This window comes from Canis lupus, chromosome 1 (assembly GCF_011100685.1).
Source record: "Canis lupus familiaris isolate Mischka breed German Shepherd chromosome 1, alternate assembly UU_Cfam_GSD_1.0, whole genome shotgun sequence".
Lineage (NCBI taxonomy): Eukaryota > Metazoa > Chordata > Mammalia > Carnivora > Canidae > Canis > Canis lupus.
The window spans coordinates 71,137,064-71,208,171 of record NC_049222.1 but is presented as its reverse complement, the minus strand read 5'-3'; the positions used below and the strand labels follow the sequence as shown (position 1 = coordinate 71,208,171).

Genomic DNA, 71,108 nt, shown 5'->3' with positions numbered 1-71,108 from the left:
GCCCTCCTTGCTCTGGTTATGTCACAAAGGTGTCCTCTTAGTAATTGTTCATTCATTCATTCATTCATTCATTCAACAAGTGCTTCATGAGTACCTACTACACAACAGGCCCTGTCTTGAGCACTGGGGCTACTGAAGTGAACAAAATGGGAAGAAAAGTGTAAAAAAAAAAAAAAAAAAAACGAGATTGAAATCTCTGCTCTGGAGTTTATATTCTAATGAGGGAAGCTGGGAAGCAGATAGAATGAAACAATAGAAAAGAAAAGAAAACAGCAAGAGAAGCTACCTGTAGGCAGGGGACCTATGCTGAGGGGAAAAGCAAGGCTGGGGGCAGTCAGGGGTTGGTGTGGGGGCAGGGTGGCTGGGGAGCTTCTGTGAGGAGTGCTCTGAGCAGAGCCGAAGGACAGGCTCCCTCCTGCCCACACAACAGCTGAGGAACCCCTCAGTTTCTTTCCCAGCTATGCCCGAGGGAGAGGAAGAAGTGTGCATTCACCCCACCTCTCGAGCCTTCTGGACCAGGTCCTGGCTGGAGCAGTAAATGCACAGCCCTGTTTTCCATGTTACCACCTACCACCTCAGAATTCTCTCCCTGCCCCAGGGTCCTGCTTCTCCCACCTGCCCCCTTCCTGCCAGCCAGCCCCTGCCCCCCACTTGTATGCATTGCTCTTGGCCTCTGGGCCCACATGGAACTGATGTCTGAGGAACTGTGGGGTCCTCGCAAGGGCAGAGGGAGAAGAAATCCTTCCTCCCCGAGACTTACATGTGCACTGAATTATCTCCCTGTAGCAACACTCTTCTGGTGGCAGGACCTTCCTGCACAAGCGTCCTTCTGTTACTAACAGCTATTTCCCATGTTTACCCCTTATCTGCCCCTCTTTTTTATATGATTTTTAAAAAGATTTTATTTATTTATTCATGAGAGATACAGAGAGGCAGAGACACAGGCAGAGGGAGAAGTAGACTCCATGCAGGGAGCCTGCCGTGGGACTCGATCCTGGAACTCCAGGATCACGCCCTGGGCCAAAGGCAGGCACTAAACCACTGAGCCACCCAGGGATCCCCTCATCTGCCTGTCTTGCTGCTCCTACAACTATTGGCCTCTCCCCTCTCTCTCTTTGCATCTCTCACGGACAACTGCTCATTGTTGGGCACAAGGGGACAGCTGATGACGAGTCCTGACTTCACCGAATCCCTGAGGCCCTCCCTGAGCAGCAGACAAGCCTCTCTGGTCTCCCTCCGTTCCACTGGTTGGAAAGCCAGAATGATGAGCAACACTTCCCTGCAAACCAGAAATAACATCAACTTCAAGCAGAACCCTCTTGGACTAATATATTTTACTGAAAAGACAGACCTTCAATTGCCAAAAAGAGCATCTTGCGTCAATCACAGACGTGAAAGGGCTGCCCCATGCAAAGCTGGACTAAACCTTCAGGGAGAAGGAAAATTGCTGGAAAGAAATGAGAACATGTCAGAGGCAGCAAGAGCAGCTCGGAGGGGCCACGCTGAAACAGAGAGAGTGTGCAAGACAGAAAAGAGGGAGCAGCACGATAGTCATGGGAGACAGAAGGAGGAAACACTCGAGACAGTGAATAAACATGAGAAAATGGAAGTTAATAAGAAAAGAAAGTGGGGGGGGGAGCTAAAATTGGGTTATAAACACATTAAGGTTCTTTTCCTGCAGCAATTGTAATAAGTAACATGCAGCACAGAGCAGGCTCCTCCGAGCTGCCATGAGGCCGGAGCTCACAGAGGAGAGTTTCCCCATTGGGCTTGTTTGTACAGAAGTTCAGTTTCCATCCCAAAGAAACATGTCGAGGTCAACCATGAAAGGTGTAGTGAGCAGGCATGTAGCTACCACTGACTTTCTTTAGCATACGTATAGACACAAAACCTCTGTCACATACTTTAGCATGGAGGGGGCTCACCTCTGATAGAGAAAAGCAACTGGTAACAGGGGCTGGTTGGGGCACAGCAGTAGTAGGGCAGGTTACTGTTCATTATAGACCCTTTTAAATACTGCATATGCTTCTTGAACAGTCTACCTATTACCTCTTCAAAATCAAGATAGAGGGCAGCCTGGTGGCTCAGAGGTTTAGCACCGCCTTCAGCCCAGGATATGATCCTGGGGACCCAGGATAGAGTCCCATGTCAGGCTCCCCGCATGGAGACCGCTTCTCCCTCTGTCTCTGTCTCTCATGAATAAATAAGTAAATAAATCTTTTTAAAAATCAAGATAGAGGAAAAACTCATGGCTATTTTTTGAGCCTCATTGAGGGATAAACATTGGTGGCAAGGGGAGGGGGGTTGGAATCTACAAAGCAAATTTCATTCCAAACCCTACATCCTCCATATTACCCCCAAATCCCAACAGCATGAGCCGTAAGATAAGAGAGCACAATGCCACAAAGGGATCAATCCCAGCTTCCTTCCTTTGATCCTCTGGGGGGCACATCTTGGCTTATAATATATAATATAAAATAAAATCATCTGCTCAAATGTGAATTTAGTCAGGGTTTGGACATGTCACATGGAATAATAAATCACTCACTGTCTACAAAAATTATCTGTGGAACACAGTACCACTGTGCCTATTTTTTTTTCAAAGTATCTAATTGTGGTTTCTTCATGTCTCAGGCATCATAAAAAATGTCCTAAGTCCTGCATTTCTATAACCATGTAAGTGGACTGTGATCTGAACAGTAGCCACCCTACATCTTTATTTCTTGCTAGAGGCCCCAGGTCTCTTTCTCAAAATCAGCATTTTCTTTTCATTCCCCACTAACTATAGCTTTGCATATTCCATAGTGAATGAAGAATTATAAAATAGTAAAACTTTCTCCCTGAGAGATAGATTCAAACTAAGGGAGGAAACGAGTAAGACCTTTGCCTCTACACCTACCTGAAGGAAGTAGCCTTTTACTCACCCAGACAGTAGACAAACCAAGGATGCACAGTCAGGTGATACAGTGAGTCAGGACAAGCCTCTAAATGAGGAAAATCATTAAATGTAAAATTCAATGTCAACGCACAGTGTGAAAACAGACTTTAAATATGTGGTGTGAGAAAGTACACAGAAGACGCCTTTGGGTTCCTCCTCACCATTACTATTTTTGGTAAGCAGTGATTCACACGGTTTTCTGGAAGGTTTTTATTTGGCTGTGGTGTTGGATAGATGGCCCCAGGATGTTCCTGCCCAGGGTGCCCCTGGGAGCACAGGATCCTTGAGTTACCCCAGGAACCTTCAGCGGATGCTCCCTCAGGGCAGTGCTCCCTCAGCAGGTGCTCCTTCAGCAAGGCACTCCCTCAGCGGGGTGCTTCCTCAGTGTGGTGCTCCCTCAGCAGAATGTTCCCTCAGCAGGTGCTCCCTCAGGGTGGTACTCCTTCAACAAAATGCTCTATCAGGGTAGGTGCTCCCTCAGCAGGTACTCCTTTAATGAGGTGCTCCCTCAGGGTAGTGCTCCCTCAGCAGGGTACTCCCTCAGGGCGATGCTCCCTCAGCAGGGGCTTCCTCGGCAAGGAATGTTCCTTTCCTGGAGCACGTGTGCAGACAGCCCAGTGGGTTGTTCTTCCCACATCCAGGCCACGGGCTGTGCAGCCAATGGAGCCACACACGTCGACGATCTTTTAGGGTCATTGACGCTGGAAGTGCAGCCCTGGGGGCTCTGGGCCGACCCAGACACACGTTCTCAGAGGATCCTGTCAGTCATGTGGGTGGACCCATACCCCCCCCCTTCCTGGCCTGGCCCCTGGCACCTGCTGGAGGCAGCCCACCTCCTGGGGCTCCCCTGGCCCATTGTGTCACCTTCCTAACCCAGCCTGCTTGCCCTGGGCGTTTCCTCGTCCATGTGTCCCAGGGCAGCTTTGGCCAGGCCACCCCCAAACATGCACCCTTGTGATAGATCCCTGCCTGGTGGCCACCCCTTACCCTTGTCACCCCATCTAGACATCTCCCTCACACTACACACTGCTGGGCTAAGACAAAGTGGTTGATGTGAAAGGCCAGCAAGCATGTTTTAGGCTGTAGCCACACAGAGCTAGGGCAAAACGGGAGAGTGCAGAGACCAGTGTCGTTGGAAGATGGTAAAGAAGGGCCGGGACCACCCAGGGACAGACCCCAGCCTGTGAGTGTCACAGAGAAGCTCATGGAGGGGCTCCCAGCCTAAAGCTGGAATGGCCTCATTGATGTGGAGATCCCAATGGCTCCATGTGGAGAAAAGATCAAGACAGGGTTGGGATGGGATGGTAGAAATGAGGGCTTCCAGAATAGTCTGGGGTGAAGTGGTGGCAGCTTGCATCCCACTAGTGACCACGAATTTGGGGGAGCCCACACACTCTAGACATCTGTGGGAGGCAGACAGGAAAGGATTTGCTGGTGTAGCAAATGTGTGAGGGGCAGGACAGATTGAGGAGAGAGGAAGAAACCAAGATCGACATCCAGGTTTTGCCTTAAGCAGAGGGAGAGGGTGGCAACCTCCACTGACATTCTGGAAACTGCTGGGAAGGTGAGCTTCTGAACTCATGAGTTTGGTTCTGGACATGGGAAAGTTGAGATGCTCATGAGACACCCAAATGGAGGCACGGAGAAGGCAGCTGGCTGTGTGGTGGGAGAGAGGCCTAGGGAGGCCGCTGCAGCCAGGTGCCCGGAGCCACCAGGCGGGGCTCTCCGGGCAGCGGCAGGGAGCGGGAGCAGCGGGACACCCCCGGATGCGCACACCACCCGCCCTGCGGCAGAGCCCGGCGTCCCTGGCCCCGGTGCCCGCAGGGCTCACGGAAATGCACCTCTGTCTCCCCGAATCCTGACACACTGCATGGGCTGCCCTTTCCAACATGCTCGAAGCTTCCTAAGCAGATGTGAAAAAAAGATTGATTTTGAAATCCAGAGTACAAGAAAAGCCTGGCGAAAATGGGAAGGGTCCGATCTGACAAACCCGAGATGGGTCCCAGGGGCTGGCGAGGTTCCAGGCCCCCGGCCCACAGGGGAGCTCCGGGGCGGCTCAGCAGCAGGACTGGCCTTGGGGGGCACATCCCGCCCTTATCTAAAGGTCTCGGATAGCAGCCCCGAACTGCCCGCCCCCAGGGCCTCTGCACACTCTTGTGTCTCCGGAGAGACCGCGCGGCGCACTCACCGGTCGGAGCTCAGAAGGGGCCTGGCTCCCAGGATGTGCTGAAAGGAGGCCGAGAGAGATGGATGGAGGGCGCCGCGCGGCCGGGCATGTGCTCGCCAGCTGTCAGGCGCAGGAGCCCTGCCAGCCCCTCCGCTTACCCAGCACTAGAAGAGCGCTCGTGAGTTTGACTGACACCCGGGGCCACCTCAGCCGAGAGAGAGAGAGAGAGAGAGAGAGAGAGAGAGAGAGAGAGAGAGAGAGAGACACGGTTGGGCTCTGGGGTCCAGATGGGACGCAGGGACCCCTGGGAGGGGTCGGCAGGGCCGGGCCACCCGGGGCGGGCGGAGCGTGTGGCCTGGGGCGCTGGGCAGGCCTGGGCCTGACCTGACGGGACTGGGCGTGCGCCTGGGCTTCAAAGGCAAGGGTGGAGCTGACGGAAAACGTCCTCCGCACCGCACTGCCGCTGCCGCTGCGCTGCGTGGGAGCCTGGAGGGAACAGCGCGGGCCGCGGGCCGCCCCCCCCCCCCCCCCCGCGCCCCCGCGGTGCTGCAACGGCCTGCGGGCTGCCTCCGAATAACCACCCCTACACCTGGAGGCTCCGGCTCCTACAGGCCATCCTCGGAGTCAGCTTCGGTCCAAGGGCTGTGGGAAAGCCCCTCTGCACGCTGGCCGTGCCCCCGCCGCGCCCTGAGGCGACCCTCCCATGGGGGAGGGGGCACGAGGCACTGTCCCCTGGACGCAGGAGCGGCCCGGTGACCTGCCCTGGTTGAGGCCACGCGGGCAGCAGGCCCGGTGGCCAGGGCGGCCTTACGGCTTTCCCCGCGCTCTGCCGGCCAGTGCCAGACGGAGGTGCTCGGCAACCCAGGCTCCGCAGCAGGAACGGGGCGCGGCCAGCCGGAGCAGGGAGTGAGAAGCAGCCTCTCCTGCAGCCCCGAGAGGCCGGTTCCCCGGCTGCCGCGCGCTGCCCACCCCGGCCAGCGCCGTGCCCTTCCCACGCCCTGGGAGGCGGCAGGAGTGTCCGCTGGTCCACAGCAACAGACGTGGAGCGTCAGCCGGAGGAGGCGGTGTAGTCAACGCCGATGGCTCACCGGGTGTTCACAACCCGCACAAGCCCCGGGCCTGCAGCCACAAGGAGGTGGCCTAAGAGGCGCTGGGTTTGTGACGGAAATCAGTAAAAACCCGAGACTCGGTGAAAGGCAACGAGCCCCAGACCTCTCCAGCTCTGATCTGGGCGCGAGGCCGGGAGAGGGGGTGCAGCACGTCGGGGCGACATACCCCGCCTGTGTCCGCGCTGCACACGTGCGGGCCCTGCTGCGGCTCAGGCTGTACCTCTGCGTCGGCCTTGGCGCCGGACCTCTTCTCTCGGGACGTGGAGGGGGAAGACCAAGCTGCCGTCGTGCCTACTCGGTTAACGAAGAAAGAAGCATTCCGCTCCTTGAGTCAGCCTCCAGGCTACGGGGGGCTTTCAGCTGTGAAAACTGCCTGCCGGCTCCAGGCCGCCGGGGGCGCTGCCAGGGGCGGGTGGCCGGGGGGGCTCCCGCGGGGGGACCCGGACGCTGTCACCCCGCGCCCAAGGCCCGGCGTCCTTCCAGAGCTGTGCCCCAGAAGCTCCAGTTGGCTCTCAGAACCGGACCCCACGCTTTCCCCTGGGTAGCAGGTCCCAGGGGAGCAGGCTTGTGGGGGGGGGGGGGCGGTTGGCAAAAGAGGCCCTGAGAAGCCTGCGTTGGAGTCAGCGTTGGCCCAACAGCTTGGCGCTCCACCCAGGTGGAGGTCCTAGGAGGTGGGGGCACGCGTGCTGTTTGCACCGACACCCACGGCCACACGCATCCACTGGCAATGCCCCGTCTGCCGCAAGGAGCAGGCTCCCCAGGGCCTTGCAGACGCCAAGACACGCGGGTGTCTCTCCACGCCGACCACAGCGCTCTGTGGCAAACGGCCCTCATGAGAGGCTCTGAAGTAAGGAAATGTTTGTCTTGTCACAAAACTTTTATCTGGCAGGATATTTTTTTTTCTTAATTTTCACTTTCTCCTTCCTCCTTCATTTCCTTCCTTCCTTCCTTCTTCTTTCCTTTCTCTTTCTTCCTTCTTTCCTCTTCCTTCCTTCCTTCCTTCCTTCCTTCCTTCCTTCCTTCCTTCCTTCCTTCTTCTTCTTCTTCTTCTTTCTTTCTTTCTTTCTTTCTTTCTCTCTCTCTCTTTCTTCTTTCTTTCTTTCTTTCTTTCTCTTTCTTTCTTTCTTTCTTTCTTTCTTTCTTTCTTTCTTTCTTTCTTTCTTTCTTTCTTTCTTTCTTTCTTTCTCCATCCTTCCAAGTATCAACCTGGGAGGCCATCGTGTTGCCCTCTCATCCTCATCCTAGACACATACAACCACACACACCATCTTGCCTCAGCTTACAACCACTAGAACCTCTGGTTTTATTATTTCTACCCATGAAGAAGCCTCAACTACCTAGCAGGGAAAAAAAACACTTGTGGTAAAATCCAATGCTCTGAAGGGAGTTAATAGCAGTGTAAAAGGGAGCATGAAGAGAAGTGTGCTCTACCACCACACTTTGAAGTAACTTAGAAGGAAGCACAAATAATGGGAGAGGCAGAGAAGGACGTGCCCTCTGGCTCACCTAGAGCATGCGCAGTGCCCCCCAGCAGACAGGTGTTGAACGCTGAGCCTCTCCGGGGCTTGCTCTGTGTCACGTTAAGATGCTGCAGCTGGAGACTCCTTGGTAGTTTTCTTTGCAAGCGGCCTTGGCCTTAATTCTTCTCTCTTGGAAGGAGAGCACCCTTGGGAACTACAGCAATGGGGCTTCGTGGGTTTTAGGCAGGAAGTCATGGTTCTCCCCCATACCCTTGCCCTCTCTCAGGGCCCTCAGTTATTTTGCCAGGGGACAGAACCATGAGTGGGGTCTGGCAGAGGCACCTCTATGCTGGTTTGAGGAGTCACTTGGATTAAGAACAACCTGTGCATGTGTCTTGAGGCAACACCAGAGAAACCTTCCCTTAAAATTGTCTAGACCTGCTAGTCTGACACTTCATCATGGGGAAGGAAGGGTCATTCCTTTGGGGCTTCTGGATTTTACTATGCACTTAGTCCCTCCAATAGGAAAAGTTATGATAGGTAAATCAAAGACACCCCCCCCACACACACACACACACCCACACACATAGCTTACAGGCAGCAAGCAGTAGAGCCTAATGGTTAAGGTAGAAGGTCTTGGAAACAGAAGGCCTTGCTGCATGACCTTAAGCAAGCTACTTAGCTTTTCCCTTTTTATTTTTTTTTTTCTGTAAAATGGGCACAGGAGAACCCACTTCTTGGGTTTGGTGTGATAGAGAAACAATATAAGGGAGGCCTCGTGCTCATTACCAGTGACTGGGTCCCTGAAAGGGTCCAGTGGACTTTTCTTTATTCTTAGATGTGGAGCTTGTGATTGGAGAAGCCGATAAGTCAGGGGAGGGAGCTTCGGAGTTTCCTCCTCCTGCGGCTGGTGGAGCGGCAGCTAGGAGTTAGGTAACTCCACAACAGAATACGTCAGTGCTTTCTCACTCACAAGCTGGGTGCTTAGTGGGGGCTTTCTGTCTGGAGCAGCACCATCCCATGGAACTGGCTATAGTGAGGACAATGGTCTCTATCTGCCTGGCCCAACATGGTGGTCATTGGCCACACATGGTCATCGAGCATTCAAAGTGTTGCTACTGTAACAGAGGAACTGAAATACTAATTTTATTTAATTTCAATTAATTTTATTTTTAATTTAGTTAGCCTTGGTGGCTAGTGGCAACCATATTGGACAGTGCAGCTCTAGAGATTCATCCATAAAATCAGATAAAATTTCTTTTTATTTTTTATTTCTTCTCCTCCTCCTGGTTCCATTTTTGGCTTCTTCATATTTGGACACCCTTAATTGATTGTCTTGTGTTTCTTATATTTTATTTTTTCCTACCTCTGCCTTTTCGTTCTTCCTTTTGGGGCATTTAATTTCTAGTTCAACTATTCGATTGATTCGATTTTTGGTTGTTTTTTTTTTAAGCTTCAGAAGCTCTTCTTATTGTCTGATTGGTTATTTATTGCATATTTTTAAAAAGGTCTTATACTTGTCATACAGATCTATTATATTACTTTATTTCTCAGAGTTTTTGTGGTTATTTTGTTGTTGTCTTTACTTTTCTTGTGTCTGGCCTTTTTTTTTTTTTTTTCTCTTTCCTCCAGATTCTTGTATTCTGACTCTGTCACCATTAGTGATGTTCCTTAAATGTCTGATGATCCAGGACTATGTGCTTCTGTGTAAGACTTGGGTTCTGAAGTCTGCCTGAAAGCTTAGTGTGGGAGCAAGAGCTTCTCAGTCTGTGGGGTTTCCCTTTGAACCGTTAGGCGACAAGCTCTCCTTTTTGATGGAGGTCCTTCGTACAAGTGTCAGGAGGGCTTTTCTCTGGGGCCATTTGCTTTCTTAAGACAAGCTCCTTCAGTTTCCTGCCTGTGATGGGGCAGGAGCAGGGCCAGCAGCGGGTCTGCCTTCTGATGTTCTGAGAATAAGAAGGTTCATTAAGAAATCTGGAGCTCCTACTGTGTGATAGGAAGCCTTTCTCCATATCTTCCCATTTAAAACCCTTATCTGACCCTCTTCTCTGCTGTGCCTACTGTTCCCTAGCCCAGAGCTGATCTGGCTCAGTGTCTCACAGGATAACCTCCAGGCTCCTCAGGGAAGAGGGCTGTAGTTGCTGGGTGAATGGGCAGCTTCATCCACACCTTTATCAACCCTTGGCTTTTGGCTCCACCTCCCATGGTACCTGGTGGGCCTTTGAGATCTGACAGCTACTGGGCAACGAGTAAACCATGTTGTCACCTGTCTTCATTCTGCCAACACTTGCAGTGGACAATGTGGGCCCTGCTCTGTCCATTATTACTTCTCTGGCAGCTGTCTTCCCAAGATGTTCTAAAATCTCTCTTCTACTGATATGCTGGCCTTTGTGGGTTATACTCTTATATTTCCTTTACTGTCATCTTAGTGATTTTTTGAGGGCATAGGAGATAAACACATGCAGTCAATCCACCATGTCTAATAAGAAGCCATCTTTGTTGTTTGAATCAGAGTGGAGTTCTCTACACAGCTTTTATCCATCAATGGGCCCAACTTACACATTCACTCTGATCTCCCACCCTGAATTCATACAGGCATTTACCTCTAAGCAAACGCCACACCCATTCCCAACTTCATTCTTTTGTTCATTTGCTTTCTTCATTTGATATCACTTCCATGTTTAGTTTGAATGAATCTGACCTCAAATATCACTACCTCAATTAAGCATTCACTGATTGGGTCAGCCCATAATAACATTTTGGTTCTACCCTTTTTATGAATTTCATCATACATTCATTCTTTTAATTTTAATCTATTAATTGGGAACTTGTTTCTAAAAGTCTCTAAGTGGTTTATAAGGGAGCATAAAATATAATGCTATAATTAACACACTTTAGAATGTGGGGGGAAAAGGAGAAGCCAGAGTATAGGTAAAATGGAACCAAGATAAGAGTATATACTATTGTGTATCAAGTTCTGCAATCTCAGTGAGTGCCCCTTAAACTCGGCTTCCCATGTTCTAGCAGTCAATATGAACGGGGAAATGTGATCATTTATTTGAAACTGAACACCTAACATGACAGAATCCACCTTGGGAAAGTTAGATTATCCAGCCTGTGCCTACTACTCAGGAGAATATCAATGGCTCATCCGCTGAGTTTTCATGAAGGAGATCCCTGGACAGGGAATGAACAGCCACCTCAGCTACACCATCTCTGGATCCGCTACAAAGGACTCCACAGGACCATTATGGAAGTGTCACTAAATTTTCATAGCTAATACGGCAAAGAAAACATTCTATCATATTCTTGTATCAAAGAGTGGTTGATACCCTTGTGAGAAACAAGGAACTGGACCACCAGGCTAAATCAGGAGGGCATTTTCACTGGAACACCAGTAGGTCTCTAGGAAATATTTCAGACCTGAGCTTCAGGCCCAGGTGATCACTTTTCACATGAATCCCTCGTTTTCTCTGAATTTCAGTTTCTCTCCTTATGAAATGGAGTTATCCTGCCTGCCGCTCAGAATGAATGTGAGAACCAACTGAGTTAAATCCAAACACTATGAAAATTTTAAAATGCTGTACAAATGCAATGTATTATTATCTTGTCATTGTCTCTGATTTTTCCTGACATCTAAATTACCTTTGTGAGAAGTTGTACTATCAAACCTCACATAGTTTGAAGATGACACACTACAAGGCCTTACAATATGCGGCTGACCTGAGTCCTGAGAAACAAAGCCATCTCTCACTCAGATCCAAATGCCATGAGCTTAGGACAGAGAACCTCACAGGGCAGATGCTCAGTACAAGCAGAAATACAGTCAGCCAAGATGGCAGTGATGTAGGGAGGGTAGCTTCAGAGCCCTTCCACATATTCTATCTCATTAGATGCCTACTGCAATCCCTTAAGGTATGAGTTTTACTCTCAACTTACAGAGAAGTTCAATGAATTATGTAAAAATCACTTTGTAATGATAGGGCACTCCTGAGTCTTAAATTTTGTTCAGCATCCATCACAGTCTAAAGAAGTTGTCTAATCAGGGACTAGGATGGGAAGTCAGATGGACAGGGGAATCTGGAGTTCTCCATTATCTGTAACAGACACCCCTAAGCACACACGCATGCATTCATGCATGCGCGCGCGCGCGCACACACACACACACACACACACACTCCTATGCATGAACACACATGTACACACACACAATAAAGGATCCAGTGCAATCCAATGGCTCTAAGAATAATTGTAGCAGGCACAAAACAGTAATAATAAAATGAAATTCTCCCTTCTGGGCATGGGCTGGGCAAGTTCTTTAAAGGTTTAAAGCTAGATTGAGGGAAACATGCTTTATGGGATCTTTGTTTAAAGCCTTGGCATATAAAGTCCTTTGTTTTGAGTCTGTTTCATGCCTCAGGAAAAGAACATTTCTTTCTTGAGCTTTGTCTAAAACCCCTAGAATAGAAGCCCCTCTGCTCCCAAACAAGCCACTTGAAACATCTCAGGCTAGGGGGTGGAAGGAAAAGAAGGCTATTTTCCCACAACCACCGGCACCCTCAATACCAACAGCTCACTGCTTGCCCCAAACTGCTGAGCACTTAGGAATCGCTTGGCTCCTAGGTCACCCTGTAGACAGCAAGACATGGAAGGTAGAAGGCAAAATCCACTTGGAGGCAATATAATTTTGCTTATTAGTGTATGCCCACATGGCTGATGGGGTGCAAGCCTGGGGGGCAAAAGACGACCAACATAAAGGTCTCCATGTGGAATTCCTAAGGCTCTGGTACCTCAGCTGGGTGGTATTTAAACCAACTCTCCCACTGAAAACAACCAAAAAAATGCTGATTTTTTTTTCTTCTGTATAGCATCAAAGAATGATCATTATCAAGCCAAATCTAAATGAAAGCAGAAACCCAGAGAGATAGCTGTGATCTGAAGCTCTTTCGCCCCAGGGCCTCTGCTGAAGTTGGCCCATTTGAGCCCTAATTTTCACAGCCTCCTGGAGCACTGGGGAGATGACACCTAGGGACCACCCAAGGTGGGAGGTCTAATATAAAAATGTGACCAAGGAGGCTGCCCCCCACCCAGGAACCACAAGGAAACATTGCCTGGTGCTGGGGCGGTGGGGGGGTGGGGAGGTGTCAGGAGGGAACCAACCCTGAAAAGTTGTACCAACAAGCCCACCCTCACGGGTGTTTGCTTCCAACTATACAAAACCTCAAGCTGCAAATTTAGTTAAGAGTGTTCCAGACAGACAGTGGCCTCAGGTGGCAGGGTAAAGCACAGATGCTCCCAAAGACACTCCCTTATTCCCAGCCTCAAAGAATTACCACAAATAACTTTCTAAGGGAAAGAGTGACAGGGAAAATAAGTATGCTGGGGAGAAGGATCCTGACTGAGAAGCAGCAGAAGCAAAGTCAAGGTGCCAGGCTCTGGCGGAATGCCTATTCCAGAAGAGCCCCCATGGACCCGATCTGAGCACGCCAAGACCTGACAACACTTTAGGCAAAAAGAGAGCAGAGCTTTAGAACTGGGATTGTCCCCAGCATTCAGGAGCCCATTGGCTGACTTGTAGCTTAGTTCTCTGAAATTTAAAATCTCTGGAAAAGTAAAGATGGGCTTTGGGCAGCCCTTCCATCCCTCCCCTTGCCCCCCACTTCTTTACTCCCCCCGAAACCATGAGAGAAACTGTCTACACTCAGTTCCAACTGCTGGGCCCCTGCTGCTCCATCAATCATCGGCCTGCCCACCATTTTTGGGAACCCACTGGGGCCTATTCTTCATGCCCCAAGACCTGGAGGGCCCCCCGAATTCAAGATACCCTCAGAACTGATCTGGCCAAAATTCACTCCATGAAAACTAATGAGTTTTCTACTAACACAACCAGTCTGATGAATACTGAACAAAAACCATTTTTATCTGCCTCAAGATCTTTGCACTCTTTCATGAATAACCATCTTCCATTCCGTATCAGCTTCTGTGACCCCAGGAGGTCTGGCTCTTAGTCCCTCTATTGTCACGTCTCCTACAATGTTCCCAAGCACTGGGGCCAAGCACCCCCAGTACCACTATACACAAGTGCCCAGAGGCAAGCAGGACTCCCTGGCCTCTCCCCCAGTCACCCCTGCAGCCTGATGGCCTCCCACTCCCCACCGCCCCTCAACTCCCTGGGTCCTCCCCTCAGGCTGGAGCCTAAGGACTCTGCTCCTTCACCTCCCCTTATATACTGACTTCTCTGCCTCCTCTGAGTTCCTGACCTGTCCCCATACGACGGCCCCCTCTGGGGGAAGCTCTGCTAGGTTTGCTCAACTCTGAGCTGAGACCCAACTGCCAAGCAGCAGCGGTCAGGCCCAATCTGAGGCAGGAGACTTCCAGGCAACATAGTAAGCAGGTGCAAAGACCCTGCAGTGGGGACAAGCTTAGTAGGTCCCAGAAACATAACCAGGCCAATGCCTGGGATGCGGGAGGGCGGGGGTTTGAAGGAGGTGTGGCAGGAGAACAACATGCAAAAACTCAAGGATAGGCTCAGTAAAATCGGATTTCCTTTCCTTCTCTGACCTATGGCACCCAAATACTCCCAAGCTTCTTACACTGAAAGTGTGGACATATGCCGGCAAATCACATGAGAATGAGAGACTGGGGCAGAGCATTGCCATTCACCACAAACCCACGGAGAGCTGCTGGAGGGCTTCACACAAAGGAATGGCTAGTGGGAATCATATTTTTTTTTTTTAATTTATGATAGGCACACAGTGAGAGAGAGAGAGAGAGAGAGAGAGGCAGAGACACAGGCAGAGGGAGATGCAGGCTCCATGCACCGGGAGCCCGACATGGGATTCGATCCCGGGTCTCCAGGATCGGGCCCTGGGCCAAAGGCAGACGCCAAACCGCTGCGCCACCCAGGGATCCCGGGAATCATATTTTTTAAAACTCATTTTCGCCACTATGTGGAGAAGGGATCATCAGGAAGTGAGACCCATTAGGAAGCTATTGCCTTAGGAAAGTGGCCAGGGACAGCGGCTGGGCTAGGACACTGACCTCAGTAGCAGTTGAACGGAAGAGAAATGAGCAGACATTGTATGTAGAGCCCAGTGGGCTGCCAGTGAAGTAAGTCTTGGTGTCCCCTGGTCCCCCACAACCTGGCCCCCCGCTGCCAGCATCTGCATCTTTGGCCCAAGACTTCTCCCCCAGAACCTCAGAAGTCACTCTGCCAGGTTCCTGCAACAGGCAGGAAGGTGTGAGGGTTTAGTCCACACACCCCTGCCGCCCCACTGAGACCCCTGAGTCTGTTACTCTCAATTTGAGTGTGTCAATCCCCCAACTCCCTTCGGCCTTGGGTTGGCTAATCTGAGATGTGGGTGTCCCTGAATTTTCACGTGGGACTGCCCCAGACCTCCACTGGGCTAGTGGGCTGAGTGCTCACCTGCTATGGGCCACCTCATTTCTTGCCTCTCAGGCCCCTCCAGGGGCATGGGCAGGAAGTCCCAAGCTCCCTGGGTGGCATGCCAGGGCCCAAGGCCCTTCTGCTGCCCACGGGGAATGAAAGCCCATGTTTCTGAGTGGGCTGCATTCATTCTCCCCAGGGCTTTGATTTTAAGAGAGGCTGAAAGACTTCTCCCTCCTCTCTGTGCCAGACCTGCAAGTTCAGTTAGAATCACACATCTGTCCACAGAGTCCCCAGGGAAATGGCAAGAGAGCCACATGAGCACATCAGCATAGGATCACATCATTTCCGGCTGGGTCTGAGGATTAGCAGCAGAAGACAGCAGAGACTCCAGTGAACGTAAGAGGGTAAGTACTCTGTACAAAAACAGTGCTGATCTCTGGGTGGGGAGCTGGGAGTGAATTTTTGCCCTTCCCCTTGACTATACTTTTCGATTATCTAAACTATATAATGCATATAAGAAATGGGATAGTCACAAAACACTAATTCTGAAGGCGGAAATTATAACTTTACATTGGAGAAACCTAGAGGACACCACTTCATCAAGTGAAAAGTAATTTCCCCAGCAGTGTGCAAAAGGACATGATCTGCCTCCTGACAGGATGTCCTGGGAAGAGCCCCGGGCCGCCTCTGTGGGGTTGTGCCCTGTCCCATCACAAGAGAACGTCAGACAAGCCCAATTCAGGGACTTCTTACAAAATAACTGACCTATACTCATCCAAAATGTCTAGCTCATAAAAGACAAAGCCAGACTGAGGAACTGTTCCAGATTAGAGATGCCCTAACTAACCCAGAGTGTGATCCCAAAATGGACGTTCGCGGGCAATGGGGTCTGGAGATGAAATACTAGTTACTGCCTTGGTGTTAATTTCCTGATTCGATCGTTAGACCGTGGCCATGCTTTTAGGCAATACAGCCTGAAGCATCAAGAGGCAAAGGGGACAGACATCACATCTGCAATCACCCTCAAATGCTGCTATTATTGAGGGGATTTGAGTGAAAAGTAAACGGGAACTGTTTGTATAATTTTTCCACTTTTATATAAGCCCCAAATTATTCCAAAATGATAAATTAAAAAATAAAACGTGCATTAACTTTATAATAAGTAAAACTTTCCAGAAAGAAAAGGTGTCCATATTCAAAGCCTGTGCTGTGAACCCATGGGAGAGATTTTTGCTGACCGCAAAGCTCCCAACAGCCGGGGAAGAACAAGGAACAAAAGCCGGGCCCTGCCCTCCGAGCTGTCAGAGTGCCAGACACACACAAAGCTTGGCCTCTGAGGGCTTTACTGAAAGATAAGTGCTGATAAGGCCTGCAGGTCATCTTCATCAGCGCAGGCCCCCCAGCTAGTGAGAGGAGGCCAGCCCTGCTGGAGCTCTGTCCAACAGAAGCCAGAGTAGAACAAGTTTCCTTTAAGTTGAGAGCTGCAGCTGTTCTCCCCACCCAGTCTGAGCAGCAGGCCCTCCTCGGGGCGCCGCCGCTGCCAGCCTGGGGCACTGTGGCTCCCCGTTCTGCCTTCCAGGAGGTCACTGCCAAAGGCTCCTTCAGCTTTATAGGGATGGCGTCCTGTTTGGATGGGTTCAGGAAGTGGAAAGAAATCCCAACGTCTCTCTTAGTAAAAAGATGAACTACCAAAACCAACCGGTGCCCAAGCCTGGGTCTTTCTCATCAAGCCCGCGCTGAGCGGGCGGGGGAGACCTGGCCTGGGACGGCGCCTGCTGACCCGTGATGCTTTTCCTGTAGCAAAGGACCAAATTTCCCCTCCCAATCCTGAAACTTTCTTCCCCCGCGGGCTGATCACACCGACTACTTGTCCCAGGAAGTGTTACTTTGACACATTGTCCGGTCAAGGCCTGAGCCCTGACCCTTCTAAGCAGAGGCAGTGGCTAGACATCTCCCTGGGACCCTGGACACACTGACCTCAGCCACATCAATAAAAGTAAACACAGGCCCTGGTCACAAAAGATGTAAGACGCTGCTCTCTCCCACTTATGGGGGCCCTCGTTATCCAACACCCTCAAATTTTTTCTAACTTCTGGAAGGTGTTCCGATGACTCAAACCCATTCCCACACTCCTTCCCAACCTCACTGAGGAAGGGGGGCTCTGGGGTGGGGTGAGGGCCTGGAGCACTAGCACGGAGGCACACTGCCCCCGTGTGGTGGCTCCCAGCGCGCCCCCGGCCTACAGGCCCACCGGGGGCCCTTGCCACCGCTTCTGCCCCCCAGGCTGTGGGAGTTAGATTCTCAGGATGGCTGGCCTGTGTCCCAGCTACAGATGGCTGGACGAAGCATCTGGCTGACTGATAACTGGGTAGGACGGCGTGCCAGACCCGGAGGTGAAGCCACAGTTGAAGCTCTGGCTCTGGTGCTGGAATTCTCTGTTCTCTTCTGCAAAGGCAGGAAAATAGTTGAAAACTGTGTTGCTTACATCCAGAGTAATTGTAAAGGTTACACGAGGTAATAGGTGTGATACAGACTGTACCACACACACATGCACACTCACATGCACACACACACGCTTGCACACGGCAAGATAGTCACTGTCCAGTTTTAAAAGGACTTTAAAGAAACACATTGCCTTCCGACATAGTGCAGCCTGGCTCTGGGGCTCTCCTGGGAGCCTTCGGTTGTAAGGAGCAGATACTCCAGACAAGGCGGGGGTACTGTGGCCTCACAGTGGAAACGGGCCAAATCTAAGGACAGGGCCGCCCTTCCACCGCAGTGCCGGCTTGGCCCTGTGGGGTGTCCCCTTGGCTGCCATGTCCACATCATAGCCCCTGACTCCTCCCTTTGTCATTCACATGGCTTCTGGCTCCGAGATCTGTGTCCCGCTTGGGCTGTCCTATCTGTTCACAGTCACACGTTTACAAAATGCGGCCACCAACCTCAGTCTCCCTTTTTCTGATCCCCAGGCTCCTGAAAGAGAAATCTGATGAGCCCTTGGAGCGCCAGGACACTGAGGGCACTGACCGGCCTATGCAAGGATCACACCCAGACCCAGGGAAATGGTGATTTTTGCATAAAATATGCCTGTGCCTTGAAGGAGGGCCATGAGCCAAGCAGTGCAGTAATGAAGGCCAAAGACCCGGGCAGAAGGTGGGGAGGCTGGGGGCGTACCCCCTGCTTGGTGCCAGTGTGTAAGCTCTTCTGTTTTATTTTCCTTTAGTTTCAGGGGCTTACAGAGGTACCCTGAAGCAGAGAGCAAGGCTTACTGTTAGTTTTTATTCTCAAAAAACTGGCCTATTCCAGCGTAAGGTCCAACCTGGCACTACCAAAAATGCGTTCTGTGAAACACTTCCAATTATCAAGAACTACTCAGAAGTGGGAATCAACATAGAAAATCATCACACCTGATTCATATTCAGAAACCACTAGTTCTTAAACTTCCAGTAGGTTGAAAATGCGAAGCAAGCTTTGTGGTCAAAATAAGCTTGCATCTTTTTATTTGATGAAAATTATTTTTTAATAAATATAACTTTTTAAAACTAAAAAAAAAATACCGTTCATGGCTATTAAAGGTAGGGCTCAGTTGCACCTCGCCCTGGTTCTCTGAGCCTCTGGGAGGCAGGGGCCTTCCTGGAGGCAGGTGGAAGTTGGGCTCAGGGTCTGGGCTGGGGAGCAGGGTGGCCTGCCTTCCAGCGCCCCCCAGCAGAGCAGCAGCTCTGAGGACGGGCACAGGTCTGTTCTCAAACTTGCCAGAGGACAGACCTGAACCCTCAGCCCCACACAGTTTGTACCTCCTCACCCCCAAATGAAAGATTCCAATACATCAAGTACTACTCTTCCTGAATCCCATTATTTTCAAAACTTTTTGCTCACAGAAAAACATCAGCAAGTTTTTCTGTGTCCTTTATCTCCAACTAAATGTAAAAGAGAAGCAGCTGGAGCCGAGGCCACTAAAACTAGGAACTTGAAAGTAGGTACCCCCTATGTTCTGCACTCTGCACACCTTGTTTGCCTTGCTAGAGTCTCAGCCCGCTTCTCAGCCTCCTGACTGCTGCAAGTCCCCAGGAGGCTTCCCGAACACTGGGTGCCCTTCTCTGCAGCGCTTGCCACAGACATACTTCTCCCTCCGCTTCTGTGGGGTTTGGCTATCTGTCTCCTCCCCAGGACCACAGCTCCAGGGCAGCTTACACCATGTCTTCAGTGTCCTGCACACCACCAGGCATACACTAGCTACATGGTGAATATCAAATGGACATAACAGCATATTTTATCAAATGTTTATCAAATGGGGAGAAAGGAAAAAAAGAAAAAGAAAAACTTGAAATAGGGTCAAAGTCTCCAGACAGGGGCTCCCAGGAGGGCAGAGCCCCATTCAGTGACTCTAGTAGTCCCCAAAGGGATATAACCCAAACTGTCCTAGCCCAGAGAGAAGGATCTGACTCAGTTTCCTTGGGTACACTCCACTATGCAGCACATGTTCATCAAGCACATGCTGCTGGAACAGGAAGTCGCATGTAGGTAATAAAGTCAGGTGGGCTCTTTTCTTGCCCTTGAGGGGAAAGATGCTGAGAGCATGAATGTCTGACTACAAGGCAGATTGCTACTGTAGTAGCAATGTAGGGAGATGGCATTCGTTGGGTGCCTGGATGAGCCAGGTCCTAGAGGCTTCACCTGCCTGTTATTTCACAACGACCCCAAGGATTGCGTTCTTTATCTTGTTTTGAAGATAAGAAAGTAAATATAAGAAATTACATAATATTTAAAAGACACGTGTACTTAACTCTGAACCGTATATCGTTCTTGCAGCATCATATAAAAGAGGTGCCAAGTGGTAAGAAGGTTCTGAGAAAGAAGAAAGATTGAATTTCAGATAGGCTTTGATGTTTTTAACATCAAGATTTCGACTGGCATAGATAATAGGAGTGTTCTAGAAGAAAATAGCTGAGTAGATTTTTATGTATTTAATTATATTTAATGGATCCTAGGCTTTTCATTTTAATTTATTTTATTTATTTCAGGTAGGTCCAGAGGACATTGTTCTATAAGGAGAATGAGGAGGTTTGCAATGTCAAGCAGTGAATCTGCCCCACACAAGCTATAGAATTAAGGGAAATAAAAAGAAAGTTGAAGTATCTGCATGGCCTTCTACTCTCCTCTTCCACCTCACACACATTCCATAATTTTTGAAATGACCCTGTTTTGAACTCTGCTGCTTTGCCTGAACAGTGAGATCTCTCGGATCTCACCAATCCCAACAGGAGATGCTGCATCAGGTTCAGTCTCCCACATGATCCTTGGCTTCTTCCTCTCCACCAGGTTGATGAGCTGACTTCCCAAGGTCTACAGGTGTTGTGCTTTCCCACATAACTCTTTTGAATCTTTTGAACTGCTGGCACTCAAATCCAGATTGGTGCCCAAGTGGTTTGCACATGTCTTCACTAACTTGGTTCCTCTTGTGCTTCCCCTATGACAGAGGGCAATGATGATTGACAATATTCTCCTGGAATGCATATCCACACTACATCTCCAATAGAGAGCTCTGGCCCTGGAGCCCACCTCATGGGGATAATGCTGATCTTTCCATTGCGTTTCCCCTGTGATATGACCTGAACTGTGTCTCCCCACATTTCATATGTGGAAGTCCTAATTCTCAGAACCTCAGAATGTGACCGTGTTTGAAGATAAGATCTTTAAAGAGGTTAGCAAATTAAAATGAGTCAATGGTTATGGAATAAGCTGTCTTAATTAAGAATCATCTCCCTAAAATATGCTGACCCAGGCAGTTGTAGAGGTAAGTTCTTTCAAACCTTCAGGGAATTGGAAATGTCTTTGCTATTTAAACTGTTCTGTAGAATAGAAACAAATGAAAAACTTCCAAGTTCATTTTATTAAACTAGCACAATCCTGATGCCATGGCTGGTGGAAGGATAAATTAGCAGGCTTGGGGGCACCTGGGTGGCTCAATGGTTGAACATCTGCTTTCGGCTCAGGTCGTGATCCCAGGTCCTGAGATCAAATCTCACATCCAGCTCCCCATAGGGAGCCTGCTTCTCCCTCTGCCTTATCTCTCTGCCTCTCTCTCTGTCTCTCAAATAAATAAAAATAAAAATCGTTTTAAAAAAATTAGCAGGCTTGTTCTGGAGCACCCAGTAAGATAGAAGGAAATAAAGGTGTGATATCATGAAGTCACATAGATGACAATCAAAATAAGAACCCAGGAGAAGGACAAACATTATATGGTCTCATTCATTTGGGGAATATAAAAAATAGTAAAAGTGAATAAAGGGGAAAGGAGAAAAAATAAGTGGGAAATATCAGAAAGGGAGACAGAACATGAAAGACTCCTAACTCTGGGAAATGAACTAGGGGTGGTGGAAGGGGAGGTGGGCGGGGAGTGGGGGTGATTGGGTGATGGGCACTGAGGTGGGTACTTGACAGGATGAGCACTGGGTGTTATTCTATATGTTGGCAAATTGAACACTAGAAAGACTAGTTGCAATTCCAATCAGGGGATGATTTTATAAAAAAATAAATTTATAAAAAGAAAAAAGAAAAAAAATAAAGTGGAGATAATATCTAAAAAAAAAAAAAAACAAAAACAAAAACAAAATGAGAACCCAAAAGTGACTGCTGGATTAACAAAATAAGGGTCATTGCTGACCTTGACAAACATAGTCACAGCAGAGGCATGAGAACAGAAGCTGAATGGAATTGGCTGAACAGAGAATGTGAAGTGAAGAAATGGAGACAGTGACAAAGGGAAACTCTTTCAGGAAGCCCATGAAAGGGAACAGAGACAGGAGGCAGCAGCTGGAGGATGATGTACAGACAAGTAGGAATATTATTTAATGGTACATACTAGAGCTTGTTTGCATCCTAATGAGAATGATCAAGGAGTTGGAGAAAAACTGACAATGAAGAAAGGAGTAGAGACAATTATAGCCAAGATGATATGGAAACCAAAGGACAGTGGCCTTGGATGAGAGCAGGAATCTTTCATTTATAGTAAAAGGAGGAAAGTAAAGAATGTGGACATTTAGGAGTGTGCAATAATGATGTACATAAAGCTTTAGCCATAAGAACATTTATTGAAACATTGTTTGCAATAAAAATAAATAAACAAACTGAATGCCCAATAGAGGCATTGGCTAAATACACTAGAATATTAAAAGTGATGTAATATACTCACAGCTAACATTTACTTAATTGTAAAAACTGAATACTTCCACTTAATCTCAGAAACAAAACAAGGATTTTTCTCCTTTCTTTTTTTTTTTATTTTTCTCCTTTCATTACATTTCCATACAGATTGGAAATGAAGAAAGAAAACTGTCCTTATTTGCAGATGACATGGCTGTCTATGTATAAAATAAAAAAGAATATACAAAAAAGTTCTTTTTTAAAAAAAATATTTACTTATTTATTTTAGAGAGAGAGAGAGATCATGTGTGTGCCCAAGGAGGGAGGGGCAGAGGGAGAGAATCTTCAAACAGACTCTCTGCCAAGTGCAGAGCCCAACATAGGGCTTGATATCACAACCCATGAGATCATGACCTGAGCTGAAACCAAGAGTCAGATACTCAACTGCCTGAGTCACTCAGGCACCCCACAAAAAAAGGTTCTTAGTACTAATAAGTGGCCTTAGCAAAGCCACAGAATTTAAGATCAAGATGCAAAAAATTAATTTCTATATTTTAGTAATGGAAAGTGAAATTTAAGCCACAATACCATTTATAATTCCCGGGGCCGGGCGGGGGGGGGGGGGGGCGTTGTGTAGAAGAAGAGAGAGAGAAAGAGTTAAGTAACTGTAACACAATATGTACAGGATCTGTGTGCTTAAAACTACAAAACTCTAATGAAAGAAATTGAAGAAGATCTAAATAAATGAAGAGACATACCATGTTAATGAACTGTGAAGACTCAACATAGTAAAATATTAATTATTCTCAAAATGATCTACAGGTTTAGCATAAGTTCTATCAAAAGTCCTGGCAATATTCTTTGCAGATTTAGATAGACAAGCTAAATCTAAAGTTTATACAGAAAGGCAAAGTAACTAAAATGATGTTTTTAAAGTATTACCTGATTTTAAGACTTACTATAGCTATAGCAATAAAGCTAATATGGGGCAGCCCGGGTGGCTCAGTGGTTTAGCGCTGCCTTCAGCCCAGAGTGTGATCCAGGAGACCTGGAATCGAGTCCCACGTCAGGCTCCCTGCATGGAGCCTGCTTCTGCCTCTCTCTCTCTCTCTCTCTCTCTGTCCATCATGAATCAATAAATAAAATCTTAAAAAAAAAACAGCTAATGTGGTGTCAGAAGAAGCATAGACACATAAATAAATGAAACAGAGTAGAAGTTTCAGGAATAGGCCCACACAAGGGTGGCAAACTGAATCTAGACCAAGATGCAATAGGCACCAATGGAAAAGGGGTGGTCTTTTCAGAAGATGACTGACCCATAATAGTAAGAGGATAAAATGACAAGCCCACAGACAGGAGATGGGAGAAGCAGAGGATTGCAAATCATATCTGCAAAACTCAAAGGACTTGTATGCAGAATACATAAAAATTATCTAGACCCTACAGTAAGAAACAAAAAAAAAATCTATTTCAAAAATGGGTAAAAGACTGGAATAGGTGCTTCACCAATAAAGATACATGGATGGCAAAAAAAAAAAAAAAAGTCCATAAAAAGATGTGCAATATCATCTATTTGAAATAAATAGAAATAACTTTACACCAGTTTTATTTTTTTTTAAAGATTTATTTATTTATGATAGACATAGAGAGAGAGAGAGGCAGAGACACAGGAGGGAAAAGCAGGCTCCATGCCAGGAGCCTGAAGTGGGACTCAATCCCGGGACTCCAGGATCGTGCCCTGGGCCAAAGGCAGGCGCTAAACCGCTGAGCCACCCTGGGATCCCCTACACCAATTTTAAAAAAACATATTCTACAAATTCACTGGGACACTCTGTTGAAGCTAAGTTGCCAAATAAGACGATCTCTATATTGTGTGGAAGCTCACGCAGGGAGGCTTCAATCAGCTCCAGCTGAGGTCCTTGCCAATAGCTCACATTAGTTGCTAGATGTGTAAATCAAGAGACCTCCATATGATTCCTGTCCTCAGCCATTGTCACATCCATCTATCAAAACTTCCCAGCTGAAACTGATACCCTGAAGCAGATATGTCTTTTCCACCATGCCCTATATGAACTCCTAACCTGCAGAATCCATGAGCACAATAAAATAGTTGCTCTAAGCTGCTAAGTTTTGGAATCATTACCCAGCAATAGTAACCAGAGCAAACTGGCCCTCTTTGTTCTCTCTTTAAAACCTACTGACTGCAAATCAGTGAGTATGCTTACTAAACATCTACTACGAAGCATTAAATTCCTCTCTGCTATGCACCCTTTCGTTTCTTCCTACCCATTGGGTTCTGCGCTTATGAAAAGGCATTATGTTGTTCCCAAACCTGTTTATGTCAGTTGTATTTATTATTATAATCATACAATTGATTTTAAAATTATATAAACCAATAAAATTTTGGCATCAAAAGAAAAAGCATTATTATAAGGAAAACTAAGGTGAATTCTTTGGAAATAATAAAAGCAAATTGATAAAAATGACTTCACTTAAATTAGATGTCGACAAGACAACTGTAAAAGATCGTTGAGGGGTTGAAAATCCAAAAGGATTCAGCATTCAGATTGTTTTAAAATGTCTTTAAGTTCTCATTCCCTTTTAAAAAAATAAAACCTACATGTTGTAGTTGATGCATAATATAGATGTGATTTATGTGAGAAAGACTAGTTGCAATTCCAATCAGGGGATGAATACTTAAAAGAAAGGACTTGGCCCTACATCAAAAGGTTGGCAAAAGAATATACTTTTATATGTTTTAAGTTAAAATAAAGTGTTTAATACACTAACCTAGTACATTCACTCCTGGGTATAAACCTAAGAGAATGGAAACATATGTTTAAAAAAAACAAAACAACTTTGGGCAAAAATGTTCATAGAGTACTTATCATGATAACCCAAACTAGAAAACTAAATGCTTATCAAGAGAAGTATGAATAAGCAAATTGTGATATATTCCTACATGAAATAATACTTAACAGTAAAAGGAATGAATGCAACAACATGGATGAATCTCACAGACATGATACCAAATAAGCCAAACATAAAAGAACCCATACTGTAGATTTCATTTATATAAAATTCTAGAACGCAAAACTAATCTATAGAGACAGAACTTAGGAAACTTTCTGGGGTAATGAAAATGCTCGATATCTTGATAGGACACACCTGTATCCATTTGTCAAAATTGTATAGCTAAGATTTGTGTATTTTAATATAAGTAAATTTTACTTAAAGAAAATGGAATTTTAAAACTTAAGTGAGGGATGGGCAAGAAATGAAATTATAGATAAAACAAGAATGGCAAAATGATGATAATTATTGATTAGTATAATGAAGGCATAACATACTATTCTTATTATTTTGTGTATGTTTGAAATTTTCCATAATAATTTTTTAAATTAGGGACGCCTAGGTGGTTCAGTGGTTGAGTGCCTGCCTTCAGCTTGGGGCGTGACTGGGGTCCCAGGATCGGCTCCCACATCAGGCTCCTTGCATGGGACCTGCTTCTCCCCCTGCCTATGTCTCTGCCTCTCTCTCTCTGTCTTTCATGACTAAATAAAATCTTTAAAAATAAATAAATAAAAATAAAATTTTAAATTAAAATGTTTAAGGTACATATTAAACTCTGATTCCCAGATTTAGCCAACTTTTTGATGAGCTGCCCAACTTCCTGCCCAAGTCAGGGGCCTCTGCCACACAGATCCTGTGTGCTCTCTCCAGAGGGCTGAGTCACAGCTCTGGTGTGAGGTCGGCACATGTGTGCTTTTAAAACCACAGCCTACTGCTGGGGAGAGACTACTGCTCTCTGCCACATATTCTAACACTTAACAAATATCTGCCTTGTTTTATAATTGATTCATGCCTTGGTACCTCATTAAAACTTTAAGTGAAAGGTAATGTGATATACCAGGAGAAGAAAACTTGAATTTTGTTATCAGGCAGAGTAAGGGCAAATCTCAGGTCTCCCATTTTTAATCTATGAGGCTTATGACAATTTAATATCCATGCCCTTTTCTGGCATGGGAGGGCCATGTAAAATGGGAGGGCAAAAATTGTGCACAGATTGCTGTTGTCCCCCTCTCTCTATTGCCCATTTTTTCATAGTAATAGAAGTCTTAGAATGTGTGTATGGTGTTGCAGAAAGCCAGCCCTCCCTGCAGCCAGGGGTGGCGGGATGACTGAGCTCTGTGTATGAGAAATAAAAGAATGTATTATGTGTCAGCTTCTAGGAATCTTCCTTAAAGTGAAAATGGCATACACTCTCTGCTCCTTTTTTATCATTCCTTTCCTCCATCTTGCTGCCTGAATGTGAATGGATGGCTGGAGATCCAGCCACACCAACTGGACACTCTAGGAGTAGGGTAGTGGTAAGCCAGCTGGACCCCAGGCACTTCAAAGCATCGTTCAGCTGGGCTACCATTCCTGCCCTCCACTGCCTATCTACAAACCTGCAGATAAAAAAGAAATGCATGTCTTCCTTTTTAAGCCACTGCTGGAGTCTTTATTACACAATTACAAGTGAAATTAAACCTAACTAACATGATAACAACTTCATATTGTGCAGTGATATGTGGAAATGCATATGTCCACAACACATATTAGGTACCAAAATAATACTAAATAATAGTCAGCTTTGTATCCTTTGAGTTAAAGTCTTGTTGGTTTTCTGTAAACTACTCTGGGTCTAGCATTAGATAACAAATAATTGTGGGAGTAAATTAAATATATCACACACAGTTTTTGTTGAAGGAAGACATACTGATCCAAAGGAGAATAATTAAAAATTACCATGGTTTATCATTTGGCCAGGCCAAGAATTGATGGGGGAAAACAATCATATATTGAGACAGACACCCTCATAAACATCAGTTTATGTTTCTGTTCAGTGATGTTTCTCACATCAGGACCATTGACTTTTGGGGCCAAATAATTCTGTCTTGGGTGGAGGGACAAGGGCTGTGCTGTGCATTATAGAATAATTAGAAGCATCCCTGGCCGCTACCCATGAGAGATGCCAGTAGCATCCTCCTTTCCATTTTCGGACAACCAAAATGTCTCCAAACTTTCTAAAATGTTCTCAAGGGGACAAAATCACACCCCTGGTTGAGAACCACTGCTAAAGATGGAGGTATAAGTTTATACAACTTCCCTAGAAAACAATTGATAATAAGTACTAGGAACTTTAAAATGTTTAAATGTTTTCATCCAGAAATTCTACTTCAAGGAAATAGTAAGTAAAGATGCACACACATCAATTTAGAAAGACAACCTCATTTCAAAATGAGCAAATGATTTGAATATATATTTCTCTATACAAATGGCCAATAAGCACATGAAAAGGAGCTTAACATCATTAGCCAACAGAAAAATCAAAATCAAAACCACAGTGAAATATCATTTTATATACACTGGGATGGCTAAAATCAAAAACACAGATTATAACAAGTATGGTGAGGATGTGGAGAAATTGGAGTCCTTACACACTGCTGGCAGGAATGTAGAATGTAGAATTCCAGCCACTTTGTAAAACAACAGCCTAGCAGTCCCTCAAAAGTTTACCATATGATCCACAGCTCCACACCTAGGTAGCTACCCAAGACAAATGAAAACATATGCCCACACATAAGCATGTACACGAATGCTCATAGCAGCATTAGTCATAATAACCAAAATGAATCAGTTCATCAACTGATGAACTGATAATTAAAATGTGATCTATCCACACATTAGACAATTATTCAGCAGTAAAAAGGAATGAAGTACTGATACACACTACAACATAGATGAACCTTGAAAACATTATGCTAAGTGAAAAAAAGCCAATATCAAAAAGTCACATATTACATGATTCCATTTATATTAAAAGTCCAGCACAGGCAAATCCACGGAGATGGAAAGTAAATTAGCAGCTGCCTGGGGCTTCGGAGGCTGTGTGGGGTGGGAAGTGACTGTTGATGGGTACAGGGCTCCCAGGTAAGGTGATGAAGCGTTCTAAAATTATCCCAAAATTGATTGTGGCAATGGTTGCACAATTAGGAACAATCTGAATGTAAACTTCAAACAGGAGAGTTATATAGTATGTGAATTGATAAGCCATTATAAAAATACATCATTAATATCAACAGAACAAAAAGATACGTGCCCAAGGATGTATGTTGTTATGAGTTATTTGTAAGATTTTAAAAGTCAAAAATACCTAAAGGCAAAGCAAAAAGAATGATAAAATAAATTATGTTTGCTCATATGTATAAGTATTAGGTAACCACTGTAAATCATCTTTTGAATACTTATTAACACAAGGAAACCTCATAGTGTAATCTTAAAAGAAAAGGCAGAACAGAAAACCTGCACTTAGACACACACACACACACACACACACACACACACACACAATTTATTTAAAAAACCCACAATAGGGATCCTTGGGTGGCTCAGCGGTTTAGCGCCTGCCTTCAGCCCAGGGCACGATCCTGGAATCCTGGGATTGAGTCCCACATTGGGCTCCCTGCATGGAGCCTGCTTCTCCCTCTGCCTGTGTCTCTGCCTCTCTCTCTCTCTGGGTCTCTCATGAATGAATAAATAAATAAAATCTTTTAAAATTTTTAAAAAATAATAAAATAAATAAATAAATACCCACAATCAATGATGAATGGTTCATATTGGGTGGTGGGATAAATGATTATTTTTCTTCTCTTCTCTTTCTTCTATGGGTTCTGTATTTCCTACACTGCATAAATGTTTATAATCAGGAATTTAGTTTTTAAAGGTTGAGAAAGAAAATTTATTTCCAAAGCTGACTTAAAATGCATAAACTATAAGAGCTGAATTATAGAACATGTGGTCAGACCTTCTAATTTTACTGATGAGGTAACCAGAGGGCCCCAAGAGGCGCACTGTCAGCCATCTCATCAGTGTCTGAATCTGAAACAATCATTTTCTTTTCTTTACTCCTTTTCTTTCTCTCTTAATGAACCCCCTACACACCTACACATACACACACACAAAGCACGAAAAAAAATGAGAGAAAACCCTTAAGGGCGTTATGCTAAGACACATAAGTCAAGCAGAGAAAGACAAATACCATATGATCTCACTTATATGTAGAGATCATAAAAAAAAAAAAAAACTGTGCCCGTAGATACAGAAAACAGACTGGTGATTACCACAGGTGGGGTGTTAGGGACTGGGCAAACTGGGTAAAGTGGTCAAAAGGGGCAGACTTCCAGTTATAAAATAAATAAGTCATAGAGATGTAATGTACAACATGGTAACAGTCATTAGCAATATACCATATTCTACATTTGAAAGTTGCTAAGAGAGGAGATCTTAAAGTTATAAGAAAAAAATTGTAACCATGTGCAATGATGGATATTGACTAGACTTATTGTGGGATCATTTTGTGGTATACACATGTATAAAATCATTATGTTGTACACATGGAACTAATATAATGTTATGTGTCAATTGTATCTCAATTTTTTTAAAAAGCTGGAAAAAAAAAGATTTGAGGGATTTCTTTTCTCAGATTAGATTCTGTTCTAAAATTCCTATAAAATTAGATAGAAAGACCCACTCAGCCCATTAGAGGGCGGTAGCAAGTCAGACCAGTCTGAGCCCTAAACACAGTGGATAAACTGAAGTGAGAATAAACATCATTCTTTGGCATCAGAAGCAGACAAACTTGACTAAAATCAAGCTGACCCTGGGATGACTGTCTTCAGTTTTCTCCAGCAAGTGTTGGGTAAAGGAGTCTGTTTGAAGTGGGGCATTCTGGTTCCCAACCCACAAGAGCAGGACATGGATGATGCCCCAGGGAGCTGCCCTATCAACAGCTCCCAAGTTTTTTCAGAGCAGCAACCCATAATCACCTCATTTTCTTGCTCCAAGTGTTGTCAGAGGGATTCTCCAGGCTCTGGCATCCTGGGAGGTAGACAGATGGAAGGCCGGAAGAACACAAAGTGAATCCTTCTATCAAACGACCAGCTGCTTGTACTGCTCCTTTGGGTTCCAAGCCCTCAGAACAAGAAGAGAATCAGGCGAGAGGCAAGAGCCCAGGACTGCTCAGCGGAAACAAAAGTTCAGAGAAATTTGGCAAGCCTCCCTCTTCCCAAATGATTCCCAGACGATGGTAAATTTGGAAAGTGGTCAGTGTTGAAATTGAGGTGCGTGGGCTTGGCTGCAAAGCCTGATTGCTCCCCTCTCTCTGCAATGTGTGTTAGTGAAAATGCAGTGTTGGCAAATAGTGCTCACCCTTTGCTCTTGAGCCCAATTAAAAAACCTTATCCCAGGTGAGTAAGGACCATGGCCTAGAAGATGACCCGTGTTCGACCCCCAGCTCTACCACTCACTGGTCAGGTGAACCTGTGGGCATTATTCAATCTCTCTGTGTCTTCATTTCCTCATCTGTAAAATGAAGGTAATAATAATAGTTCCTACTTCCTAAGTTGTCATGAGGATTTACATCGTCCCTGACTCATTATTAGTACTCAACAAATGTCAGCCAGTTTCTAGTGCTAGTAGTTACTGGATAAAGATCTTTTACCCTCATTTTAATTCAACATGCTGGGGTCTTTCCTATGAGGAAATCCGCTTTTAATTTAAAGGCTCCTGGGGCACCTGAGTGGCTCAGTTGGTTAACTGCCCAATTCCTTGATTTCGGTCATGATCTCAGGGTGGTGAGATTGAATCCCGTTGCTGGCTCTGCACTCAGGAGAGAATCTGTTGCAGATGCTTTCCCTCTGCCCTCCCCTTCTCAAATAATAAATAAATAAATCTCTTTTAAATATAAAACAAAATAAAGGCCCTCATAAAGTTTGCTAGACAATCATTCAAATCAACCCAGGATTAGTACACTGGATAAACCCACATATTACACAACTAAAAACTGTACCTAAAATCTGCCCTAGGTTGTGTATGCTGACGCACATTCCTTTGCTCACCTAAGCTGCAGGTTGTGGAAGATCCTTCCCAAAGGCAAATTTACTAGGATTGGATGTATGAAGAACATAATGTCTACCTTTTTGTAAGAGGCTCCATCAATAGTTGAAATGCCAAGTAATTCCTCATGATCCATGGTAGGACAAACACTCATTGTAAGATTAATGAGTATGATTCATTGTATTTTTTAAAGATGGCCACAACAGTATTCCTTATTACACACGGTACTTCCATCAGGAGTTGGGCATTTCCTCTGAATCTGGGAGGGCTTGAGAATATCATGTGACTTCAAGTCTAGTCATATAAGACAGTATGACTTCCTCCTAGTTTTCCTAGGGATGCTCATTCTTTTTTTTTAAGATTTTATTTATTTATTCATGAGAAACACACAGAGAGAGGCAGAGACATAAGCAGAGGGAGAAGCAGGCTCCCTACAGGGAGCCTGATGTGGGACTCGATCCCAGGACCCTGGGATCATGACCTGAGCCAAAGGCAGGTGCTCAACCACTGAGCCACCCAGGGGTCCCAGGGTTGCTCATTCTGGAAACCCAGCTGACAATGCTGCAAGTAAAACCAAACAGAACATAGAGGGGCTGTGTACAGGTTTCCATCCAGAAGCCCCAGTGGGGTCCCAGGCAGTAACTGCCATCAGTTGCCAGACATGTAAATAAGCAATCATTCAGATGCTTCCAGCTCCAGAGGCTGACTCATTTCCAGTCTTGGAGTCTTCCCAGCCAAGCCCCAAGATATCATGGGGTAAAACCAACCATCCCACAAAATCTGTGCCCTTTTTGACCCATAAAATCTGTGAGCACAAGAAAATGGTTGTCATTTTATGCCACTAAGTTGGGGGATCACTTGTTACATGGCAATAATAACTGAAATGCTAGCAAGCATGATTGTCTCATGTTTAAGTAGATTAGGCTTTAATGTCTGTGAAATAGCTCCTACTTTGCTGAAATCTTGAATTCCACAATAAGATACTTATTCTTTGGGTTTAAAGTATCACCCCTTTCGAAACATAGAGTATAGGCACAAGCCCAGTGTCCTAATTCAGGAGCTACCAACTATTAGTGGTGTATGACTTTGAGAAAAGCACTTAATATATGGGTGTTATGTTGCATCCCATCTCTCCAAATCCAATCTCGGTTCTTCCCCCAATCCCCAACCTGGTGTCTCAGGAGATTAACCTTATGAATTACATCAGTGAGCTAGCTTCCAGTTAGATGACCAGTGAGAGGCACCAGCAAGAGACCCAGAGGACAGCAGAATGAAATTGAGAAGAATGAAATTTAGTCCTGCAAAGGAAAAATGCTCTTATTTCTCCTCTCAACACTCTCAATAATTCTGGTCATCAAATGTGTAGAGAGGTTTTCCCACACCAAGCCATTCTCAGACACCAGGTGAGTGTCATACAATTTAACTCAATTCTGACACTCTACCTGAAGAGAGCATCAGATCCTATAAGACTGCTCCCACTTCAGATGCTTACTGCAAGCCCAGGTTGTCACCTGAACTTCTGACCAATGTACTGGCTATAAACTGAAAGTCCCCACGACCCCTCCTCAGGTTCAGTCATTTGCTGAAATGGCTCACAGAACTGAAGAAAACTACTCACTAGATTACCAGTTCATTGTAAAAGAATATGCCTCAGGAACAGCTAGATGTGAGAGATGCATAGGGCCAGATATATGGGTAAAGGTGTGGAGCTTCCATGACCTCTGCAGGCATGCCACCTTCTTAGCACCTCCACATGTTCACCAGCCTGGAAGCTCTCCAAACCCCAAAGTTGGTATAGCCTTCATTACATAGGCATGATTGATCAAATTACTGATCATTGGTGATTGAACTCAACCTCCATCCTCTCTACCCTCCCCAAAGGTTGAGGAATAATACTGAAAGTTCCAACCTTCTAATAACATGGTCAGTTCCTCTGGCAACCAGCTCCCATCTTTAGGGGCTTTCCAAAAGTCATATCATTAATATAAACTCAAGTGTGGTTGAAAGGGGCTTCTTATGAATAACAAATGGCACATTTACTGCTCTTATCACCCGGGAAATTCCAAGAAATGGGGATGAAGATGACATACATATTTCTTTTTTTTTTTTTTTTTAAGATTTTATTTATTTACTCATGAGACACACACACACACACACACACACACACACACACACACACAGGCAGAGACACAGGCAGAGGGAGAAGCAGACTCCATGCAGGGAGCCCAATGTGGAACTCCATCTCGGGTCTCCAGGATCACGCCCTGGACCAAAGGCGGCGCTAAACCACTGAGCCACTCGGGCTACCTGACATACATATTTCTTATAACAGATCACAATATCACAATTCTTCTCTCCCTCTCTATGGGGTGGTCACAGTCTGGCAGCATCTCTCAGCTACAGGTCACAGGTCCTCTGAGGCAGTGCTCCTCATACTGCTCTTAATCCTTCCCTCTTCTTCTTCCTCTCCGTTCCCCCAACCACCACATCTCTCTCTCTGTCTCTCTCACCGGGTCTATGATTGCTCCCTTCCCAGCCACCTTAGGCTTTAGGGTCATAAAAGCATCACTCTACTAACTTCAATAACTTCCCTACACCCTTCCCACACATTTGCAAATAATTCCTCCAATAGCTTAATCATGTCTGCTGTTTACTCTGGGGACCCTGACTAATGAGGAGTTTCTGATTCTTCACTGTCAAAAAAAGAATCCATCCATCCAGCCTGCATCCCAGATCAGGCAAGATAATTAACTGAGAGTCTCAGTCAGGACCAGTGACAAAGGGAGAAAGTACACTGAGCACTTCAAAGAGAAGGAACATAGTAGAAGGAATTGGTAACACCAAAGTCAGGAGGCTGAAAGAGCAAAAAGAGGATACTATGTAAGTCAGTTATCAGTAACAGCAGAGGAGTAGTGTTTTTAGGAACTGGGTGTTCCAAGGGGGAACCTCTGAATGGTTAATGCTCAGTTCCCTAAAGGCAGCACTGTGGGACCGGTGCTAATATCCTTACAGGCTGGCTCCACGTTGGTGCTGAGTCTGGCTAAATGCTGTCCCCTAGGCAGAAGGACAGTAACAAGAATGCAAACAGGAAGGAGTTTTCCTTGCACTTCAATCTCCTCTTACTCTCCCAAATTTGCCTCCCATGGACAGAATCTCACACAAAGCCAGTTGGCATAAGTGTCTTAAGACCTGAGTCTGAAATTTCCCAGCCCAACATCAAAGATCAGAGTATGAAAGGTGGGGCTGAGGAGAAGATAACAGTAAATAACCAATATCTATGGGTAACATAGAAACTGTAGTTATTATTGTTATCCATAACTGAGAAAATTTAAACAGATATCCATACCTCAGAATGGACAAGTTGTCCCAGTCCTTTCCCCAGAGCAGGTTTAATAAAATCAGCCCATGATTCCCAAGCTTACCAAGGTTTTAAATGTTCTATCTATACAGTGCTTCCCCCAAAACAGCAAAATGCCCCATAAATTCCAACCAAACCTCCCAGACTCCTTTTATAACTAGAGCAGCAGTACATAAATTCTTTCTCATACCATAAGTGCCAGTGATGGTCTCAGAAAAGATGAGTGCCACCAAGTGTTCAGTGTCTAGAGCATGGTGATGTGTTGGGGGAAGCACGGGGTAGATTAACCAATGTCAGCCAGAACAGGGTCGCCAGCTGGTATGCTCCTCCTCCAACTTCCCCAAATGCTGAAGGCTAGTACTTCCCTCAACACACCATCCCCTATGTGTTAACAAGTAAAGCACTCAGTCCAGTACCCCAAAAGCTGGAGACCTATAAATTTCTGCAGATATCAACTCCTGCATTAGAGCAATGATTTTTGAACTATTTGTATCAATGTATGCTTTTCTGTTTTATTTTTGTGAATACACTCTGATATAGAACCCCAAATATAAATAAAACAGATAAAATTGGTTTGCATCAACTGGAATGGGAGGCCCCAGAAACTGGCCTGATGTAGCTGTGGCTCCCACATATTCCCCTAGAGTTTCCTGGGTCTCTGAGAAGCTTATTTTGATGCCCTCGAACTACAGCACTCTTGGTAAAGTTTAGTAACCTCTGACATTCTTTAGCATAGCTATAAAAGCTTATATGCATAATTATTCTCAATATTCGAACTACCAAAGGCTTTCTTCTCAGCACATTTATATTATAATCCCAAGTAGAAATTCTTCCAGTTTCTCCTTTAGACACACTCATCATGTCACACACAAAACCCTAAAACCCCACTGAACAACACATGTTTTTATACTACAGTATTCCCAAAGATCTCCAGACTCAAGTAAAATGGCAAAAAAAAAAAAAAAAAAAGTTGTATTTTGGGACTGTGTATGTGACACAGCCTCTTCAGGAGAGTGGCAGGGGCTGAGCTGCTCCTTCATTTTCTGCAGCCAACAGGGAACATGGAGAAGAGAATCATGCTGGATAGCATGTCAGTGCACTTGGACTATATAGTGCCAGTATTCTGCTTGAGGTAGTCCTTGTATTTCTTCTGGAACGTGCTGCTGTACAAAACCCATGACGGGATCAGGCTCAGGAAGATCCGCTTAAATAGACAAAAATATGAGTGTTTGTGGAAGAATGAAGAGCAAGCAAGTTAGAACAAAACATCTCAGTGTATATTCATCATCTTTAAAAATATTTTTCTGGGGCAGCCTGGGTGGCTCAGAGGTTTAGCGCTGCCTTCAGCCCAGGGTGTGATCCTGGAGACCCGGGATTGAGTCCCACATCAGGCTCCCTGCATGGAGCCTGCTTCTCCCTCTATCTCTGTCTCTGACTCTCTCTCTCTCTCTCTCTCTCCCTGTCTCTCATGAATAAATAAATAAAATCTTTAAAATATATATATATTTTTTCTGACTACTGAACTTAAGTCTCAAAATCCCTTAAGCACATGCTAAATTAAAAACTTTCTCAACAAACAAGATTTTCTCAGAAACCAAACAGTCACCTATAGAATCAGAACTGAGCAAATTCTAAATTAAGAGAACTTTGCCTCCAGTAACACTCTCCTCCCCTTTCTCCATCTCTCAGCAAGCACTCTTCTTCCTGGTGCTCAAACTCCCAGTGTCTTCAGGTTCTTTTTACCAAGGTTCTACTACAGTGAAATTCCAGAAAACAGTTGGAAATGCTTTTATCACCTGGCACAATAGTAAAGTATAAATCATAACATGGAGCATTTGCTTGGAAAAGCTGAGGTGGGGGGAGCTTTGAGGAGGGCTTCAAGTCAAGGCATGAATGCTTAGTTGGATTCACATCACGCAGTAGACACAGGCATTGGAAGGCTTCTTGCCCTCAAATCATACCCATGTCCTGTAAGACAGGTCCAGGCCTCCAGAAGCAATTATTTTGTCCATAGTGTAATCCTGGGCACCCAACATTCCTCAACCTACCTACTCCCCACCAAACAACAGAATTTCAACCAGAGGAAAATGTGGGCTTTTCAGGGAGTGTTTCTATTCTTTAGACAGCTGAGATTCTCAGATCATTGCATTCATTGAGATATTTCAAAGCAGGGAACCAAAGATGGCTTCTGTGGAAACAAAATAGAACCTTTCTTCCTCTAGCCAAGCCAATGAGTGAATGCAATTTTTTTCCTCAAGGACTTCATTTTTCTGCTCTTTAGAGCTTTTTAATCAGCAAAATCAAGCACTTTCATTAGCTTTGCCTTAAACTAAATGTTTTGGCTTAGTGAAGTCAGCCATAAAGAAAATAAATTAAAATTCCAGGTCCCTAGAAGATGTTCTAAAAGGTCCCTTCTTTCATCCCCATTGTTGTTTACCTCCTCCCAATCTATAAGGAGTGTGTGGAAGACACCAGGAGAAGCATGGCATTGGACAAAGGTGAGCTTAAACCTGAGCTTCACCATTACTCATCAAGTGGCCTTGGGTAGCTGATGTAGCTCTGAATTTTGATTTCCTCAACTGTAAACAGGAGCCAAATGACCTATCTTACAAAATTATTAGAAGGACTAAGTAAAGTAACCTCAGGTATCTACATTAGAGGCTCCATTCCAGCCCCAGTTCCTGTCCCAGAACTCCTTGGGAGTGAAGAGCATGCTGTCTTTTTGCCTTGCCCTTTTGTGATAAATACAAGGGTTGCTTGCTTACCAGTCAATTCTTTTTTTTAATATTTTTTTAATATTTTATTTATTCATGAGAGACAGAGACAGAGAGAGAGAGACGCAGAGACACAGGCGGAGAGAGAAGCAGGCTCCATGCAGGGCGCCTGATGTGGTATTCGATCCTGGGACTCTAGAATCATGCCCCGGGCCAGAGGGAGGCGCTAAACCACTGAGCCACCCAGGGATCCCCCTTACCAGTCAATTCTACTTGATTGCTCATACCTTTAGATTCAATAATCTTTTCTAAATTCCAGCAAACTCCAAATTGGCATTAATAATTTGTGTGTTCTCCTTGTTTTTTCTTTTGCTTCAACAAGCATAAAGACTCTTTTGCCTAGTCTGTTCTCAGCATCTATTTGCCAGAAGAGATTTGATTTGTTGCATAAGAAATCAAAAGAGAAAAGCTAAAATTTTTTTCAACTTTTGACCTCTAGAATTGCATTATGTAGCAAGATGACAACCTTGCAAGCCAGGCTACAGTCTCAAGAAACATTTTCTAAATCCTGATGGATTCCATCAATATCCCAGAGGGTGTGTGTCCTTCTCTATGTGGGCCTAGGCTGGGTGGAAGACAGGGGGGGTGGGGGGCCGGGGTTTCAGGTGAAAAATATGAACATGTAATCAATAAATAAGAATGGCACTGAGGCCAAAGGAAGAGATATTGGCCCCATCCTTCGAGAGTACAACCACAGAACATTATCTCAGCATGGCAAGAGAGGTGCTGCCATTCCAGTGTGAGTCAAGTCCATGCTGATGCTGATACAGCAGTGAGAGCCAAAGGGCCTTTATGAACCAAAGCTTCAGAAGGACCTTAGACCTGTGGCTGCTTGAGGGAAGTAGCAGAGATTCAGGGCCCGGCAGTCATCAGTAGCTGGGAGTTCACTGGCCAAGCCAAATGGATAAAAAAGGTCATCACTCCCCATAGCCACAAATCAGCAAGGTGCACAACCACCAGCTGGATGTGGGACATTGACACACATACTTAAGGACCAGCAGGAGGTCATGAAGATTCTTCTCCCTGTTACCATCTTAGTGAGAAAGGCAGGAAAAAGGGATGCTCCCAGAAAGATTGAACACATTAAGTAATAGACAAAAACACATTTCCTCAATATCCAGTTTAGAATACCAGGTCAAACTAAATTTAAACTCATTGGACATTCCATTAATTTATTTTTCTGCCATGCAGCAAGTGGTAATCTGGAGAAAAACCAGATCAGCATAGGCAAAATCAAAATCTTATATTCTTTCTGCACGTCCACTTTATAGTATGTTAAATTGGTAATGCTGTGCATTGTTGAGGTTCTACAGTAAAAGTAGCAAGGAATCCTTTAAGACAATTCAGATCTTGTAGTCTCCAGAAGTCCCAGGGAGTAACTGAATGCTTTGGGAAGATTTAGCATATTCACCCACAAATCCTTCTGAGAGAGAAAGAGAAGGGGGAGGAACCTAATTCCCATGGCAGAAAAGCACAAGAGGCAGAGGACAAAGTTGACATATGTAGGGAAAGTAATGATCTGTCTAAGATTTTTTGATACTATGTGTGTTTGTTTTCAGTATCAGTGTGCAAAAGTCAAGTTTACCTTTGTTTCACATTTGTGATTGCTTCTAAAAGCAGCATACCATATGTCACTGAATTTTATTTCCATATTTGATGGAGTTCATGTTGTGCTAAAGCCAGCTTGTACTTGCTCACAAGAGCCAATTATGCACATTCCTAAACTCAGAGGCAGTGACAACACAATGGGAGCTTGAAATCAGTCATGGGGGCAGTATTTAAAGCATGGCAATCAGCAAACCCTACAAATCAAAGTGTTTGGGGTTTTTTTCACCCCTGGAGAGCCAGATACTAAAAGATTTCTTAACACAGGGAGCCAGAGAAGACAGCAGCAATCAACTCCCATCCCTACCCAGGGAAGGTCCCTGTGTCTTGGTCTGCCCTTCCCAAGAGCTCAGGAAGCCACCTTACTTTCTGAGGAAAAGAGGTGAGGCAGCCAAGGGTGATATTTGACAACTTGGGGGTTATGTATGGGCTGAGCACCCAGGCCTCCAGCTTTTCCCCTTTGCTACACATGGCTCTTTCACTAGCTACATTACTGCGTATCCTCGCCACGAGAGGACGTGATTGATGGCAAGGAAGAGCTCTGCTAGGACAGCCTGCACACCCGCCTCCTGTGATTCAGGAAAGAAGTTACCAGTTACCAAGATTTCATGCGTGAAGCAGCCACAGGTTTCATCTCCAATCGTGACATAATTCAGTGATTCTTTTACAAACTCATCAGCAGTCTTGGTTATCATGTTGGTGTTTAGGTACCTTGTCATTGGGGTTGAGATAGCGTATGGGGTCAACACCTACAATGGGGAATAAAGGCTATCACACAGGAGCCATCTGCCCACCCCTGAGAAATTCACACCTACTGTAACCACCCCTTGGTTTTCCATCTCTGTTCTTCCTACAGAAAGCCTCAGGATCTCAGCTGACAATGGAGCACTGAAAAGTATAGAACTGGCATAGGGCTGTGAATCAGAAAAACTGGTTTCTGGCTTACCTTTATCACTAAGTCAAGCTGAGCCCTTGACCACACACGTCAGGTGGCTCAAATGTACACAGAGGGACTGGGGGCATGAGTTAAGCCTTTGAACACGGTTGCCAGACCAACAGTAAAAATGCAAGATGGCTAAATTTGAAATCCAGACAAACAAGGAAAAAAATTTCAGTATAGTATGTCCCAAGGATTGCATCAGATATATTTATACAAAAAAAAAAGTTATTATCTGAAATTCAAATTGAACTGGATGTCTTGCATTTTATCTGACAACTTTAACTGAGAAGTTTACTTCTAACACATTACATAGAGCCAAAGTTGGAGCAATTTAAAGCTCTTTGGATTCCCACTTTCATACTTCAGTTAGGAGCCAGGAGTGGCACGTACCTCACAGTCTTTCCTGTTGTGGTAAGAAAAATAAACAATCACCCATTGTGCCCTGCAAATCCAACACCATCAGTAGAGACAGCAATAATTTTCAAGATTTAACTGTGAGTGTACCTTTTCCACTTCTAATAGTCTGTCATAAAACTTCTCCCAAACAATAATAAAAATGTCTGCAAATTGTTTATTCCAGGTTCCAGAAAGCACTTAAATCTAACTGTGTTTCTGAACCAAGCACAGGTATGTCACGGACACCTCACGACATCACTACACAGCCTACAGATGCTGTGACAATGCAGCTCTGTGTCCAGCTAGGTAAGGGCATCTTCATGATGGCTCTGCCATCATAGGTGAAAGGGGAAGCCAGGACCTCTTCCCAAATGCTCAAGAACCGCAGTGTGGGGATCTGTGTGGCCCATCCCAGCTGAGCAGCTCCCAAAGTACACTACCACCACCCCCCCACCGCCTCTTCCTAACGTGGATGGATTGCTCAGTTTTCTTTTGTTTCTTCTCCACAATTCCTCCAGCTAACCCCATCTCCTATACCTGGGTCAAAGAGTAAAGAGTGGTGAGACAAGACCCAGATCTCTGTCCTGGTGCTCACTTACCCCACCCCATTACCTCCTCCCGGGCATGGAGGAGAGCTGTGGGGCACAGTTGCCCTGGATGGGCATAGGATCTCATGTGCTGTCATCCAGAGCCTCCCTCCTGGCCTGGCACAAACAGCCTGTCCCAGACTCCACGGGGAGCCACACCTCCTAGTCCCAAGGGCCCAGAGCTGTTGACCTCACCTGGATAATGATCCCTTTCCTTTTGTATTCTGCTTGCAGTGCCTTGGAAAACGTGCACACAAAAGCCTGGAGCAAGGAGAAAACACAGGACAGGAGAGGTAGCTTTGTCATCATTCCTCGATTCCAGAGGCCCTGCAGGGAGCCTACCCGCCCCACCATTAAGACACAGCAGCTGGTCTGATGGGAGCCAGGACTTGACTTCTCGGCCTGCGAGGAGCCCCACCAATGAGCAGGAACACCCATGTCGGGATAAATACCAGCCAGGCGCCCCTGCATGGAGACAACCCTGCCCCAGGAGCCCTGCCTGTCTTCTCGCCCAGGACATCCCCACCTCTGAGGGTTTGTTTTTATGACGAGGGTCTGGGGACACCTGGCTGGGCCTCAGGACAAAGAAAGCTACCATGTGTCTTGCCCACAGCAAGAAAGCAGGGCTGAGGGTTGGGGCGAGGAGGTGAGCGGACCCGGGGCCCCGGGGCCGCACTAGTCCGGGTGCTGGCCAGGGGCTCCACCAGCCCCGGCAGTGCTCTGGTCTAACGAGGCTGCTGAGCCCTGCCCACAGAGGCCCCGGGCATCTGCCCTTGGGGCGAATCTGCCCCCCAGCTTGCCAGACGAGCCAACGTCCAGGTGAAGATGCCAACTGGAATAAACCAGAGGAAGGCAGAGAAGGAAATTTGGGCTACATGCTGGTGCTCACCTTGGAAGCTGAATACATGGAGTACAGAGGCCAGGGAAAGAGGGCCACCCCGGAAGAAATGTTCAAGATAAGCCCTTTCTGCCTAAAAAACAAAGAAGTGAAGTTCTGAACGTGTTGCTGCCTGATCCCATACATCCTGTGGAGAAAGCAAAGGGGCTCCTGGGACCACTGGAGTCCTTCCTCGCTAAGCTCCCATGTGCACCACGACTTCTGCTCCCCAGAACTGCCAGTGGTGCTTCCCTACGGCCTGGATTATGACACCGGTGATGCCACCCAGCGCTCTGCGGACACCATGGGCTTGGGACTGGAAACGAGCTCTGCCACAGTGAAGATCCCCCCCAGAATGCCAGGGACCCACTCAGCTCAGACAAGACTCAAGTGAGAAGGGACCCTTCTTTCTCAAGTGGGACCACATGAGCTCAAGATCCCTTTTAACTCCTAGAGGTGACCCACACCAGGACAGATGGCAAGTGAAGAATCCTGTCTGGGATGGCATTTGACAGTCCATCATCTGCTCACCCAGGAACCCACACCTGAGTCTCCAGGGTTCTTATTTAATCCTTTTCAAATTTGGTAACTTTAATTCTTCCCAAATAGATGAGTTCAATCTGGAAAAACCAAGAAACCCCAAATTACACTATAAGGCCAAGCCCCTTCTTCCTCTAGGAAAGATCAAACTGTCAACCATTTGCATTTAATGAATACCACATGAGAAAAACCAGTTCCCGAAGGCATGTTGTAATAGAGTAATAAAACCATGGACTAAATAGAGATACCAATAGGTGGCGATTTTTACCACAAAATTTGAGTAATAACAGGAGATGGCCTTCATCTCAGGCCAACCTCTGAAGTTTCTTTTATGTTCAACATGAGTTAATATTTTTAATACAATGTGTGCTGAAATGGCTATTCTCTTCCTCCCGTAGATGCTACACTTGACTTTCAAATATGCTTATCTGTTTGCCAAGCTGGCCTGGTCCAGAATGTTACATTTTTTCCTGCAATCTCCATGTCCTTCATGACAGTTTTACCATTGCTTAAAGCTGCAGCCGGATGAAGCCTATACCCCCACCACCTGCACTCTGTCCCAAGTGCCCAGATCAGCTAACTGCCCAGCCAGGGAGGCCATGCAGCTCCATGCTTTTTTCAAAAAAAAAAAGACCTTACCTTGATTCCATGTGTTTCAGAATTAGCTGTGTCATCTATAAGAGAAGGGATAGAGTTAGGCCCTCTGACAAAGGAGCTGAGTATCCAGTGGGTGGGGGCTTGGGGAAACAGGTGCTGGAGGAAGCCAGGAAAAGAGCTTAAGAGGTGGCCTTGAAAATCTGCTGGTACTTGTAGGAGGTAATTCTGGCCACACTGGAGTCTGACTACAACCCACAAAAGGCAGCCTAGATAAACAGCACACTGTTAGAGGCCTCTGGTTTCTTCCCCGTAAAGTTAAAGTCTTCTTGGAAAATGAGGGCTGTGAAAACTCATGGAAATTGGCTTCCAGCCATGGGATCAACATTGAGGTTCCCCAGATTCTCATCATTCTGGGAGATAGGCCTGAGTAAGTTGGCCATCATAAACCTCACCATGAGTCACAAGTGAGGGGACGTCAGGAAACCTAACCAGTGTCCATGAGCATCTCACAAACAAGGCACGAGCTAAAGAAGGATATCTCTTCAATCCAACAGCAGCCATGTAAGCAGTTTGCTGTTGGCCTGCAAAATAGCTCCATAGACAGACCAGGTCTGTCTGTCCATCGGAAGTATGCAGTGTTGATAAGTCCCTCCCATGTGCCAACTTGCTGGCCCCAGAAGAGTTCTTCCCTGCTGGTTCTGGAGCTTAAATAGCCCAGTAAAAAAGCTTTTCACTCCATAATTGCAAGACACCCCCTTTTAAGAATTAAGGAAGAGGCAAACCCACAGACTGAAATGTTCTCAAATGTACAATTGAGTGGCATTGGGCCTTCTCCTCCAGAGCAGGTTTGAGAAGAAAGGATCCAAACAGATGGGGAGGCACAGAAAAATAAAGAAGACTGAATATTTTGCCTATTTTTCCATATTGTCTGGGGGCTCTGCAGGAGCTTCTCAGTAGGCTCAGTCCCCGCCATCGTCCCTACACCATAAGGCAGGCTCTGGATCCCAACCCCAGGGCCCTCTAGATAATATTTCCACGCTCTGGAGCAGCAGCAGGGGCAGAGTGTCAATAGACTACCTCCTGAAATACTGGGTTTTGAAGGAGGCAGGAGAAGCATGAGGACTAGGTCCTGCTGTCACCTTGCCCTTAGCTCTGCCCACCTCCTGAAGGGCATGACAGGGGCACTGTTGGAGCACACCAGCATTACCTCAATGCCTCCCCACAAGTGCACTGGTCTCACTGAATGAATGATCCCAACAAAGAGACAACGTTGGACTTTGTGAGTCTCTCCTCTGTATCAAAGTTCCCAAAATTCAGTCTCTTACCCCACCTTACCTTTGCACACAAACTCATTCCCATGTTCCTGCTCTTGACTATTTCGAGATGGCTCCTTCGGGGTAACTAAGTGATGCTATTCATGCTTCCAACCAGCATGGCCATCTGAGGCACAGTGTACTTACACAGCTAATCTTCAATGGGTTTTCTTTGCTATTTAAGGAAATTAGTGTCTACCAATATATATTAAAAAAATTTTTTTAACAAATCAAAGCAATTCTTGGCTACAGGAGTCAGAAGAAGGTTGTCAAATACATTTGGGAAATTTTGTGACCAAATGGACCAAGCGTGAAAGATCAATGTGTAAAATAACATGAAAGATTTTAGTGGTAGGGCAGGAGACAACAGTTGGACACATAAAACTTACAATTACATCAGCTGGGGCTGTAAAAACCTACTGATTGCTCAGCATAAAAAGAATGTATGTACCAATAAAAACAAAGCAGGAAACTATAAAATAGCAGTATGCCTACAGAGGAACGATCAATGCTAAAAATTGTTTTTGTCAGCTCAACTCACCCACCTGAAAATAATTTTACATTGGTTTGTTCAGCACTCATCTCTCTCCTGTTAACAGCAACCTGCTTTCCTTTGGGAACCCAGGCTTCCTCTGCCTGGCCACACTATGTACAGACGAGACCTGCTGCTCCCCAACTGGGCTGCCAGTGCTGGGAAACCAGGGATCATACCAAACTCACTACTGCAAACCAGAGCAGGTCACAGGGCTACCAGGCACAGTTGTGAATGCTGCATACTGAGCAAGGTGTCCAGCTGTGGAGTGACTATCAGCTGAAAGCTCAGGGTTCGCTCACTGGCGGTGAGAAGAGCTCTCCCCATTCAGAGGAAAGGGAAACATTGTGTTCACACAAAAGCGTCATCTATCCACTTGTAAGCAGCACCTTTTCCCAAATTGTTCACCCAGGGGGGTGCCTTTTTCTTATGCTCTCAAAGGCACAATATAGGACAGCTTTGTGGTAGTCGTGCCTATAAATGCCGATGCGGCTGATGCAAATCAAAGAACCTGATCAGCACCTGACACATCTCTCAATCCAACACTCTTTGTTTTTTTTTTGTTGTTGTTGTTTGTTTTGTTTTGTTTTAAAGATTTTATTTATTTATTCATGAGAGGCCCAGAGAGAGAGAGAGGCAAAGCACAGGGAGAAGGAGAAGCAGGCTCCACGCAGGAAGCCTGATGTGGGACTCGATCCCGGGTCCCCAGGATCACACCCCAGGGTGCAGGCGGCGCTAAACTGCTGCGCCACCGGGGCTGCCCCCCAACACTCTTTGAACAGCAAATGAAGAATCTGAGTTCAAGGGAGTGGAAGGAACAGCTACACTGCCCAACTAACTAGTAGTTGAGATGAGCTCAGAATGCATACGAACTTGAATTTCACTTCAATAAATATTTATTGAACATCAGAAGTCCAGAAAATCCAAGCCCGGCCTTCTGTCATTTTTCCAAACGGACTGAACTTTCCACTGTTAACAAGGACTAAAACTAGAGGAAACTAAACCATTATTTTTTTTTCAAGTTGCCCTGAAATCCTGAATAAGTTTCAGTGTCATCAGGCCTAACATGTTCCAATGTGTGACAAAACTGGATGCAAAAAAAAAAAAAAAAAAAAAACTGGATGCAAAAATAAGATTCAGATCCTCTGGAGAATAAGTTTGTCACTGTTTTCTTGATGAAAACAGAATAAAACAATTAAAAGACCACTACATGGCCTTTCAGTCAAGTGCAGTTCAATTTCAAAGATTTCTGCAGGAAAGAAAGCAATTCTCCTGAGTTGCTAGATTCCAACAGCTATATTTGAATGCATTTAGAACATATATTGACTACATACCTTCACTACCGAGGTGATGTTACAATGGATGACACTCTGTAACAAAAAATCACAACTGCCAATTAGCTGGAGGATGTAAGAAATTCTCTTAGTCAGTGCTAAAGAACCATAAAGTGGGCAAAAGTGCATGTCTGAGCAGTGCTCCTCCCTTGCACCACCTGAAATTAGGTTCCTAAGTGATGCCCACCAAGCATGCACTGGAACCGATAAACATCTGACATCCACTATGATTCTCTGAGAATCTGATCTTGAACAGAAGTTAATTAAGAATTTCCTTCAAAATTTAGGGATTTTCCTTCAGAACACAATATTTCAAAGGGAGATGTTTACTTTCCATCTGGAAGAAGGGCGGTTAGCCTATGTGGGTCTAGAAGACAATAGCGGAGAGAATAGAAAGGCAAGTGATAATATAAGGTAGAGGTCCTGGGTTACAAGTGCCAGATAAAGAAACTACTAGAATCACCCAAGATGGACAGAGAGAAAAGGAGGGACCAATAGAAGCAGGCACAAATGCAGGCATAAATAAAGAAAAGCTAGAATGGAGCCTGCTTAATCAAGAGACACAGACTTGTGCCAGAAACAGGGAGTTAGATGGGGTGAGACAAGTGGCCAAAGAGGGGAATTTTGCAAAGATGTGCAGCGGGGTCCAAGCTGCCCAGCGTTGATCACCCTCACGATAGACTTGGGACTTAAGTAGGACTCCAGGGGCCAGGACAGCCTGTCCAGGATGGGGATAATGCCATGATTTCCAAAGTCAGGGCCTGGGGAAGAGTCAGCAAACAGTGCTTTTGAGGACATGCCCTGCAGTGGCAGCCACGGCCCTGCAACACCCCCAAATGCAGACGTGCCTCACAGAAAGTTGAAAGAAATCTCATGACTTGGGAAGACAAAGAAAGCCAAAGAACTGGCCTTCTCTTACTTAGAACCACAGAGGTCAATTTGTTAGCAGACACAAAGCCCTAAAAGATTAAAGCAGGATGCAGAACCCCAACAAAACAGGACAGCGGGCAGGTGCATTCTGAGGTGCAGAGAAGGAAGGTGTTGGTATTCCAGAGCTGGTCATGAAGAGCAGCGCCCTTGCCTGCTCTTCATGCAAGTACTAAGGTGAAGAAAGGGAAGGGCCACAGGCATCCACGTGCAATACAGAATTCCAGCTCCACCATCTACCATGCACTCTTCCCGGACCCTAGTGACTACCCAGCCAGGCCGCCCAGGCCCCAGAGAGAGGAAACCCCAAAAAGGGCCCAGGCCTACCTGGATGTCATCTGCTGTATCAAGAAAGTGGCTCGGGAGGAGGTTTGGAAGCATCCCCACGTTGTTGACTGACAATGGCAAAGCAAAGATGTCAGAAGAGCCGGGAGCAAACATTTATTAAAAGCCTTAAAAATGTTTATATTCAACCCCAGCAGTTTTTTCCCTTGGCAATTTTCCTAAGGAAACATATGCAGAAAAAAATTTATGGATGAGATTGTTCTTTGCAACATGATTCGATAACAGTGAGGAAATTGAGGGGGAAAACGATTGTCCGCTAATAGGAAGCACTCAGGGGAACCGCAGGGCAGCCACATGGTGCAACACAAGGGGCTCCATCAACGCCACAGCTGCCTAGCAGTTTGAAGACACGGGGAACATTTGTGGTGTAGGGTTTTTTAAAAATGTTCTGAAATACTGTGTAAATTTCATCCCGGTTTTGAAAACATGTGTGTATGTGTCTGTGTCTGGAAGGATATGCACCAAAACAGGATCTCAGGCTGTTGGGATTTTAAGAAATTTCTAAGTATTCAATGTGCTCACGTATTCTTTCTGATTTTCCTGCAATAATATGGTTTACATTTTTATTAGTAAAAAATCTTATTTTAAAAATTCAGCAGGAAGTTTTGAAATCAAATCTTCCTTCCAAGTACAGTACAGACACCGTGTTCTGTATGAGGTCATAAAATAACTTGTCTGTAAGTCCCCACACACTGACTTACCTAAGAAAAAAAAATTACCTTGTTTTCTGAATAAGAGAGTCAATTCTCAAAGAACCATGCTGACTCGCTATTTCATAAATCAATCACAGCAATGTTTGTTTGCTAAACTAATTCTTTAGGATGGTATTTCTGAGACTCTCCTAATTAATGTCAGTATTAGTGGAAAAAAATCCATTTTGTATTGTAAGATATGATCAGGAAGGTTGAAACATCTTCATTTCATGCATTCCAGAGCACTTTGCAATTTACTTACTTAAAATTCCAATTTCTAAGCCTTTAAGTTTTTCTCCAATATACTCATAGATGTTGTCTTTGGTAAAATCTGCTTGTATAATCTTCACACTACTCCCCGTAGCGCACTCTGCAGGAGAGACAACAGTTATTCTTGAGTGACGGGAATCCTAATCCCTCCCTTGCTCAGGGACTTTTCCAATGCTCCTATAATGTGCTCAAAGATTTGTGAGCGGTGGTTTCTGGTATTTCTGAGTCACTACGGTGACCAGCACCGTAGTGCACCAAAATAAATCTAATGCAGTGGTTCTCGAAGCAGGGTCCGCAGACCACAGCATCAGCCTCCCTGGGAACTTGCTAGAAACACAGATCCTCAGGCTCCACCCCGACCTACTGAGCCAGAAACCCCGAGACTAGGCCCAGCCATCTGTGTTGGCATGCACTCCCAGTGACTCTGCTGCACACCCAAGTGGGCAACCCCTGGTGTGGAGACTGTAAGAGCATAGGGTGATGCTGCCTCTGCTCCACACCAGTCCCCTTGGCTCAAGTGGAGTGACCCCTGGTGTTTGCCCAACACTTTGGCATTCACAGAGCACTTACATGCACCATGTCTTAGTTTAATCCTATCTACAACCCCATAAAGCGGACATCACACTCACTTTCAGGAGGAGAAAGCTAAGGCTCAGAGAAGCGAGCTAACCCAATGACATCTGCACTCCATTCCCACCAAGCCGATGCCACTCCGCTGTCCCATGTGGACCTGGCTCTTGGATGGGAACTTTCAGCTGATGCAAGAGCAACACATCGACTCTACCAGCGGCTGCCTGCTCACCTTTGGGGTTAGACCCAGTATTTCTGGGACAAGTGATCTGAGGCTTAGTTTGAAGGGTGGGAGGTGCTTTCAGGCCGAAAGCACTTCTTACTTTTCAAGAGGACAATAAAAAGCACATTTCAGCATCATGAAGGAAACACTGAAGAATGTCTTAGTCCTGATCAGAGTTACTTATGATACCCAGACATGAAACAAAGGGAGAATTCATTAGATGAAGGGCACTGAGCCTTCACGGTGCAATGCCCCCACACCTCCCACATCTGTCTCCTATCCCAAGTCTCCCCCAGGGACACAAGGCCATCCTCTGACAGTCTCTCCCAGTCTTCACAAGTTTTCATAATTGAAGACTCATGTCTTTGAGTGAAGGAGATTAGGAATCACTAAATTAATAATTAATGATTAAAATAAACTACCCCAAAGCGGATACAACTATTATTAACTATGAATACGTCACACTGAATTATAATAATAAAACATTGTAATATAAATAGAGCTGTGTAGTGTATAAACTTCACAACTGTACATTGCAGCCCTGGATCAAATCTTTTTTAAAAAATCTCTGAACCACCAGTAAGCATCGTCCCTCACCTTCCTGCAAGGAACAAAGCATAGACATGGGGAAATGAATTCCCAAACATAGATCCTGCTTTTCAAGGGTGTAGCAGAAGCAATAAGGCAGCTGGGACCTCTAGATGAACAGAAGTAATTCTAGAGATGAAGACACTTACAGCATGAGTCTGTTCCGACCTCACTCAGCCAAGGAATCCCTGATGAACTAAAGCTTTTCATACCCTGCACTTCCCTTTGTCCAGTGAGCTTCCTGCGCATCGGCCAGGCCCCAGGCTGCAGGAGCAGACTCAGGCATGCTGACAGATCTTCCTCCAACATCTCCCTATGTCTCGGGGTTACTCACCAATCTCTGCAGCGGTGGCCTGTAGCTTTTTAAGTGTCCGGCTGATAAGCACGACATTGAGTCCTTGTCTTGCTAGCTGGGCGTGGGAAGTGGGAAAACCAGAAAAGAGAAAGATGATGAGCAGATAGGGAGGCTTTTTTCTTTCTTTCTTTCTTTCTTTCTTTCTTTCTTTCTTTCTTTCTTTCTTTCTTTCTTTCTTTCTCTCTCTCTCTCTCTCCTTCTTTCTTTCTTTCTTTCTTTCTTTCTTTCTTTCTTTCTTTCTTCTTTCTTTCTTTCTTTCAAGAATTTATCTATTTATTCATGAGAGGCACAGAAAGAGAGGCAGAGACACAGACAGAGGGAGAAGCAGGCTCCATGCAGGATCCCGATGTGGGACTTGATCCCAGGACCCCAGGATCACGCCCTGGGCCAAAAGTGCTCCACCACTGAGCCGCCCAGGTACCCCCGAAGGCTTGTTTTAAAGCTGAGTTGGAGCATCACCCATCACTCAGCATCCAGTGCCTGCTTCTCCTGGGTTTAAATGTGGCAAAGGCTTCTGGATTATGAGCACAGCTATGGGCCAAGCTACATGTGACAAAACAATAGTAGTTTACTTTTGTGTTCATTATGTGCCAAGAACTTGGCTGAGTGTTTTTTGTATACAGGCCGGCAATCTGAATCCCCTCTCATCAGAAACGTCTGGGTCAACTGTAAGTTGGAACTCATCATTTGGAAGATTTTATACTATAATCACGAGCCAAGGGCAGCACCCCCTGTGAAAAAGTGGTATTTCTGCAGGAACGTTTCAGCTGCTTGCTATCCACAAGGGCCTTCAACTCGTGGTCACTCTGCCACGTCCTGATCAGAAGCCGGAGACTTCTCCTCTCTCCTTGTTCTCTGGCCCCCAGCAGGACAACAAACAGAATAAGGACCCAAGGGTAAGCAGCAGCTTCCCCAAGATCAGGGAGGAGCTTCTCTTCAGGGTGCCCCGACCAGGGGGCCAAGCGGCAGCGCAGAAGAGGCCCAGGGCCCAGGACGGGACGCCTCACACCTGGAACTGCCATGGTGAGAAAAGCTAGAGCTTTCCCTGAAGACAACATGAACAACCAGCATTCATTTAAATAGAGACTGATGACATTTGAGTTAGTGGCAAAGAGGCCCTTTACTGAAATCTTTCTCTGTGGTTTTAATGAAGTGATTCATACTTTTATTTTTTTAATTGTGATAAAATGCACATAGTATAAAAAGGAGAAGAAATGTGCGGGAAATATCTGAAAGGGAGACAGAACATAAAGACTCCTAACTCTGAGAAATGAACTAGGGGTGGTGGAAGGGGAGGAGGGCAGGGGGTGGGGGTGAATGGGTGACGGGTACTGAGGGGGCACTTGACGGGATGAGCACTGGGTGTTATTCTGTATGTTGGTAAATTGAACACCAATAAAAAATCTATTATTAAAAAAATTTGACATCTTAACAAATATATGGAATGTTTCACGAATGTGCATGTCATCCTTGTGCAGGGCTGTGCTCATCTTCTCTGCAACATTCCAGATTCCGTATATGTGCTGCCAAAGCAAGCGCTGTACCATTATTTTAATATGGAATTATATATTACAGAAAACACGTAAGAAGCTGATTTAAACACTATAATATGTGATCTCCAATAGCCAACAACTCAATCTTCAAGCCAGTGGTTTCCAAATCACCCAGGCAGATGTCAAAGAAAAACCAATTCCCATCTAAACCATCCAAATAAAAAAGTCTAGGGTTGAAGCATCAGTATTTACAACTTTTCTGTTTTAATGTATTAAATTATACTATGAAATACATGAGGAGAAGCCCATTGTAGACAATGTCCCCAAAGCCCCCCAGTCCCACTTCCCTACCCACCCCTAGCCTCTGGCCACCTTTAGTCTGCTCTTGACCCTCTTGCCTTTTTCTCTGCACCTACGTGCATATATAAGTACATACAGAAATATTCATTTTGTGGGGTTTCTTTCCATTCACACACTATAAATGGCATTGTAAATATTGTATTTTTACCTTCATGGTGTGTCTTATCTCCATGAATCCAACATCTATCTCCACATCAGTCCAGTCTGAGCCACTTGATCCTTTTCTATTGCTTCATAGTTTTCCATAGTTCACTTTTGGGTGAGCACTTAAGTTACTTTCAAGTTTACCAATTACCAATATTGCTATAATAAACCCCCTTCTCTATAACTCTTTGTGTATACAAGTGAATTGATTCCTCGAATACACAGGCAAAGAAGTGGAATTGTTGTATCAAAGGGTGCATGCTTTATATATCTTAACGGTTTGCCAAAACGTTGTCCCTTAAAACGATCCCACCAAATATACAACCATAGATATTTCTTCATATTCTGCCAGTACTTTTTATTAGCAATCATTTCAACATTTCCCAATCTAATGGTCAAGAAATTATATCCCTATATTTTTTTAATTTGTGTTTTTCCAGTTATCAGTGGGGCTGGCCGGTTTTTTGTATGTTTCTATGAATTACCAGTATATACACTTTGCCCATTCTTTTACTGGGTTGTCATTTTCTTATAAATTTGTAGGTGTCTTGTGTTTTTTAACATATTCTGAATATTTATTATTTGCCTACTAAATATTTAACAAGTATTTTCTCCTTTATTTATGGCACCTTGACCATACATTATATGTTAATTTTCATGTTATCAACTTTCTGAATATTTGTTATGGCTTCCTAAAAATTTCCTTTATGAACTTCCTTACTCCAAGATTATAAATATATTTTCCTATAACCTTTTACAGTGTTTTTATCTTTCTTGTTTATTGTTGAGAATAATGTGAGTGTGAAACTACTCGGCATTATTTTTCTCAAGATGAGTGGCAATTTTCTTGACAACATTTTTCTATTTTTCCATTCCTTCTTTTTTTTAAAGCTTTATTTGTTTGTTTGTTTGTTTGTTTGTTTGTTTATTCATTTATGAGAGACACAGAGAGAAAGGCAGAGACACAGGCAGAGGGAGAAGCAGGCTTCCTGAGGGGAGCCCGATGTGGGACTGGATCCCAAGACCCCCGGATCACAACCTAAGCCAAAGGTAGATGCTTAACCACTGAGCCACCAGTGCCCCTGGATACCATTCTCTAAGATCACTTTTCATTTCATTGCATAGTAGTGAACATAATGGTATTTTTTTGCTATTTGTAACTTATCACGATTTTCTTTGTTGCCCAATAAGTGAACTTTTATGGATATTCCTTGTGTGTCCTTACAGAATACGTATTTGCTCTTTGTTGGCTAGGTTTTATGTATTTTTGTCTCTTAAATTAGAGTTTTACCAAATGACTTACCAAGTTCTAGTTAAACCGGTATTGAGAGGGTATTCAAATTCCTTATAACCTTAATTATTTTTATTTATATAATAAGATGTTAAATTATAGGTTTCAACAGAAGTGCATAGACCTAATAGAAATCAGACCACAAAGTGCTTTTAGGGAGAGAACCAAGAAAAAAAGTTTCAAAATAAATCTAAGAACCAATAATGTGATTCTCGAGCCCATCCCCAGGGCACCTCTCACTCATATAAAAAAAAAAAATATGACAAGATAAAGAGTGTAGCAAATCAGAGTTTTCATCAAGAGGATTTCTTAGGTCTGTCTGCTGCCAAGCTGTGACTCCTATCCCCAAGGGCAGGGTGAGGGAGGAGCACGATGCACCTCACGCCTTAGGTCAAGGGAGAGGGTTGCCATCCTATCTCATTTCATGTTTTATTTGCCTCGTGCTTTCCTGTTTATCACTCCCCACCTCAGTTTTGCCTGAATCAGCTAGGTCACAAGTTAACCTTGAAATCTCAGCAGTTTACCATAACAAAGGTTTATCTCTTACTCATTGTGCTCAAACTATAGACCCATCTGACCAGTGCTCCCCAAAATCTAAAGAGCAAGAATCGTGGCTTCTCGGTGCTGTGTCTGACATTGGAGCTTTCCACTGCTATGGGCTAGGCCACCATTCAGACTGGTTTGAATTTTTTTCCTGGACCCACTATAGGAAAGAAGCTGCGTGAGGTGAGATTCTATGCCAAATGTCCACCCCAAGGCAAACAACCCTCAGCAGAAGCAGGGCTGGGGGAGGAATTCAGGACCCAGGAGGTCAGGGTGCAAGATGAGAGCCCACTCACTAGAGCCATGTGACAGAAGCTCGCTGTGGTGGAGAACCCAGGAAAGTACCCCTCCGGGAGTGAACATCAAACAGTTACCAGGCCCAGATGGCCTGGCTCCTTCTCATGGTAGGAGGCGTAGTCTTCCTTCTCTCTGCCCACCGTCTCCTAACTCCTGCTCCCCGACCTGGCAGGCTCGGACACCTCAGCTGGCAACCAAGAAAGAGAAACAGACCAAGGCACTATGTCACGTCCCATGAGCGTGGTCTCAGCTGCAGGAAGGGAGAAGATTCAACTTTAGTTCACGTTCAGCATTTTGATTATTGCAGGTAATTGGACACTGGGACTGTGGAATTGCAATCTGCCCGAATCTGGAAGTAACCAGAGGACTTTGTTTCACCTAAGAAGGATCAGTGAAGTACCAGGAGCAGAGGCAGAGAAAGAACCAGAGCTGTAGAACAGGTTCAAAGAGACAAAGAGAACCTGTGATCATGATTATGCCCTGGGAGTCCAACGAAGCCCACTTATCTAAAAGACTGTATACTTCTGTTTCTGAAAGAGTCATGGAAATCTCCAACGGTGGTTACAAATTCATCAAATGTTTCTATTTCAATCAGTTTCTACTCTCAGTATTTCAAAGTTATATTGTCAGAAATAGAACAGGCTCAACATGAATCTTACGAAGCTTATCAGTATGAACATTTCTCTTTTATTATATTGAATTTTATTTTGTTTAATACTGATATTGCTTCCACTCCATTCCTTTCTTTTTGCATTTTCCTAGGATATGTTTTTCCATCCCTTCAACCTTCACCCTTCGACCTTCCTGTTGGAATCCATTGGATTTCATTTTTAGCTCTTTCTGAATATCTGTTATTTATCAGGAAATATAACCAAGTCGCATTTATTGAGATTGCAAATTTACCACACTGACTCTAGCTATCTTGTTTTAGTTTTTCTATTCACTGTGTTTTCTTTGTTATTGTTCTCACTTTGTAGTAAGCAAGACAGGACAGGCAAAGCTGGAGTGACAAAATAACCCCAAATCAGCGGCATGATAAAGAGAGGTTTGATTTTCCTAACACTATGTCTTCTGCAGAGAACCCAACAGTTCAGGCCACACTCCTCCATGCAATGACTCAGGGATCTAGGTTTTTCCCCAGGGCTCAAACTGAGATAAGACAAGCAAAGGACCCAGGTGCAAAATTTGAAAAGGGTCTCACTCTCAGGTTCACAGTCACCACACATGCCTCACCCCAGTCTCAGCCCTACTTTTTCTATCCAGACTCCACTATCTCAACAGAAGGCCTCTGCAGCTTCCCCTAATATTGGGCAATTGAGAACTGAACTTGATTATACTATAGCAAAGACAAATTCTATCTTACTGAAAAATAAATTACAAAAACAAAAACAGCCATTTTCCTCAAACTAAATACAGAAAGACCAGTTCCGTATCTGGACTACTAAAATATTTCCATAAATGAAAATATGTTCACAAACAGTACACATTTCATAAATATACATACAAACAAAAGGATACAAAACATATTAGCAAGGCTGCATGTGGGATGAAGAGAAATGAGGGATGGGAATGAAAGAAAAGAAATTGAGAGAGGGACCTCAGATGGATCACTGATAACAATTTAATCTTCTGTGTCTCTGGCAAATGAGAGTCTATTTCTGATTTTTGTTTGTTCATTTGTTTTGTTATTAAAGTCCACGTGTATGTAAAATCATATGGTATCTGTTTTTCTGTCTGGCTTATTTCACTTAGCATAAAACCCTCTAGGTCTATCCATATTGTTGAGAACGGTAAGATTTCATTGTTTTTTATGACTAACCTTCCATTGTGTATACATATCCTATCTTCTTTATCCATTCATCCTTCAATGGACATTACAATGTTTCCATAACTTGGCTACTGTAAATAATGCTGCAATAAATATAGGAGATGGGCCAAATAGGTGAAAGAGATTAAGAGGTACAAACTTCCAGTTATAAAATAAGCCACAAGGATCGGAAGTACAGCATAGGGAATATAGTCAATAATTTGTAATAACTTATGGTGGCAGAGAGCAACTACACTCATTGTGGTGAGCACTGAGTAACGTATAGAGTTGTATGATCATTGTGTCGTACACCTGAAACTAACATAATGTTGTATGTCAACTACATGTAAATTAAAATATACGTATATTAAGTTCTACTGTAAAAAAAAAGAAGAGAAGAAAAAAGAATAAAAAGAAATTGTGGTGGGGGATAGGGAAGAGAAGGAAAACAGAAAACACTAGAGCACACCTGTCTGGTAGACCTATATTTTCATGGGCATAAGTGTAGCTGTGTCATCTCCCTGCCATCTATTACTTATTAATTACACCAATTCTAAGTTTTACAATAGCCATACTACCAAAGTTAATTTTCGTGTTTATAAAAGCTTATTTTACAGTTGCCTTTGGCCATTCTAGCTAATTTTTTAGCTAAGGTTACTCCTAACCTTATCAATGAATAAGCCCATTTGCACTTTCTGACAAAGAATTTTATATTTCCATGTTAAATTGTGAAAGAAAACTTCATCCCAAGCTTAAATACAGGCAAAATGATGATTGCTTGGTGTTTTGTTGTTGTTGTTGTTGTTGTTGTTTTTAAATCACCCAAGGATGTTTTCTAAGAAGCCTGCTTGACCTCATCTGACATTTTGGGGCACTTTACTGTTAGAGAATTTTTAAGTCATCAGCCAATTAAGGTACAGATAGCTCACAGCCAGCAAAATTAGGGACTGGGGAGTCATCAGGACTTCATAGTCTGACTGAGAAGCTAACCCAGAGGTGACATGGTTATTACCCTGTAGAAAGTTAGCCTATCTGGTACCTCACTTGGCAGTACTATTGCACATTCCTTTCCAACTGACTATATAAATCTTTATTCTTCTAACACTCTGCAGTCAGCAATTTGGCCTCCTACTGGATCCTTCCTTACTAAGTTGAATAAAACTTTAACAAGTGCTACCATGTACGTTAGTCTGAGAATTGTGTTTTTACAACACTGAAGATAAAATGTTAGTCTATCCTTTGAGTTATTTGGCTAACAGTTAGACTATAATCCTAATATCCACAAGATTTCAGGAGTATACTACCATGTTCTAGTAAAGGCAAAGAATATAAGAGAGGAGTTTTTCAATCTCACTTTATGATATTTTCAAGAAATACACCTAAAACATAAGGTCACAGAAAGGTTGAAACTAAAAGAAGAAAACAATTTTATACATAAAGTGAATACCAACCAAAAGAAAAAAGGCATAGCTTTATTAATGTCAATCAAGACAGACACTAAAGCACGTATTACTAGAAACAAAGACCAGTAAAAAGCTCAAGTCATCAAAAAGATAAAGCAATTCTAATCCTGGATTCCCTAATAAAACAGCTTTACATAAAGCTGCAAGGAGATTTGAAAAATACAGCATAAGAATAGGAGATTTTAATTTCCCTTTTTGGTAATTGTTGGATGACACACACAAACATTTGGTAAAGATACAGACTATTGAATCTATATTTGATCTAAGGGATATATACATATAGTAAACAATTGCAGGCAACATTCTTTTGAAAGCTGAGTCTTCGAAAAAAAACTGATGAAACTAGCAAATCTCCAGCAAAATTAATCAAGAAAAAAGAGAAAAGGCACAAATAAACCATAAGCAATACTAGGGATGAGGCAGAATTCGAGATCCAGATGAGATTTAGAATACAGAAGAGGGGTTAAGAGAGGAAACTGAACACACAGAGTTAATTTTGCTACCTCCCGAAATCCCATTAAATGGGAAGCAACTTTTTTCAAGAAAAAGATGAATCCACAAAGAGTAATAAGAAACAGAGCAACCCCAAATTTTTGGTTCTTAGAAAATAGATGGGTAGGATCCCACGTCTCACACCAGCAATGGGGTAAGCTGATAACTGACAAAATGTATGCACTAAAATCCTCAAAAGTCTCAGGCACTGCCAGCACCAAACCTGGGGTAGAGGGGAGCTAAACGAGGGGAGATTGGGTAAGAACTGTTGGAGAAGCCCTAGATGTCCACCTCCATCCCACATGTTGAAGACAGGGCTCCTCTCTGAGAGCAAGGAGAGGCACAAATTATGCCCCTGCCAGTCCTGACTCCAGGAAGATGGCAGCCAGGCCTTTGCTATTCAGGCAGGAGGCTAGCTCTCTCTGGGGAACTTTACCCACATCAAGCCACGGGCCTGGGGGCTCCCCAGCATAAGCCATCACCCCACACTCAGACAGTCCAGGCAGAGTCCTCATCCCCTTCGCCCAGCTCTCAAACCTAGACAGACGAAGGATTATCTGTGGAAAGCTGCTAACATGAAAGACAGAGAGCCAACAGGAAGAAAAGCAACTTGGAAGGAGAAGACAGTTTTTTGAAAGCAGAAAAAAAAATCTATCTGTCCCAGAGGGATAATAGAAGCTGTTACTCTATACAAAAAACAGGCTGCTCAAAACAAAAACAAAAACAAAACAAAAAAACAAAAACAGGCTGCTCTACAAAGGTGCAAACAAAACACAAAAGAGCTCTCAGGAATGGAAACAATTCTTAATTTTTTCTAAAGACTTATTTATTTATTCATGAGAGACACAGAGAGTGAGTCAGAGACACAGGCAGAGGGTGAAGCAGGCATCCTACAGAGCCTGATGCGGAACTCGATCCCAGAACCCCGGGATCACACCCTGAGCCAAAGGCAGACGCTCAACCACTGAGCCACCCAGGTGTCCCACAGTTTTTAATTTCTTTAAAAATTTTTCATTCTTAATTTTTTAGAAATTTGAAATTTTAAGAACAAATAGTGAAAAGTATATTTATATTCAATAAAACAGTTGGAGGATAAAATTAATGAAATCCTTTTGCAGAAAGGAAAGCAGAGACAAAATGGAAATTATGAGAAAAAGGAGACAAATAGAGAATGATTTTAGGATCCTGAATAAAAGGAGTTCGAGAAAAAATTACAAACAGCATCTGAGTAATTGGAATTCCAGAAAGAAGAAAGTGAGGAGAGTGAACACCCTGGTGTGACTTATTTTATGGGGTGACCTAGCTGTGTCCCCACTGCCTAACCTCTCGATATTTCTGCTCACCTTCTGAACAGTCTCCGTTATTTTTCGAACTAGATGACAGCCTTGGACTAAGTTCATTTTCTGCCTTTGTTTTTTGAAAATAGGAAGGTAATGTTACAAAAAAATATGCCAATAAATTTAAAACTTAGATGAAATGGATATATTTTGAGAAAAATATAAATTTCCAAAACTTATTCAAGAAAAAAATTAAAAATCCAAATAACCACTAAAAAAAGAACAATAATAACAGTAAAGTGATGCTGATAATGGTATAAATGAGTAGTTTAAATTGTCCCACAAAGAAAACTCCAATGACAGATGGTTTTATGGATAAGTTCTATCAAATATAAAAAAATGTCTAAATTGCACAATCTTTTTCAAATATTAAAAAAAGGTAAAATTTCCCTTCATGTTTATGAGGTTAATATAATTTTGACACCAAAACTTTGGAAGCTAGTTGGCATTCTCTAGTAATGTTGACAATGCATAACCTATTAGCCAGCAATTCTGCCCTGATCATGTTCTCAACTGCGGAACAAGACCTTCAGAAGACATGGACAAAGTGTTCATAAAAGTAGACTACCAAAACGTCTGTCAACCAAGGAAAGGATAACTAAACTGGGATATATGTATGTCACAGAATATTATGCAATACTGAAAATGAATGAACCGTGTTCTATACACATATCAGCATGGGTGAATTTAAAAAGCATAATATTGACCAATAAGAAACAGATTACAGAAGGCCTATGAATTGATTTGCATTAGGTTCAAAACAAACACTGCAATCAATATATTGTGTAAGGATACATGCATGTGTAATGGAACTTTTTTCAGAAATCTGTTAACACAATGTTCATGATCATTCTATCTGTGGGAGTAAGAGAGGGGACACACCAAGAGAAGGGAAACACGTGACATACGCGACCAGATGGCAGGCTTCAAGGACACTGGTGAGGTTCTAATTCTTAAGCTGAGTGACAAAAATTTATTTTTACTAATAAAATGAGTGATGTGTTAATTTTACTCATTTTATTTTTTGAGTCACACCTATGGATGACATACACTCCTGTTTGATACATCTCTGTCTCTGTCTCTCCGTCTCACACACACAAACACACGCTTGCACAGCAATGGCACACTACCGTGAACCTAAGGTCATCAAAGCCTAGATCAGAAATGAGAGGGTTGAAGTCAAGCCACACAGCAACAGAGCAAAGAGTCCAGGGGAACATAAAGCTAATGAAAAGTTGCTATTTTCACTTCAGGCAAGATGAAAGAGAATAAGCTGAGAGTGCAACAGGACTACTTTAGAGGAGAGGAATTTTGACACTAGGAAGAGGAATTTCCTTGCTGAAATGACAAAACACCACCATAAATTGCCAAGTAAATGTGTGATGATATTCAAAAATAGGGCAAAGCAGTTATTTTTCTTGGGCTGGTCTGAGGCAGAGCTGGCCAAGTGATTGTAATCCAAGGGCCAAATCTGTGCCATTACCTGCAGCTGCCAGGAGCGCTGACTTGAGAAGCACCATGCCCTGATCCACCACATTGGGGTTGGGGATAGTGCTGCATCTGCACCATCCCAGATGTTGGGGAAGGCCACTGGAACTGCCAGAGGGGAACGAATGAAAGCAAAGTATCTCTGGTCATGCAATTTGTTTCTAGTGTTCTCTGGGTGTTAACAGTAAAGAATACATGCATCAGAGAAACAAAAAGTAAAATTTATAATATTTAAATATATATTGTATATTATATTACATATGTACTCTATATAAATATTAAGCCTTATAATAATAGGAGATGGGTTAAAATTTGTTCAGTCTCATATAGAGAACTATTTAGCAAGGGTGTCCAACATTTTAAAATAATTTTATCACATTTTTGTTTTAATTCCAGTATTGTTAACATACAGTGTTATGTTAGTGTCAAGTGTGAAGGGTATCCAACATATAAGTGCACATACTCATGGAGCCAGCAAGCTTATTGAGAGGGGTGTTACTTGGATGTGCGTTAAGTCTATATGCGAAAGTGTATCTTGGAACATTATTTGTGAAAATCAACCTGAGTGCCTATCTCTAAGAGGCTGACAAAAGAGATATGGTACATCCCTGGGATAAGATAACCCTGAAATCATTCAAAAGAATGCAAGCCACCTATAGAAGATCTCCACGCTGTGTTATTAAATGAATAAAGCGAAGTTTAGAATAAGAGTCATGGTTGTAAGATCCCACTTGTGCCCACATGGGCAGAAACTAAACATACAAGTGTAAATTCTGTTGGAGACTGCCAGTGGCCACTAAGGCCTTCCTCCTCCCCTTCCTGGCCATGTGACTAGACCATGCTACTGGCCTTCCTTGTGCAGGTGGGCTCACGGGACAGACATGCTGGTGACTCAGCTCCAACCTTGAAGATAGAAGGAACATTGCCGAAGCGCCTGCCAGCCAGGAAAGCTCACATTTTTTTTTTTAAGTCTCTGCATTACTGTTGGGTCTCTGTTCTATAGCCAATCTTTACTGTAGTATCAGCGTGGAAGTATGGGAACGGCTATAATTTTTCCTTATATTTTCTGAAAGGAATCTCAAGACATTTTTAACACTGGTGGCCTTCACAGAGCAGCTAATGGCAGTGGTGTGGAGAGGACTTTATTTCTCTTTTTTGTGCCTTTCTGTACTGCTTGAGTTTTCAATTTTATGCCTGCATTACTTTTATCTTTAATAGGAATTATCTAGGCAATGGCCTAGATGATGGCCTTTTTGCTGTTTTCTTCTTTATATCTCTTCAAATTAAAAAAATATATATAAACATCATTAGGCATCAGAGAAATGCAAATTAAAACCACAATGAGACATCACTACCCAGCTATCAGAATGGCTATAATTAAAAAAATAGTGATGAGACCAAATCCTGGTCTCTCAAAGATTTTGATGTCGATTTTGACTGATTCTAGATGAAGCTCCATTCTGGCCAGAGTGAGCAAAGGAAGGGAATGTGGGAAGAAGGTTCTCTAAAACAAAAACATCTTCTGCTGTGCACGTGTCATGCTTTCCTCTAAAAAATCAAGTACTACAGAAGAATCGAGCCAAGAAGAGTAAACCCTGAGGTAATCTATGGGTTCTGGGTGATAAGCGTGAATGTAGGTTCATCCATTGTAACAGACATGCCGCTGCAGTAGGGGATGTCAATAGTATGTGGCTACACATGCTTAGGGTAGAGGGGATATGGAACTTTCTGTACCTTCCACTCAAGTCCGTGGTCAACCTTAAATTTCTTTAAAAATTAAGTCTATTAAGGGATCCCGGGGTGGCTCAGTGGTTTAGCGCCTGCCTTCAGCCCAGGGCGTGATCCTGGAGTCCTTGGATCGAGTCCCACGTCAGGCTCCTTGCATGGAGCCTGTTTCTCCCTCTGCCTGTGTCTCTGCCTCTCTTTCTCTCTGTGTCTCTCATGAATAAATAAATAAAATCTTTAAAAACATAAATAAAAATAAATAAAAATTAAGTCTATTTAAATTTTAAAAAATTAAATGGAAAATAAAAGGATTAAAAAAAATAAAAAACAAAAGACTGTCCCATTTCAAGGCTGATACTTCCAGTGATATCCCAGAGTTTTTTTTTTTTCCTCTCTCTCTCTCTCCCTGTGGAAATACCTCCCACATGCACCTCCAAAGCCTCATTTTGAGCGTTGGAATCCACCAAAATTGAGGCTAAAGAATTAAGCACCTTTGTCTCACAATTCACTTCTCATCAGCTTACTGAAGAGAAGATTGCCCATTAAATGAAAAACAATTTGCATTTTCAGCACAAAGGATGCTTGCTTCCTGGTGGGTGTCCAGCCTCTCCTGTTGTGCCATTTCTCTCAAGAGCCACAGACATTTTAAAGGTTCTATGTGAAGTGGTCTGGGCCAGGATGGGGGGGGGGGCACAGAAAACACTTATTTGTCCAGCTAGCATTTGTTCCCTTTATCCACTTGAGCAGTGTTCAATTTTATTTCTAGAATGTCCAGGCTGACGGGCTCCATACACAGGTGTTTCCTCTTTTCCTTCAAGAGGTTGAGCTCAGAAGCACCCCGTCTCCCAGAATGCACTGTGGCCCCATCCTCCAGAAGGGCCGCAGCAGAGATGAAGGTGCCCTGCGGCTGGGAGGGCCTGCCCCAGGAAATGTGTTTGCTGCTGCTAGTCTGTAACAGGTGCATGACAAGGCCTCCTCTGGATGGTTCTGAATAAAAGAAATTCAGGTGTAAAGGAGCACAACTGGTGTGAAGACAGGGTGAAGCAGTGGCCTCAGAGGGGGTAATAGGAAATCCCCTCATGCTTCCCCCCCATCCCTCACCACAATTGTTTTCCACCTCCTTCCAGTACCACATGAAATTCCTTTAGCAGGAGGCAAAGCCTCTTTTGCTCCACTAAGTATAAATACAGATTTAGGCTAAAATGCAATATAGAATAGACTCCCAGAAAGATGGAAAAGTACTTTTCCCCATTCTTACTATGATATGTAACTAAAGTGTGCGACCTACACGTAATGAACAGAAAATGACTCCAAATGATAGGGAGAAGATGAGCAAAGGGCCTCAAGACCTGAGACACAGCACAGTGATGAGTTCAAGGGTTTTCTATTTGCCTCACATATCCCAGACTTATTGGTGGAAAAGCTGGCAATTTAGAAACACTGCAGGTACAGACATAGAAAGTCACAGCAAAAGCCTGCTTTCTCTGACCAAAGAACCAAAGAAGAGGAAGCCTTGCAAGGCAGAAAACTATAGAAAAGAACTGCTTTACTCCAGGCAAACAGCTCAAAAACAAAATTTTTATGATCACACCCCACACCCACCCACAGAGGCAGAGTCAGGAGCTGAGTCTTCCACCCTGGAGACCACTGGAACAAGGGTCCCCAGCCATGGCCAGGCTGGCATCAGGGAAGGTTGAGTGGGGAGGCAGGACATTCATCCCAGCCACCTCCTCCCATGTCAGCAGACCTTAACTTCTACTTGCACCCGGCAGTGCCAAGGCAATCTGTCCCTTCCCTCCTCTCCCCCTTCCCTGGAACAGTAAAGGAGGAAGCTAGTGGAGAGTCAGGACTCTCACTACTTTCACTATTACCCCAGGGGTGGTGAGGCCACTCTTCCCCCAGCAGGGAGCCAGCAGTCCCACCCTTACCCATCAGAGATAGGGAGGCAGTGCTGTCCCCTAATGGAGACCAAGTGGAAAGCCTAGGCTCCTTACCTGGTAAGAACAAGCTGGCACCCCCTCCTCCCTCTGCTGATGCAGTGTTGGTACAACCCAAACCAGATTGAAATAAGATCCAGAGTCTCATAACAGAAAACTAAATATGACCACAATTCAAAGGTCACTCATCATACCAAAAACCAAAAAAATTGAGAAAGATCTCAATTTGGATGAGATCAAGACAATCGAGCTGCCTGGGTGGCTCAGCGGTTGAGCCTCTGCCTTTGGCTCAGGGTGTGATCCTGGAGTCCTGGGATAGAGTCCCACATCGGGCTTCTTGTGGGGACCCTGCTTCTCCCTCTGCCTATGTCTCTGCCTCTCTCTGTGTGTCTCTCATTAATAAATAAATAAAATCTTTAAAAAATAAACAAAAACAAAACAATCGACATGCCCACATCAAGATGACACAGATGTGAGGGTTCTCGGACTAGGATTTTTTCTTTAAGACTGAGCCACCCAGGCATCCCTCAAACTAGGGTTTTAAAGCAGCCATCATAAGAAAGCCTTGAAAAGCAATTACAAACATTTTTTAGACAAATGCAAAAAGAGAAAGTTTAAGTAAGGAAATAGATGATTTAAAAAGAACCAAATGGAAACTTTAAGGGCTGAAAAATAAAATAAATGAAATAAAAAACTCAACTGATGGGCTCAGTACCAGAATACAAAGGACCAAGAAAAGTATCAGTGAATTTAGAGAGAAAACAATAGAAATTACCCACTCTAAACAACAGGGGAAAAAATACAATGAAGAAAATGAATAGGATCTCGGAAATCCACTGGGCTATAAGAAAGATCTAATATCCATGTGATTGGAGACTCAGAAAAAGAGAAGAGGGCTGGGCAGAGAAAGTATTCAAAGAAGAATGAATGGGGCACCTGGGTCATATTTGAGTGTGGAGGTTGGGGAGACCGCTCAGCAACCTTTTCCATACCTTGTGTCTTCTTTACCCAAAAATCAGAAGGAAAGCTTTTCCAGCGGTTTGCATTAGAATTATATCACCGTTTATATAACTATTTTCTATCTGAGGCAAGGGAGGTAGAAAATAGTTTCTGGAGAGGGATCTGAGATCTCTCATACAAAAGATCCATGGCCTTACCTCTTAGTTCTTTGGGTTGCCTTGAAATCCATGATTTTCTTCATGATTTTCCAGATTCTTTCCTCAAATTCATACTGACCTGACCTACTAATTGTCCCCTTGATGGCTTAAGACTTGGCCCTTTTTTTCTACTTAGAGGAAATCATGTGAAAACTTAGCCATTCATTTCTTCACTGTTTCCAAATGCAATGTCCGGAGTGGGCACCACAATTCATCCGAAAGTTGCTATATACAAATTAAGATAAAGAACCCAGGACCCCTGGTGGCTCAGTGGTTGAGCATCTGCCTTCAGCTCAGGTCATGATCCCAGAATGCTGGGATCAAGTCCCACATCAGGCTCCCCACAAGGAGCCTGCTTCTCCTTTTTTTTTTTTAAGGTTTTATCTATTTATTCATGAGAGACACAGAGATAGAGAGAGGCAGAGACACAGGCAGAGGGAGAAGCAGGCTCCATGCAGGGAGCCCAACATGGGACTCGATCTTGGTTCTCCAGGATCACACCCTGGGCTGCAGGCGGCGCTAAACCGCTGAGCCACCGGGGCTGCCCCCTGCTTCCTCTTCTGCCTGTGTCTCTGCCTCTCTTTCCGTGTCTCCCATGAATAAATAAATAAAATTTTAAAAAATGTTTCTGGCAAGTGCTTCCGATGCACCTTGCACTGTCCATTTCACACACGATGATTTGGCGTCTATCGCGATGTGGGCTTTGGGGATGAGAGGATGCATGGGTACAGCACTGTCATTGAATGTGGTTTTTGTAACTGAAGTACTTTTCATTATATTTTTAAAGCGTTATTGATTTTTTCATCCTTTTATAATTTCAAAGATTGTTTCTTCTGCTGTATTTTACATGGTTCTAGAGGTCAGTAATAGGCATGATGAAGAAATAAAATAAGAGGAACTCCAGGAAACAATATTTCATGAATGAAAATGTGGAATTTGTAAGAATAGCAATCATAACAATAATGGCAATATACAAAGCTACATATGCTATAAGTACATTTTTAAAAATGATAATTACCCAGATATCTGCAGGTAAATAAGAAGCCTGGAAGGAAATACTCAGAGATACTAATCATACTCCAGTGACTCTCAGCCCTATCAGATCCTCTCTTTGTATAATACTTTATAATGTCCATTATTCTTGAAATGACAGTTGTAGGTAGTATGTCCTGCCTACACACACACACACACACACACACACACACACACACACAAATTTTTTTAATCAACATACCCTAGCTATAAAGTAAGGATAAATAAAAGGAATTCATAGACAATAACAATGTCCCCATAAATCCCTAAAACAACTCCTAAGGGATGATACTGGAACCTCTGAATATCACTGTGGGTTTTTTTAAAGGTATCTAGAGAGTGAGATTATAATTTTTAAATTTTCTTTTTTATAGAAAATATTTGTTTTCATAAATTCATGTCTGTGACTTTTATAACCAGAAAACTAGTGTTGGGGGTGGCTGTCACATGATCGTGGTGAGTCTAATACAAGGGAGGGGAAACTCTCCAAGAACACAACTTACCTCAAATGAATAAGCTTTCCCAATCCCATCTCCTGCTCCAGTGATCACTGCAAAAAAGCAGAAAAGGTTTTAAAAGACAGAATTAATCTTTAAAGTGCTCTTTCTCACCAGTTACATTTTTTTGCAGGCTTACTGCCTAGGACACAGAGTTTCAAAACAGCATCCTTCAGCTACACAGCCCTATTCCACTCGACTCCGGAGCGACCAGCCCTCATTTCCCTTATGAAATGTTCCAAATGAAGCTTTCTTTCTTTCTTTCTTTCTTTCTTTCTTTCTTTCTTTCTTTCTTTCTTTCTTTCTTTCTTTCTTTCTTTCTTTCTTTCTTTCTTTTTTTTTTTTTAGTAGGGGAAGCTGTGGAAGATACCCTCCAAAACAAAACAAAGAACCTCAGCCAGGGAACATTTCATTCAGAGCCCAAAGAGTGTGTCCTGTTATCTCTCTACCAACACATCCAACTATCACTCTAAGGAAGGACATTTCAGAGTGTTTTCCTCTTCCCTTCCCCCCCACAGGTCAGCAGTGCCCAAAGCCCAGGGAGATGAGGAACATAACAAAGAGGAAAACACAGAAATGCCAAAAGAGGATATAGTGACATAAAGGGACCTGAAGAATCTGCACTCAGCTTATCTATTAACATGTAACAACCAGATGGGCCTAGACCCTTTGTATCCAAACATTAGACCCATATTTTATGAGCGAGTTCTAGGTAAGCCTCATTCTCGTGAATGTTGTGATTTGAAACAGTGCTACAGTTCAGTATTTATGTGTCTGTGTTTGCCTTTGCACATCAATGGGAGGCTGTACTGTCCACAAGTGTGAATAAAACATACATTTAGCTTATTGGAGAGTAAGAGCCAAGCTGTACAAGCTTCCAGAAACACACTGGCAGAGCGCGCTCATTTTTTTTTAGATTTTATTTGTTTTTTTTTATTGATTTATTTGAGAGAGAGAAAGAGAGAGAAGGAGAGAGTGTAAGCGAGGGCAGAGGGACAAGCAGACTCTGCGTTGAGTGTGGATCCTGACTCAAGGCTCCATCTCACGACCCTGAGATCAAGACCTGAGCTGAAATCAACAGCCCAATGCTTAACCAATGGGGCCAGCCAGGTGCCCCAGGCCACTCTCATTGCAGAACTGCTAATGGTTTTATCTCTCCACTGGGGTCCCTTTAGGTGCATCCATGCATATCACCAGATCCCTTGAAACAGGTGCTTTGCTCAGGGTTATCTACTGCCCCCCCCCTTTTATGGGAATCTTCAAAATAGTTAAAATAATAACATCAATAAATGACTGGTTTCAGTGGAGTGCTTACTTTCTGCCGTGTACTGTTTCAAGTGTTTTAACATTCAAAACAAGCTCCTAATGCCCAGACCATTGTTTTCCTTAGTTTATAGAGGAGGAGGCTGAGGGAGAGAAAGTAACTCAATCAAGGTCACATTGCTAAAAATGATGACAAGAGGGTTTGAAACCCGGCTACCTGACTTTGGGGCCACAAATCTATAAAGATACACCAGTGACATAATTGCCTAATCGACCACAGAGTTCTGAGGAGTTGAACACTTTCGTCTTTAGTGATTGGATTTTCTTCTGGCTCCCCACCAGGAATATATACTCTCCCAGAGATCTGCCTATGCTCAAAGACATTTTAATCTCGCTAGTGATGACTCTATTCAATATTGATTCAAAGGACAGGTTAAGATTATGTTTATTCAATGTGAGGCAACAAAATACACTTGTCTCTGGCCCCACGTGAACTTCTTTTAGAGTATGTGTTTTCAGAAGGGCTTCGCCTTACACTGATGAGCAGCACTGTGCAGAGCTCTAGGCACCACCCCACCCCTGCAAAGTGCATGGGCATCTGGATCTGTGTAGAGCAAGATATTTAGATCCAGAACGGTTAAGTTCAAGCTACTGAGCACGTTTTCTGAAGATATTGCCCCAAGAGTGAAGGAATGTTCACAAACCACACACAAACACACAGTTCAGATGTAACATGCAACAGTTAAAAATCCATTTTTCATTCCAAATGACTTTCATGTGTCAATTTTTCTTATTTCTGCTAGTAGGGTTGCAGCTGCCAGCTTTAGCAAGTAAAGATGCAGCATGCCCAGCTAAATTTGAATTTCAAGTAAATCATAAATAATTTTTTAGTAGAAGTATGTCCCACATAATATTTGGGATGTCATATACTAAAAAATTATTCCTATTTATTCAAAATTCAAATATAACTCAGTACCTTATATTTTATCTGGCAGCCCTATAAGGTTGTTTATAATCTCGCCTATTTAGCCTGGCATGGTACTTTTGAAGCTGTTTGAATTCTTTGTTGCTGTTTTTTAAGTCACTAGATTTCTTCATGTAACGTTAGCACTTCATTCAAAGAGATGCTGAAACCATAGCCTCATGTTTTTCACCTTAAACCCAGTCATCAGGCTGAAATTCTGTGAGACTGTTCCAGAAGATAAATCCCATTGGTTGGTGATCAGTCTACTTGGGATGTAAACCAGAACGAGATTCTATGTCTAATCATCTCTAACATGTGTTCCTGTAGGGACCTTTGTTACCTTGATTTTGTAAATACCCTCACTTCACGAAAGGGCTCAGCAAAATTCTTTTAGATAAAGTGAAGTGAAATTATTTGTATTTCCGAGTTTTGAAACACTCTTCATAAAATGGCAGTACCCTGAGCCTTCAAAAATCTGGAGAAAAGGATGCAGAAGTTTCTGCAGTACTATTATTTGTGTCACCAGAAACTCCAAAAAGGAGAAAATCCAGCTAATAAGGATGAGAGGACAAACAGAGGCAAGAATTGGGTGGCATCCTTCTGGTTAATTCTCCTCATGCCCCACCTCTTGTCTTTTAGATAATTCCAATTTCACTCATGCTTTCCAGTCACCCAAAGGAATTACATCTTTGCTCTCAAAAGGAAAGGATGCAATTTATCTTTTGAGATATACATAACAATAAGACATAAACAAGAAACAGGAAATGGAAAGCTGTCTTTACCTGCCCACTGTCCCATTGACTTCAAGAACGACTTTGGCAAAACTTTCCAGAAGTGTCGGAAAATATACCTGGAGAATCTCACACTCTTCACCAGGCACACCAGGCACACCAGCAGCCCTACAAAAATGAAGAACTGTTCCAGAGCCACCCCCATGACTGCACTGGACCAGTTTCAGATGTGGCCTGGCCCCTCCACAGACCTCTGAGGATGTGGCTGCTCCAGAGGCAAGTTGGTCACCCTTTGGAGTCACCAGCTGCATTCCACTGTGCAGAGACATTTAGATTAGAGTAACTTCTTTACACAATCTTCTGATTCACGGGCTTTGAAATAAAGTATTCTTTCTAATATTTTTATAGCACTGTTGGACTTTTGTCACCACGGGGGAGCCTGTTTCTCCCTCTGCCTGTGTCTCTGCCTCTCTCTGTGTGTCTCTCACGAATAAGTGAATAAAATCTTAAAAAAGAAAAAGAAGCTATGAGCTTCCTGAATCTCTTTCCTTTGTAGATAGAAGCAGTCACCAAATCCAACATTAGAACCAATCCCTCCCAGTGATTCTTTCCTTTCCATGCCCTGCCACCTCCACAGCACAGCTCATTTAACATTGAGCACAGCACCTCCACAGCACAGCTCATGATCTGAGAGGCAGCCGGGAGGAAGGCATGGACTCTGAGAAGGACATTCCAGATGTGCATTTTGGCTTTGTCATGTGACTTGGACAAGCTAAACTTTCTACTCCTCAAGGCATTCTTATAAAACAGGATTGATACTCCTTGTTTTGCAGAGCTACTGTGAAGTTTAAATGAAATGACATCAATAGAAGTGCAGGTGATTAAACAGTGTGGTCCCAATTATACATTTAGATGTGATAATTAGCAGAAAAGAAATATAGATATATTCACCAAAATGTTAACAATGTTTTTATATTGAGATAGTAGATTTAAGGGCTTGTTTTTTCAATTGCATCTTTGTGCTTTTTTATACTTCTTAAATTTCCACAATGAAGGTGTATTATTTTTATAATTAAAAATCATGAATTTGAATTAAAATTCCACCAAACCATTAAAC

The 71,108-nt window shown here is 44.0% G+C and overlaps 1 protein-coding gene and 1 non-coding gene across 5 annotated transcripts; both read right to left on the bottom strand.

The window, feature by feature from the left end:
* Positions 1-34,997: 34,997 nt before the first annotated feature.
* HSD17B3 (hydroxysteroid 17-beta dehydrogenase 3) lies at positions 34,998-70,388 on the bottom strand. 4 transcript variants are annotated; one of them, XM_038526845.1, is made up of 12 exons: positions 70,243-70,388; positions 70,043-70,159; positions 67,040-67,086; positions 49,950-50,025; positions 48,227-48,334; positions 47,255-47,322; positions 46,001-46,036; positions 42,864-42,898; positions 41,697-41,778; positions 41,003-41,068; positions 39,484-39,633; positions 34,998-35,709 (listed from the first exon to the last, which is right to left on the bottom strand). In XM_038526845.1, the coding sequence occupies exons 2-12, from the start codon at positions 70,056-70,058 to the stop codon at positions 35,611-35,613; spliced, it is 783 nt and encodes a 260-aa protein (XP_038382773.1). In that variant the 5' UTR covers positions 70,059-70,159; positions 70,243-70,388; the 3' UTR covers positions 34,998-35,610. The 4 variants fall into 4 exon arrangements, with proteins under 4 accessions (XP_038382773.1, XP_038382771.1, XP_038382775.1 ...); XM_038526843.1 differs by lacking the exon at positions 70,243-70,388 and having other exon boundaries at positions 70,043-70,236; XM_038526847.1 differs by lacking the exons at positions 39,484-39,633; positions 70,243-70,388 and having other exon boundaries at positions 70,043-70,236.
* On the bottom strand, positions 51,404-51,509 carry LOC119869862. Its single transcript, XR_005354860.1, has one exon. It is a non-coding gene; the product is annotated as a U6 spliceosomal RNA (small nuclear RNA).
* Positions 70,389-71,108: the final 720 nt, after the last annotated feature.

Coding starts and splice junctions, on each gene's coding strand:
- HSD17B3 (XM_038526843.1), bottom strand. CDS start 70,196: ATGGGGGTGGCTCTGGAACAGTTCTTCATTTTTGTAGGGCTGCTGGTG. Junction 41,069..41,696: donor CCATGTATTCAGCTTCCAAG/GTGAGCACCAGC, acceptor TCCTTGCTCCAG/GCTTTTGTGTGCACGTTTTC. Junction 35,710..39,483: donor GCTTCACGCATGAAATCTTG/GTAACTGGTAAC, acceptor TGTCTATTTAAG/CGGATCTTCCTGAGCCTGAT.